General features: G+C 31.8%; 7 protein-coding genes and 1 pseudogene across 10 annotated transcripts; 7 read left to right on the top strand and 1 right to left on the bottom strand.

The window, feature by feature from the left end:
* Positions 1-3,761: 3,761 nt before the first annotated feature.
* Positions 3,762-6,824, top strand: LOC107919465 (uncharacterized). The gene is made up of 2 exons (XM_016848919.2): positions 3,762-5,201; positions 6,303-6,824. Exons 1-2 carry the CDS (start codon positions 3,762-3,764, stop codon positions 6,822-6,824), a joined length of 1,962 nt encoding a protein of 653 aa, XP_016704408.2.
* An 18,849-nt stretch (positions 6,825-25,673) lies between these two features.
* LOC107920245 (26S proteasome regulatory subunit 6B homolog) lies at positions 25,674-29,186 on the top strand. The gene is made up of 6 exons (XM_016849849.2): positions 25,674-26,263; positions 27,587-27,817; positions 27,999-28,157; positions 28,278-28,430; positions 28,585-28,668; positions 28,765-29,186. Exons 1-6 carry the CDS (start codon positions 25,766-25,768, stop codon positions 28,897-28,899), a joined length of 1,260 nt encoding a protein of 419 aa, XP_016705338.2. The 5' UTR covers positions 25,674-25,765; the 3' UTR covers positions 28,900-29,186.
* A 3,219-nt stretch (positions 29,187-32,405) lies between these two features.
* Positions 32,406-34,927, top strand: LOC107920738 (protein trichome birefringence-like 36; annotated as a pseudogene).
* Positions 34,424-39,315, bottom strand: LOC107920740 (ACT domain-containing protein ACR12). 4 transcript variants are annotated; one of them, XM_041109870.1, is made up of 11 exons: positions 39,089-39,314; positions 38,941-38,995; positions 38,010-38,135; positions 37,442-37,536; positions 36,683-36,767; positions 36,446-36,505; positions 36,039-36,094; positions 35,758-35,863; positions 35,608-35,676; positions 35,424-35,495; positions 34,424-34,660 (listed from the first exon to the last, which is right to left on the bottom strand). In XM_041109870.1, exons 1-10 carry the CDS (start codon positions 39,253-39,255, stop codon positions 35,433-35,435), a joined length of 882 nt encoding a protein of 293 aa, XP_040965804.1. In that variant the 5' UTR covers positions 39,256-39,314; the 3' UTR covers positions 34,424-34,660; positions 35,424-35,432. The 4 variants fall into 4 exon arrangements, with proteins under 4 accessions (XP_040965804.1, XP_040965803.1, XP_016706076.1 ...); XM_041109869.1 differs by having other exon boundaries at positions 35,608-35,863; positions 39,089-39,315; XM_016850587.2 differs by lacking the exon at positions 34,424-34,660 and having other exon boundaries at positions 35,227-35,495.
* Positions 39,316-45,681: 6,366 nt separating this feature from the next.
* Positions 45,682-51,230, top strand: LOC107920258 (translocase of chloroplast 159, chloroplastic). Its single transcript, XM_016849872.2, has 2 exons — positions 45,682-49,555; positions 51,039-51,230. The coding sequence occupies exons 1-2, from the start codon at positions 45,866-45,868 to the stop codon at positions 51,054-51,056; spliced, it is 3,708 nt and encodes a 1,235-aa protein (XP_016705361.2). The 5' UTR covers positions 45,682-45,865; the 3' UTR covers positions 51,057-51,230.
* Positions 51,231-55,160: 3,930 nt separating this feature from the next.
* Positions 55,161-59,287, top strand: LOC107919815 (translocase of chloroplast 159, chloroplastic). Its single transcript, XM_016849188.2, has one exon. The coding sequence runs from the start codon at positions 55,331-55,333 to the stop codon at positions 59,153-59,155; it is 3,825 nt and encodes a 1,274-aa protein (XP_016704677.2). The 5' UTR covers positions 55,161-55,330; the 3' UTR covers positions 59,156-59,287.
* Positions 59,288-62,927: 3,640 nt separating this feature from the next.
* Positions 62,928-63,892, top strand: LOC107919649 (uncharacterized). The gene is made up of 2 exons (XM_016849066.2): positions 62,928-63,135; positions 63,373-63,892. Exons 1-2 carry the CDS (start codon positions 62,998-63,000, stop codon positions 63,736-63,738), a joined length of 504 nt encoding a protein of 167 aa, XP_016704555.1. The 5' UTR covers positions 62,928-62,997; the 3' UTR covers positions 63,739-63,892.
* A 3,521-nt stretch (positions 63,893-67,413) lies between these two features.
* Positions 67,414-70,894, top strand: LOC107919063 (cationic amino acid transporter 7, chloroplastic). Its single transcript, XM_016848592.2, has 3 exons — positions 67,414-68,533; positions 68,605-68,830; positions 70,147-70,894. Exons 1-3 carry the CDS (start codon positions 67,583-67,585, stop codon positions 70,716-70,718), a joined length of 1,749 nt encoding a protein of 582 aa, XP_016704081.1. The 5' UTR covers positions 67,414-67,582; the 3' UTR covers positions 70,719-70,894.
* The last annotated feature ends 1,195 nt before the right edge of the window (positions 70,895-72,089 follow it).

Genomic DNA, 72,089 nt, shown 5'->3' with positions numbered 1-72,089 from the left:
TGATTTAGAATTTAGGCTAACACTGAGCCGTTATATGCTCACTCCCCCTTTCATTACCTCTCAAGAAACCTAAAAAACTAGGATTCAGAATAGCAACCTATTTTTTTTCTCACTATTTCTATTTTTAAGTTTTATTTAAAGTTTCCCTTAATCAATTTATTTACGGGATTGTAATAATTATTTTTGCTTTTTTATCGTAGATTTAGGATTGTTTAGCTTATTTATTTTAAGCGTGACATTTAATTATTACTCTGATATTTGTATGCTATTCGATTTAGAAAACTATTATTTTAAATGTTTTCTGCTGCTTTATAAAATACTTAAAGTTTTGATAAGTCTTTTCTTGAAAACCTTAACCGTTTTTTAAAACTCCACATTAATGAAATTGTAATTAAATTGTTAAGTTCAATAGGTTTAAATTAATGAATTTTTTTCCCTACAAATTAACAAAAGAACGATTTTCAAACAAATTAACAAAAGAATGTAACCCCTTCGGGCAAAGCTAAGTATTTGTTCTTCCAATATTTTATTAAATTAATATATTTAATTTTATTTATTGAAAAATATTTTCATTTAATAAGATATTATTAATATATTTTCTCGTCTGAAAATTAAATATTTTATTAATATAATATTTTAATTAATATATTTTTATTTGATAAATTATAATTAATAAGTTTACCTATAGGGAATAGTTATAAATTTACTTAAAATTTTAAATAATATTTATTATAAATAACTAATTTAATAAAAAAATGCACATTCTAATTGTGGATTTCGCTGTTATAAGTGAAAAGTTGTTATAGAGGATTAGGATAAAATACAAAAAAATGGTTCTACTAGAAACTTGGTTGTTGCTGTTGCTATAGAAAAATGTTGATATAGTGGATGGTTGTTATAAAGAGGCTGGCTATATTTAATGCATTGTGTGTATAGACAGTTAATTTTATGATGAAAGCTTTTAATTTTTTTTATTTAAAAGAGGGACATAATGTATAATTCGATATATGAACTTTAGTTTGGTGCAATCATACATATGAAACTTTGATTATGGTTCAAATGTGTTTAATTTTGATTCAATCGCACATATTTAAAGAAATAAATACATCAATTTTTTTTATATTGGATACACATATATAATTATTTGTGTATGCAATATATAAACATAAAAAGAAGTTATATAAATAATTGTGTTAATAATTTGTGAGAACTAGGTCAAATCAAAATTTCATGTATAAAATTACACATTAAACCAAAATTCATAAATAGTTTTGAGCTTTATCCCAAAATAAATCAATTATATAAATTTGTTTAGTTAAAAGATTAGATGTAACGGCCCTAAATTTTTATTTTTGTTTCTGTGAAATTGTAACATAAATATATGTCTATCTTAGTGGTTAAGTGTTTTGGGTGTGTCTGAGAGGTCCCAAGTTTAAGTCTTGCCTTGGAAAAATTTTGGTATTTTTCTGATTAAAGCCTTAACCTTGTTGTTGGGCTTAAGTTTATTTATTTGTAAAATTATTTTAGAATGGGCCTATTGGTTTGGTGGATAAGTGAAATGTTAAGTTTGTTGAAGGTCTTGTGTTCTATTCCTTGTGTAAGCAAGGGTGTTAATTTTTGCTCGATTGTCTGGTAAAGAATTTTGGTGGAGTTGGGAAATTGAGTGGTAGTTGGTTTGTGGGATTAGTGGTGAGAGATTTGAGGGGTGGGGTTGTCAGTTCTGATTAGGTTTCTTTTTTTTTTTTTGAAATTTTTAGCTTTCTTGCCCTTTCTAAAATTTTTCCGACGTTACTCTTCTGCTCTTCCCCTGTGGTTTCTCTTCTTTTTCCCTTTCTATTTTCGATCCTCTCTTCCCGCTATTATACTTCCTTTCCCATAACTCTGTCTTCGTTGTGTGAATCCAACAAGTGAATTCTTGGTATTTTTTTTTGCAAGTTGTGTATGCTAAAGTATGATTGGGGTTGTATAGACGTTTTGGTAGCAGCGAATCGTTTAGGGTTTGAAATGTTCCCTTAGGTTGCACGGGTCATCCAAATCGACTGTGAATCTATTGTAGGATCGGTAAGGCCTGCTTAGACCTTAAATTGTATGATTTGAATATCGGATGTATGTATTGAGCATGGTCAATATACGCATGTTTACTGATATGTATGTATGACTGATAATTGTATAAAAGCATGTTATTCTGTATGTCTGCACTGAGTATGTTTATTTGCATTTGTATTGGAGGGATGATGATTATTGGAGGAAGTGTACTGAAAGGCATTTATGCCTATTATTTGGCAGCTCAGCTGTAATATTTTGATATGTGCCGCATCTCGGTACAGCATGGTGTGTAGGGATGCGTGAGTGTTTTAAACCCCACATGGTGTGTAGGGATGGTCGGTGATGGGATGTAGAGGCTGGGGGTAGGATCTGATTTTTGATCTGACTATTTACTGCATCTATTACTGTAATGGGCTTAGGCCCAATTCTGTATCTGTTATGGGCTTAGGCCCGAATCTGAGACTATTAATTCTGATATTCTTAATCTGTAATGGGCTAAGGCCCAAGTCTGTATCTAACTGTACATTTGTTAATTTGATTGTGTGAATGTTTTCTGTGGGGATTACACACTAAGTTTACGTAAACTCACCCTTTTTGTTTAATCTGTATAAGTAATCCCTAGACTTAACAGTTTGGTGTAGCGGAGGACTCAACGGTGGCCACATGTGTTTTAAACTATTTTCTTTTGGTTTATGGTTAAGTTAATTTGTTGGGTTGTTTTTGTAATCGGACTTATGGACTGTTTTGTTTTATAGTTGGGATTTTAACTGCTTTCATGGATGTATAACTGCAAACTTAACAAAATCATGGTTTTACTAAAAACAAAAGGGTTTTCCTAACATGAACGCTTTTATTTAATCATCATGATTTTTCTTAAAATAAACGATTTCTAAGGCTTCTACAACAAATTATGTTTTTAAACCAATTGATTAAACGAGTAAGTGATTTTTGAATTGATAAGAGATAGATAAAAGTAATTAAACAGAAATGTTTTTATCAGGACAACTTAGATTTCAAACCCCATTCCGTGTGACATCGTCATATTCGACCATAACGTCTAGGCCAGGTTTGGGGTGTTACATTAGATTCAATAAATATTGGTTTTGTGTTAGTAATTTTTTGGAGGTTGAATTAAGTTTTTTTTTTTACCTTCGTTTTAAAAATTTTAGAGATTAATTCTTTTGGAATTCATGTTAACGGATTTTAAAGTTATTTTTATTATTCATAAAAACTAAATGGAATTAAGAAATGTTATTATGCAATAACTTTCGTTTACGTGAAAATAATTAAATTATTTATTTATTAAGTGTATAATTATATTAAATTAAAACTTACTTTATCATGTTACACATCAAAAGAATGTTTAATTTAAGATTTTGGCCTACTTTATTTGGGATATTAAGATTGAATTGCTATAAAAAGTTAAAACATATTGTAAATAAAATGATTGTTTATATTATAATTCCTTTCTTCCCCAATTGCTTATTATGATGAATTTTAACCATTAATTTATTAATTTAATTAATAAAAAATAGAATTATTTTGATGTTTTGTTTGCTTGCAATGTCAGTCTAACCATAGAATTAATGGTGACTTATGCATTAAGAAAACTAAGAGAAAATAATATATTTTGAAATTACACTTTTCAATTGTTATATATCGCAATAACATGATTGTAACCATGAATGCATTTTTTATTGTTTCATTAAAAAAGAATGGAGATTCAACATGTCATCCATCACCACCCCTTGTCATTGTCGTCATTCATTAAGGAGAGGAATACAATGAGATGGCGTGAAGGATGTGGGAGGCCCTTAACCGGCCTGACCTATGGTTGCAGACCTTGTAAGTATTTTATTCATAAATCTTGTCTTGACGAGCTCAAAGCAGAGGTTCAAAGTTTCTTTCATCCATGCCCTCTTACCATCTCCACTGAATATGATGCTTCTTGTTATGTTTGTTTTAAACTTATCACTTCAAACTTTGTCTATAAATGCAAGTTAAGTTGTAGGTTTCGAGCGCATGTGGAATGCGCCCTAAAGCCAATGGTAGAATATTCAGATGATGAGTACACCATTCAACATTTCACTCATCTTCATCCCTTAAAACTTGTTGATTCCAACCAGAAAGATGAAGTGTTCTGCTCCATTTGTGAAGAGCTCTGCTCTTCTTCTTCTTCTTCTACCTACGGTTGCATGGAATGCAAGTTTTTCCTTCATAAATCTTGCATGAAGAGCATTCTGCGACAGTTGATCAATCATCGCATCCATCCATGCACTCTCATATTCATGTCAGATCCTTACCTTTATATCGGAAGTGACTGTTGTGGTGAACGTATTGTCCCCGGCATGAAGTTCAACTGTGGAGCATGTGATCTCAATATCCATGTCAAATGTGCCTTATTTCCCACCATAGACTCTGAAGATGCCAAAGAGATCCAACATTTCTCTCACCCGCATACACTAGCTCTTGTCCAAAACGATGAAGAATATGGCAGCGAACCTCGTTGTGTAGCGTGTGCACAGATTTGCTTAGCTCCCGCACCAACTTTCAGGTGTAGCAGATCATGCAACCACTTCTTTTTACATAAATCATGCTATGTTAAATTACCTTACAAATCTATAAATTTTAAGCATCCTTTTCATCCCGAACGCTCTCTCATCATTACGTCCCTTCCATACAATGATCATATCCGCACTTGTGATGCATGTTGTCGGGGCATTGATTCAACTCTCTTAGCATATAGCTGTCCGGAATCTAAGTGTAAGTTTAACCTTCACTTGGATTGTTATAAGCTGCTGCCTTCTATTACGTTTAGCGGCCATCAACACCTTCTCACTCTCCTTGAGAAAACAGCCGGTGTTACTTGCCATCTTTGTGGTGTAAACTGCCGTAACTTCGTCCTTCGATGTGTGCCATGTGACATTAACATCCATCTCCAATGTCTTCCTTCAGCACCTAAAACAATAAAGCACAAATGTCATCTCCATCCTTTAATCCTTACAAAATCTCCTTTTGAATATGAATTGAACTCATATGAAGAAGAGGATAAATTTTATTGTGATGTTTGTGAGCAAAAAAGAAACCGAAGAGAGTTGATTTACTATTGTTCGGAGTGCAAATTTATTGCTAAAGTCAAGTGCGTGTTTGCAGAGGTTAGTAAATTTTTATTATTATTCAATTTAAACATTTAATTGAATCACTTTTAAGGGGATGTGTGGTTAATATTTTAATAATTCAACCTTCATATTTCTTGCTCTATTCATATAGATCAAGCATGTCCAATTTGGTATAAATTAAAAATTTATAACTATTTGTTTTATGTAAAAAAATCTCAACTGTTAAAAAATATATTAGTATACACAGTATTTTATATCAATATGATAAAAATATCAGATCGATTAAAAGATTTACATGTATGAAAAGTACTACAAGTATATTAATAAATTTAACGGTTCAATTGTCTATACTTATATATATTTTTCTATGAAAATATCTAAAAATAATATCCATATTATTTGCATACAAAAAATTTAAAAATAATATCTCAAAATACTTTTGATTAGATGTTCATCTTTTAAAATATTTGCATACAAAAGCTTACATTAAAATTTAAGAGGAAATGATGTTAACATTAGGATTTGACTTTAGACTTTAAGTGCTAACGAAGAGTTAACTATTTCTTCTTTTGTTCCTTTGAGCTTTTGCCTTGTATATTTTAGTATTATATATATATATATATATATGGGGGAGGGATCTATTTGTCCTAGTGTAAAATTAAGTGATTTTATATTTTTTAGTAATTTTTTATAATTAATATTTTAATAATCTAACCAGTAAACTTATCAATATATTTGTATTTGTCATGCATGTATCTATCTATATTTAATTATTTATTTAACGGCTTAAAGTTATTTTTTAGTATAAAATAAATAGTTAGAAAATTTTAATTTATACCAAATTAGACATGCATAATCTACATGAATAGAGAATAAAATATAATATTTAGATTATTAAAATACTAATTTTATAAAAAAATTTATGGAACGGAGAACCACTTAAGTTTTATATCTATATAAATGGATCCCTCTTCCCCTTTCCTAAAGAAATATTCATGTATAATATAAATGATAGTGGCTAACAATTTTATACCTACCCTAGAAACGATTAGTACTTATAATGAATTAAAAAAAGATTAGTATGTATAACCAATTAAATATGAAATTATCTCATTGTTTAAATTATATGCGAATCAGGTGTTGTCATTATTTTCTGAGGACAATTCATTTGAAAAAAGAATTCTGAAAGATTATGTGACTCAAAAACTTAAATTTTATCCAGAAATTCAAAAATGGCATGTTGAAAATCTCTTACTAGAGTATATCAAATTAGGAGACAAAATGAAGCAGTTACAAGGAGAATTGGATGGTGTGACAAATGAGATAAAGAGGAAAAAAGGTATATTACGCGACCTAGTGGGAGGTAGCTCAGAATTTTTAATTCAACTAGTGAAAAATAACTCTCAATTGCGAGATTTGTTCAATAGTGCCAAGAATCAAGGTTTGATGATCAACTGGAATGATAATAATAATTGTCAAGAATTTCGCTCCTCCAACATGTACACCGACTCCACCGCTGCTGCCTTTGCAAACTTTCGTGGCTTGCTAAATCATCACAAGAGGAATTGGAGGAGTAGTCTCGGAGGTGGTTCCACTAACAACGGTGACGATGAATTGGATGGAGACGATGTCAACGACGACAAGGATTATTTATTTTGAGGTTGAAGTATGGTATTTTCTATATTTGTTTTAAAGTGTTTAGAGGCTATTTATTTTTCAATTTACTGTAGCTTCATTAATAATATCATTTTTAAAATTCGAATCTGAATTCTCTTAAAAATATAAGGTGTTTTATCATTACATCTTTTGTAAGCAAGAATTTTGTTGTTTTCTTATGAGGATTTGAAAGCAAGGAATAGATGCTTGTTCTTGTATTCCTTGCACAAATTAATTAAGAGTTCTGGATACCTCTTTCCACAACAATACATTTGCTTGCAATATTAGTCTAAGCATAGAATTAGTGGTGACTTATGCATAGAGAAAAGTAAGAGAAAATTCTATATTCTGAAATTACGCTTTTCGATTGTTATAAATTGCAATAACATGATTGCAACCATGCATGTATTTTCTATTGTTTCATTAAAAAAGAATGAAGATTGAACATGTCATCCATTGTTGCGCGGAAGCGTGTAAAAGAGTAAAATTATTGTACTAAAAAATCACACTAAGTTCAATTCCCAAGAAAGAGAGGTGGATCACGAGGATCGCTTAAGTACCAGGTCTTTCCTAGCCAGAATATCCCTCTATCGTAATTTAATAGCACAATAAATCACTACAATCACACTCGCAAAATATGCAGAATAAACAATAAAGAACACAAGAATTTTAACGAGGTTCAGCAAATTTTGCCTACGTCCTCGGGCACTACCAAATATATTTCACTCCAAAATACAAGTGAAATTTTACAAATAAAGAGAGAGAAGAACGCCTTAAGTAGAGAATGGGATTTGTGGGATGTAGAAAATGAGAAATAACTAGGCCTATTTATAGTTGAAGCTCAATGATCAACTTGCAAAGTCACTATACAATTAGGGACCAAAATTGCAATTATCCCATGCCAAAATTTCAACCCAATTTCGGTGCCTTAAATGCTCAGATTTTCGGTGCCAAAATCCTGACACCCATATCTTTGAAAAGTCAAAGATTGCATGCTTGCCAATAATCTCCACCTTGAAGATTTGATTAGGATAATCTTATCTTCACACAATTCTTTCTGCCTTCGACAACAATACTTGATAGTGCCTTCTTCAACTGTTAAACTTGCAGGATATTGATCAAGTTCAAACAATGTTCGAACTTGATTGTTGTTACTACCTTGGTCATCATATCTGCGGTCTTGATCTTCTAAAGATGAATTTTCCCCTCATCAATAATTTCCCGCACAAAATGGAATCGTACGTCGATATGCTTTGTACGTGCATGATAGACTTGATTCTTTGCTAAATGAATAGCACTTTGACTATCACAAAACACGTTAATATGCTCCTGAACCAATCCCAAGGTTTTAACCATACCTTGTAACCAAATAGCTTCCTTTACAGCCTCGGTTACAGCCATGTATTCGGCTTCTGTGGTTGACAACGCAACTGTAGACTGCAGTGTAGACTTCCAACTTATTGGTCCTCCAGCAAGTGTAAACACATAACCGGTGGTTGATCTTCGTTTGTCCAAATCACCGGCATAGTCAGAATCAACGTACCCAATAACACATTTACCAAGTGTAGTATCCTGCTTGAACAGTAATCCAACATCCACGGTCTTTAGAATATACCGTAGAATCTATTTCACAGCTTGCCAATGTCCTTTTCCAGGATTATGCATATACCTGCTCACTATACTAACTGCCTGTGAAATGTCGTGTCTTGTACACACCATTGCATACATCAAGCTACCCACTGCATTAGAATACGGAACTTGTAACATGTATTCTTGTTCCGTGTTCGTCGAAGGAGATAGTTGTGCAGAAAGCTTGAAATGAGAAGCCAACGGGGTATTTACAGGTTTGGTCTGCTCGTTCATGCCAAACTGTTGTAGTACTTTCTTCAAATACTGCTTCTGAGACAAGCTAACTCTGCCTTGAGCTCTATCTCTACATATTTCCATGCCAAGAATCTTCTTAGCTTCACCTAGATCTTTCATCTCAAATTCAAGATTGAGTTGAGTCTTCAATCTCTCAATCTCAACTTTGCTCTTAGATGCTATCAGCATATCATCAACATATAAGAGCAAGTATATGAAAGTTCCTACTTGTAGCTTCTGAAAATACACGCAATGATCAAATTTACTTCTTGTGTACCTTTGCCCTTTCATGAACTGATCAAATCACTTTTACCACTGCCTCGGAGATTGTTTCAATCCATAAAGCGACTTCGTTAGTTTGCAAACCCAATTTTCTTTATCAGCAACCTTGAATCCATCAGGCTGAGTCATATAGATTTCCTCTTCCAAATCACCGTGTAAAAAAGCCGTCTTCACATCAAGCTGAACTAGTTCAAGGTCATATTGCGCAACCAAGGCTAGCAAAATTTGAATAGATGAATGCTTCACAACTGGAGAAAATACTTCATTGTAGTCTATTCCTTCTTTCTGAGCGTAACCCTTTGCTACTAATCTAGCCTTGTATCGAATTTCATTTTTACCAAGAAATCCTTCCTTCTTTGCATATACCCATTTGCATCCAATTGCCTTCTTTCCCTTGGGCAGTGTCACCAACTCCCAAGTCCTATTTTTATGAAGAGACTGCATTTCTTCATTCATAGCTTGCTTCCACTTTACACCATCAGGGTTACTTATTGCTTCTGTGTAAGTAGAAGGAACATCATCATCTGCAATTGGAAGTGCATAGGCCACTATATCATCAAAGCAAGCAGGCTTACGAATCTCTCTTCTTGGCCTCCTATATGCAATTGAATCTTGTTGTTGTAGAAGTTCTTAGGTCGAAACTTCTTCATCATTTGTTTCTTCAATATTAGCTGGATCATCATTAACCTTTTCAAGCTCCACCTGCTGCAAAGTACTACTGGTTTTGTCATCCTTTTGTGAATCCTTGTTCTTCATCATGGTTGATTCATCAAAAGTCACATCTCTACTGAAAACAATCTTCCTTGTATCGGGACACCAGAGACGGTATCCTTTTAGTCCACCAGTTATACCCATGAATAATGTTTTCTTTGCTCTTGTGTCTAACTTAGATTCTTTTACATGATAATATGCAGTGGAACCAAAAACATGTAAAGAATCATAATCAGTAGCAGGTTTACCAGTCCACATCTCCATAGGAGTTTTTCCATTTATTGCAGCTGATGGCAATCGGTTAATCAGATGGCACGCATATGTAACTGCCTCAGCCCAAAATTCTTTGCCCAATCCAGCATTGGACAACATACATCGAACTTTCTCCAGTATAGTCCGATTCATACGCTCTGCCACCCCATTCTGCTGTGGTGTATCCCGAACAGTGAAGTGTCCCATTCTGCTCTTCCACCCCAGCTACTACCTTTAGTAATCCATCTCTCAAAGTGACTGTGAGCCCTTTAGATTCTAGGGCACCTAATGAGATGAGATTTTTCTTCAAGCTAGGTACATAGCGAACATCTGTCAAGACTTGGATTGAGCCGTCATGATTCTTTAATTTGATTGTACCTACTCACATTGTCTTACAGGCACTGTCATTGCCCATAAAAATAACTCCACCTTCTAGTTCTTCAAGACTAGAAAACCAGTCCTTATTAGGACACATATGGTAAGTACATCCCGAATCCAATATCCACTCATCTGTATGACATGTCATTGCCATGCCAACCAAGCTAAAGTCTGACTCCTCATCATGCTCCGCTACACATGCATTAGAAATAGCCTTGCCCTTTTGTAACTTAGGACAATTCTTTTTCCAATGCCCTTTCTCACGACAAAAAGCACATTCGTCTTTGGCGGGTCTCCCTTTGGACTTGCCCCTTCTACCAGGTTTGTTGCTGTGTGAACGACCTCTTACTGCTAAGGCTTCTGCAGTTGCATCTCTGTGATCTCTTTTATCTTTCTTTCGAGTCTCAGATCTATACAACGCACTGCAGACTGCATCAAATGTGATCGTATCCTTCCCATGAAGCAATGTGGTGGTAAGATGATCATATTCATCGGGAAGAGAATTCAACAACAATAATTCCTTGTCTTCATCTTCAAACTTCTCATCCAAATTTAGCAAGTCTGCTAAAATTTTATTGAATAAGTTCACATGGTCATTCATCGACATACCGGGTGCATACGTGAATCGAAAAAGTTTCTTTTTCATATAAAGCCTATTTTCAAGACTTTTTGTTAGAAACTTTTCTTTCAGTGTATCCCACAACTTCTTCGCTGATGTCTCCCTCATGACAGAGTACTTTTGCTCTTTGGCCAAACATAGGCGGATTGTACCACACGCCTGTCTATTGATCTTGGCCCACTCTTTGTCATCCATCTTGTCAGGTTTTTCTTCAAGAGCTGTATCCAACTCTTGCTGACATAAGACATCCAGGATCTCACATTGCCACATACCAAAATTATTGGTACCATCAAATTTCTCTACTTCAAATTTTGCATTGGTCACGGTAGTCTTTGTTGATAACGATGCCTCTGCCATTCTTCTCCTTGATCCTAACTACTGTATACGTGAACAGTACCGTCTACGTGAATAGTGTCATGGATGAACAATACCGTATACGTAAATAGTATCGTAAACGGTCGTATTCCCTAAGTACGAATCTAGCTCTAATACCAATTGTTGTGCGGAAGCGTGTAAAAGAGTAAAATTATTGTACTAAAAAATCACACTAAGTTCAATTCCCAGGAAAGAGAGGTGGATCACGAGGATCGCTTAAGTACCAGGTCTTTCCTAGCCAGAATATCCCTCTATCGTAATTTAATAGCACAATAAATCACTACAATCACACTCGCAAAATATGCAGAATAAACAATAAAGAACACAAGAATTTTAACGAGGTTCAGCAAATTTTGCCTACGTCCTCGGGCACTACCAAATATATTTCACTCCAAAATACAAGTAAAATTTTACAAATAAGGAGAGAGAAGAATGCCTTAAGTAGAGAATGGGATTTGTGGGATGTAGAAAATGAGAAATAACTAGGCCTATTTATAGTTGAAGCTCAAGGATCAACTTGCAAAGTCACTATACAATTAGGGACCAAAATTGCAATTATCCCATGCCAAAATTTCAACCCAATTTCGGTGCCTTAAATGCTCAGATTTTCGGTGCCAAAATCCTAACACCCATATCTTTGAAAAGTCAAAGATTGCATGCTTGCCAATATCCATCACCACCCCTTGTCATTCATTAGGTATGGGAATTCAATGAGAGACTGTGAAGGATGTGGGAGGGACTTAACCAGCCCGACCTATGGTTGCTACCGTTGTGAGTATTTTATTCATAAATCTTGTCTTCATGCGCACCAAGCAGAGGTTCAATGTTTCATTCATCCATGCCCTCTTACCATCTCCACTGAATCTTTTAGTAGTTCATGTTTTGTTTGTTTCAAAACTATCACTTCAAACTTTGTGTATAAATGCAAGTTAAGATGTAGGTTTCAAACGCAGGTGAAATGCGCCCTAAAGCCAATAGTGGAATATTCAGATGAGGAGTACACCACTCAACATTTCACTCATCTTCATCCCTTAAAACTTGTTGATTCCAACCAGAAAGATGAAGTGATCTGCTCCATTTGTGAAGAGCTCTGCTCTTCTTCTTCTTCTTCTTCTAACTACGGTTGCATGGAATGCAAGTTTTTCCTTCATAAATCTTGCATGAAGAGCATTCCGCGACAGTTGATCAATCATCGCATCCATCCATGCACTCTCATATTCATCACATTTCCTTTCTGGGATGAATGTGATTGTTGTGGTGAACGTACTGCCTCCCGCATGAGGTTCAGTTGTGGAGCATGTGATCTCAATCTCCATGTCAAATGTGCCCTGTTTCCCACAATGGACTCTGAAGATACCAAAGAGATCCAACATTTCTCTCACCCGCATACACTAGCTCTTGTCCAAAACGATGAAGAATATGGCAGCGAACCTCGTTGTATAGCATGTGCACAGATTTGCTTAGCTCCCGCACCAACTTTCAGGTGTAGCAGATCATGCAACCACTTCTTTTTACATAAATCATGCTATGTTAAATTACCTTACAAATCTATAAATTATAAGCATCCTTTTCATCCCGGACACTCTCTCACTATTACGTCCCTTCCATACAATGATCATATCCGCACTAGTTATGCATGTTGTCGGGGCATTGATTCAACTCTCTTAGCATACAGCTGTCGGGAATCTGAGTGTAAGTTTAACCTTCACTTGGATTGTTATAAGCCGCTGCCTTCTATTAAGTTTAGTGGCCATCAACACCTTCTCACTCTCCTTGAGTAAAAAACTGATGTTACTTGCCATCTTTGTCGTGTAAACTGCCGTAACTTCGTCCTTCGATGTCTGCAATGTGACATTAACATCCATCTTCAATGTCTTCCTTCAGCACCTAAAACAATAAAGCAAAAATCTCATCTCCATTCTTTAATCCTTACAAAATCTCCTTTTGAATATGAATTGAACTCATATGAAGAAGATGACGAATTTTATTGTGACGCTTGCGAGCAAAAAAGAAACCAAAGAGAGTTGGTTTACTATTGTGCGGAGTGCAAATTTATTGTTGAAGTCAAGTGCGTGTTTTCAGAGGTTAGTATATTTTTTATTATTCAATTTAAACACTTAATTGAGTTACTTTTAGTTAGATGTTTACCTTTTTTAAATATTTACATATTAAAGCTTACTTTAAAATTTAAGAGAAAGTGATGTTAACATTATGATTTGACCTTAGACTTTAAGTGCTAACAAAGAGTTAACTACTTCTTCCTTTGTTCCTCTGAGCTTTTGGTATGTATATTTTAGTATTATATATATACGGGGAGGGATCTATTTGCCCTAGTGTTAGATTAAGTGATTTTATATTTTTTAGTAATTTTTTATAATTAATATTTTAATAATCTAACCAGTAAACTTATCAATATATTTGTATTTATCTCTATCTATATTTATTTATTATTTAACGATTGAAAATTATTTTTAACATAAAATAAATAGTTAGAAAATTTTAATTTATACCAAATTTGACATGCATAATCTACATGAATAGAGAATAAAATATAATAGTTAGATTATTAAAATATTAATTTTATAAAAAATTTATGGAACGGAGAACCACTTAAATTTTATACCTGTATAAATGGATCCCTCTTCACCCTCCCCAAAGAAATATTCATGCATAATATAAATGATAGTGGCTAACAATTTTATACCTACCCTAGAAAATATTAGAATAATATAAATGATAGTGGCTAACAATTTTATACCTACCCTAGAAAAGATTAGTACTTATAATGAATTAAAAAAAGATTAGTATGTATAACCAATTAAATATGAAATTATTTCATTGTTTAAATTATATGTGAATCAGATGTTGTCTTTACTTTCTGAGGACAATTCATTTGAAAAAGGAATTCTGAAAGATGATGTGACTCAAAAAGTTGAAATTTATCCAGAAATTCAAAAATGGCATGTTGAAAATCTCTTATTAGAGTACATCAAATTAGGAGACAAAATGAAACAGTTACAAGGAGAATTGGATGGTGTGACAAACGAGATAAAGAGGAAAAAAGGTATATTACACGACCTAGTGGGAGGTAGCTCAGAATTTTTAATTCAACTAGTGAAAAATAACTCTCAATTGCAAGATTTGCTCAATAGTGCCAAGAATCAATGTTTGATGATCAACTGGAATGGTAACACTGACGATGAATTGGATGAATACTTTATCAGCGAAGACGATGATGATTTGTTTTAAAGTGTTTAGAGATTATTTATCTTGCAGTTTATGGTAGCTTCATCAAGAATATCGTTTTTAAAATTTGAATCTGAATTCTCTTAAAAATATAATGTGTTTTATCATTACATGTTTTGTAAGCAAGAATTTTGTTGTTTTCTTATGGGGATTTGAAAGCAAGGGATAGATGCTTGTTCTTGTATTCCTTGCGCAAATTAATTAAGAGTTCTGGATACCTCTTTCCACAGCAATACGTTTGCTGGAAGTATTTATTTTATATATTTTAATGAATAATTTCATGATTCCAAGCTAAGTATTTATTCTTCCAACATACCCATCTCACCTTTCTTTTAATTTGAAAATATGTCTTTAAAATACCATTTGCCAAGATAAAAAGTAACGTAAACATGAAAATAATTAAATTTATTTATTTATTAAATATATAATTACATCAAAGTAAAATCTACTTTATCATGTTAGCATCAAAAGTTTACGTGTAATTTGAGATTTTAAACTGTAATTCTATAATGAATTTGTACTTAAAATACACGGGCGAAAAGAAATTTTATGTTAAAAAATTTTTAAAAACTGATGTAAAGCAATATTTTAAGAAATAATTAACCATGACAATTTGATATAAAAGTTAAAATAGATTGTGAATAAAATAATTTGTTTATATTATCTATTATTGTGATAAGATAATTGCTTACTATGATGAACTTCAACCATTAATTTACTAATTTGATTAATTAAAGACGGAATTATTTTAATGTCTTGATTGCTTGCAATGTTAGATTAAGCATAAAATCAGAGATAAATCAGGCATTAAGAAAAGTAAGAGAAAATAATTGGATTGTTATATATTGCAATAACATGTTTGCAACTATGTATGTCTTTCCTATGGTTTCATTAAAAAAGAATGGAGATTCAACATGTCATCCATCACCAGCCCTTGTCATTCATTAAGGAGGGAATACAAAGAAATGGTGCAAAGGATGTGAGATCGATGTACGTATCTGGCCCGGCCTATGGTTGCAAAACTTGTAAGTACTTTATTCATAAATCTTGTCTTGATGAGCACAAAGCAGAGGTTCAATGTTTCTTTCATGCATGCCCTCTTAGGATCTCTACTAAAAGATTTGTTTATAATACTTATTGTTATGTTTGTTGTGAAATTATCACTTCAACCTTTTCCTATGAGTGCAAGTTGTATGTTTCGAACGCAGCGCTATAAAGCCAATTGTAGAATATTCAGATGAGGAGTACACCATTCAACATTTCACTCATCTTCATTCCTTAAAACTTGTTGATTCCAACCAGAAACATACAGTGATATGCTTCTTTTGTGAAGAGCTCTGCTCTTCTTTTTAAAATATTTTACTATACTCTATTGGATACTTGTTATTGACCCAACCCTACTTGTGAAATTTAAAATCTTTACTAACAGTGTAGTAATTTCTACGAAAATATCTAAAAACAATATTTATATCAAACACATATTCTTATATAAAATTGATACTTGAATATTCGAAAAACATAAATGTTAGTAGTTAGCAATCTTATATCTACCCTAGTACTGATTACTACTTATGTTGAATCAAAGAAGAAGAAAAAAGATAAATTAATATGTATAAACAATAATTAACATACAATTATCTTATTGTTTAAATTGTACGTTTGCTTCCCAAGAATGAATCATTTGATGAAGAAATTACGAAAGATAATGTCACTCGAGCAATAATCCAAAACAGGCATGCGGAAAATCTCCGACAAAAGCACATCAAATTACGTAAAAGACGAAAAGAACTAAAAGCAAAAATGAAGGAATTAGAAGGAGAATTGGATGATGTGACAAAAGAGATAGACACCACGAAAGATTTGTTAAGGACGATAACTCAAAACAGTTGAAATAACTCTCAATTGCACTACATTTCATCATCCAACTAATGGATTCATAAAAGTAATTAAAAATATTTGTAATCAAATTGTTTGTAAAAGTAATGATTGAAAAATAAGATACTACATAAAACACATTTTCATATTAAATTAAGTGAAATATATGAATATATTAAAATAATTAAAATGAATCTTTATTTATGAAAATGAGAATGTATTGTCATAAATCTCTTTAAAACTTGACATTTTTTAGGGTGAGTTTGGATGAGGGATGTGTTTACTTACGGTTAGTGTAAAAACAGCGATGACAATGAGATTAGATATTGTAATAAAATACATTTTATTATAGTTTTAAGCATATTAAATTAAGTAAAATATATGAAAATAAATAAAATTAATAGTTGATCTTTTATTCATATGAAGGCAATGCCATTTAAATTTCAAATTATATTTTTCTTTATTTTATATTATCCTTTCTCTATAGCAATATAGTAAATGGGAAAAATCGTAACATCATCAGTGTTAAATAAATAAATATGTTGTGTTGTTTCAAAATAACATCTTTTATCACATGCATTTTCATAAACCAACACAAATTATAACCTAAGAAGGCTTTTCTATCCACTTTCATGACCTTTTTCTTCGTCTCTTTTTCTTTTGTTGAAGGGTAAAGTTAGAAAAAAAATTGGAGTGAAATTAAATTTTGTATTTTTATGAAAGTAATAATATAACATCAACAGTTTAATAATTTATATCTTTATATTTTTAAAGAATTAAATTAATTTTTTATTATTTTTAAAACAATCAAATACAATTTATTATTACTAATTTAAAATTTTATAGGCGCGATTGCTTTTGTTGTGTTATGACTTCTCCCTAGGCATTTAGAACTTTTTCTCCTTTCGTCATGCCTTTTTTAACTTGAGGTTAGCCTTCATTTTTAAAATATGTGATTTCAAATTTGGCTTCTAACATTTACATCTTTTATTAATTTGATATTTATTTAATTTTTTAGTTAAATTTGATCTTTAATTTTTTTTAAAAAGCGGCATATTATTCTTTTTTTTAATAGAAATGTTGATTAATGTTAATTTTTTAATGATATTCGTATGGTAAACTGATTTTCATACTAACATGACACCTTTTGTTTTATATGCCATGTCAACAAATAATTTGAAAAATATAAAAATTTAATGTTTTTTGTTAGTATTTCTATTAAAAAGAAACAATCTAACTGTTTTTGAAAAATGTAAAAATCTAAATTTTTTTAAAAAAGGTTAAGGGTTAAATTTTACTAAAATTACAAAAGCCAAATTGATAAAAATATAAACATAGACTATTTTAAAGATAAAAAACAAAATTTGAAATTCTTAAGGAAATTGTGGGGTGAGAGGGTAAGGAAATTTTATTCCATTTTTTTGTTTTGGAATAAAATCAATACACCTAATCTTTAAGGATGTTTGATGAGAATAACTTAGATGAAGAATTTTGTTGTTTCTACAACCAAGCTAAGTATTGATTCTTCCAATATAGCCATAAGCCACTCCTATCTTTGCTTGACTCCAATGCATCATCTTACTTATTCCTTTCTAAAATTTAAGTAAAGCATATAAAAAATAGTTTCTCATTTAAAATCTCAAAAATAATTATAATTTTACTTAAAATTTTAAATAATATATTGTTATAGAGAATTGAATTAATAAAAGATGCACAATCTAATTATGGATGTTGCTATCATCAGTGAAAAGTTGTTATAGAGGTTTAAAATAAAACACAAAAAATTGGTTTTACTAGAGGCTTAGTTGCTATAGTAAGTGGTTGTTATAGAGAGGCTAATTGTATTTAATGCATTTTATGTACATTGACGGTTTATTTTATGTGTAAGCTATTAAATTTTTTTATTTAAAAGAAAGGTAGAAATTTCAAAATTATATATAAATTTTAATTCAACGTGTAATTTTATATATGAAATTTAGTTTGGTACAATCATACATATGAAACTTTGATTGTGATTCAAATGTATTCAGTTTTGATTCAATCACACATATTTAAAGAAATAAATATATCGATTTATTTTTATACTAGATAAACATAATTATTTGTGCATGCAATATATAAACATAAAGAATTTTTTGCCCTTATGTCCAATTGAGGTTTGAATCCTCACCATGATTGAAACAATGAATAAACTGGTTGCTTTGTTGACCCTCTAAACCCCTGATATTTCCTTGTAATTTCCAATTGCAAGTGCAAAAGACTTGAATTATGTTGAAACATTGTTATAATTCTTTTGTTCTTCAAAGAGTTTCTTTCTTGAGCCAAAAGAAATATATAGCCATAAGCCATTCCTACCTTTGCCTGACCCAATGTACGTATCAACTTTTTTTTTTTTAATCTGAAAATATATATTAAAAGTATCACCTCACTTATTCCTTTCTAAATTTTAATTAAAGCATATAAAAAACAGTTTCTCATTTAAAATGTCAATTGCCAAAAGATAAAACTGCATGCCTTTGAATTACTTATTATTCATTAAAATTAATCAATTAATTTACTAATTTGATCAATTAAAGAAAAAATTATTTTAATGTCTGGGTGCTATGTATTGAGTCGATGGTGAATTAGGCATTAAGAAAAGTAAGAGAAAATGATTCGATTGCTATATATTGCAATGACATGTGTTCATAAGCACCCTTTGTCAATCATTAAGATACAAAAAAGTTATAGTTTATTAATACTTAATTGAGTTGATATATTTATTTAAGAAATTTAATAGTTTATTATTTTAATTATTAACAATTATTTTTATTTAATAAAATATTATTAATATATTTTCTCACGTGAAATTAAATATTTTATTAAAATAATATTTTAATTAATATAATTTTTATTTAATAAATTGTAGTTAATAGGCTTGCTTATATGAAAATTTTAAACAATATGTTGTTATAGAGAACTATGGGTGGTGTTGTTATAAGTGAAAAGTTGTTATAGGGGGTTAGAATAAAACACACAAAAATTGATTCTACTAAAAACTTGACTGATGTAGCAAAATATTATTATAGCGGGTGATTGTTATGGACAACTTGACTATATTTAATGCATTGTTTGTATATAAATAGTTAATTTTATGATGTAATCTAATAAATTTTTTTATTTAAAAAATTTAAAATCATACATAAATTTTAATTTAATGTGTAATTCAATATATGAAACTTATTTATCAGTTTTGGATACCTCTTTCAACAGCAATACGTTTGCTGGAAGTATTTATTTTTTATATTTTATGAATACTTTCATGATTCCTGTTAAAGGACCAAGCTAAGTATTTATTCTTCCAACATAGCCGTCTCATCAACTTTTCTTTTTATTTGAAAATATATCTTTAAAATGCCAATTCCCAAAAGATAAAACATAAAACTATTATATTTATTTAACTTCAAAATAATTAAATTTATTTATTTATTCAATGCATCAAAGTAAATATATTTGAGATTATTTATTTATTTATTTATTCAATGCATAATTGTATCAAAGTAAATATATTTGAGATTTTTTTATCTAATTTTTTAAGGATATTACAATGAATTTATACTTGAAATATACAGAGAGAATAAATTTTATGTTCTAAAAAATGATGTATAGAAATATTTTAAGAAATAACTCTTTAAAAATATTTTTTACAAAAATAATTGTAAATAAAAGTTAAAATAGATTGTAAATAAAATAATTGTTTATATTATTTGTTATAATTCCTTTCTTCTGGATGGGATATAATAGTTGCTTATTATGATGAATTTTAACAATTGATTTATTAAAGAAGGAATTATTTTAATGTCTTGGTTGCTTGCAATGTTAGGTTAGCATAGAATCAGCTGTGAATTAGACATTAAAAAAAGTAAGAGAAAATGATTCGATTGTTATATATTGTAATAACATGTTTGTAAGGAAGTATGTATCTTCCATTGTTTCATTAAAAAAGAATGGAGATTCAACATGTCCTCCATCCCCACCCCTTGTCATTGTCGAATACCATAAGAAGGTGCATAGCATGTCGGAGTTACTTATCCGGTCCGACCTATGGTTGCGAACCTTGTTGTTTTTTTATTCATAAATCTTGTCTTGATGTTCAATGTTTCTTTCATCCATGCCCTCTTACCATCTCCATTGATACTTATCATTTAAGTTCTTGTTATGTTTGTTGTGAATATATCACTTCAAACTTTGTCTATGAATGCAAGTTAAATTGTTGGTTTCGAACGCATGTAGAATATGCCCTAGAGCCAATCAAAGAATATTCAGATGAGTGCACCATTCAACATTTCACTCATCTTCATCCCTTAAAACTTGTTGATTCCGACCAGAAAGATGACATGATCTGCTCCATTTGTCAAGAGCTCTGCTCTTCTTCTTCTTCTTCTTCTTCTTCTTCTTCTACCTACGGTTGCATGGGATGCAAGTTTTTCCTTCATAAATCTTGCATGAAGAGCATTCCGCGACAGTTGATCAATCATCGCATCCATCCATGCACTCTCATATTCATCATAGATCCTTACGGTAGTCTCAAATGTGCTTTTTGTGGTGAACTTATTGTCCCCGGCATGATGTTCAGCTGTGGACTATGTGAATTCGATCTCCAAGTCAAATGTGCCCTATTGCCCACCATAGACTCTGAAGATGTTAAAGAGATCCAACATTTCTGTCACCCGCATACACTAGCTCTTGTGGAAAGCGATGAAGAATATGGCAGCGAACGTCGTTGTGTAGCATGTGCACAGAATTGCTTAGCTCCCGCACCAGCTTTCAGGTGTAGCAGATCATGCAGCCACTTCTTTTTACATAAATCATGCTTTGTTAAATTACCTTACAAATCTGTAAATATTAAGCATCCTTTTCATCCTAAACACCCTCTCACCATTACATCCCTTCCATACAATGATCATATCCGCACTTGTGGTGCATGTTGCCGGGGCATTGATTCAACTCTCTTAGCATATAGCTGTCGAGAATATGAGTTCAAGTTTAACCTTCACTTTGATTGTTATAAGGTGCTAGCCTCTATTAAGTTTAGTGGCCATAAACACCTTCTCACTCTCTTTGAGAAAACAGCCGATGTTACTTGCCATCTTTGTGGTGGAAACTGCTGTAACTTCGTCCTTCGATGCGTGCCATGTGACATTAACATCCATCTCCAATGTTTTCCTTCAGCACCTAAAACAATAAAGCACAAATCTCATCTCCCTCCTTTAATCCTTACAAAATCTCATTTTGAGTATGAGTTAAACTCAGATGAAGAAGAGGATGAATTTTATTGTGATGTTTGTGAGCAAAAAAGAAACCAAAAAGAGTTGGTTTACTATTGTGTGGAGTGCAAATTTATTGCTGAAGTTAAGTGCGTGGTTGATGAGGTTAGTATATGATGCGGAATCCCGGATCTAGATACAAGAGAAACACAAATTAGAAATAAAACGAGAATAAAATTAGTTAAATAATAAATAAATAAAAAGGATAGATTTGCCCTATGGAACCCTTGGTTAACTTGTAACCAAAAACGCCAATAATTGAGCAGCTCCCTACGAAACCCCTAGAAGAAGAACCTCTAGAAACACCGATGAACGGGAAAGAAATTTGAATATTTGCAACTCCGAAATACCCTCGAAAGTAACAAACTTCAAACTAAATAGCAAGAGAAGAATCACTCTACTCTAAAAAAATTTGCCTCACACAAATTTGAAAGAAAACAAATACTCTTCTTTTTATTCCTCCCTCAATGTGTAGAAAACAAGCCTATTTATAGGCAAATTACAAGAGTAATTGAATCCTAATAAAACTCTTTCAAGAGTAATTGAATCCTAATAAAAACTCTTTAAAGAGTAATTGAATCCTAATAAAACTCTTTAAAATTATCTAAGAAATAAATAAATAATAACCTAACCAATAAAATTACTTAACTCATAAATGATGTGTCCCAACCAATGAGAATTAAGTAAATAATAATAATAAGATACATAAAAAATTAATCCACCAATTTATGGGCTTTTACTATTCCAAGATTGGTCCAGTGAATTGCATTCCCGTATTTATCAATGTCACGAACATGATGAATTAAATTTGTCGCAACAAAGTCTTGGACAAAAGCATTCATCTTTGATTTTAATTGTCGTGCCTTGCTTCGAGTGATTGGACCACTAGGAAAGACAACCCTTTGAGTGTCACCTCCTTGGCTCGTATCAGTATATCTTTTATGATTCAATTACTTTTAATTAAATGTTTATCTTTTAAAATATTTGCTTACAAAAGCTTACATTAAAATTTAAGAAGTGATGCTAACATTAGGATTTGACCTTAGACTTTAACCATATATATCTTAATATTGTTCATATATATATATATATATATATATGGGAATAAATTATATTAGGATGATCTTAAAAAGTATAGTTTTTAGGCACCAATAAAATAATGTCACTTCATTAAATTTTAAAGATAGTAGAGTATTATTATATAGTCATGCATATCTAATATCTTCTCCAACTTAATTTAAATTTAATTTAATTACTTAAAATAATTAATTTTTTAAATTATAAACAAGCATCTTTTTTTTACAAATTTTAATCATTTTGTTTTATTCATAAGTTAATGCTTTTTTTGTGCAATTTTTTCTAATCATTGGCATATAATTTTGGTAATTATTTTATCCTGAACCTTGAAGCCTAAGATTTAGGGTTTGGTTTCAAAATTTAAAATTCATGGTTCAAGTTGGGGTTCAAGGTTCATGTTGAGGGTTCAAGGATTTGGGGTTTAAGGTTTAATAGTTTGAGGTTTAAAGATTTGGGGTTATGAGTTTAGATTTAGGATTATAGGTTCGAATTTGGGGTTTAGGATTCAAGATTCCAAATTTAGGGTTCAAAGTACAAGTTATCGAAGTTATGTGTTAATGACTTGGAAAAAAAATTTGTTGAAAGGGAGCATAAATAATGAGGTGAGAAGAATCCATAAAATAATTTCTCTATAGATGAGTATATAATAATAATTTCGTATCTTTAAATTTTGATGATGTGACAAAATTTTATTAGTACCTAAAAACTTTAGTTTTTAGGATCATCCTAATGTAAGTTATTCTCACTCTCTCTGTACATATATATATATATAGATATAGATATATATAAATGGGAGGGATCTATTTGCCTTATGGTAAAAGTGGTTTTACATTCTTCCGTACCTTTTTATACAATTACTATTTTAACAATCCAACTATTAAACTTATCAATATATTTGTAATTGTCATGCATTTAAATTTTTTAATCAATTTGATATCTCTATCATATCAATCTAAAATAATATATATTTAATAATTGAAGGTTATTTTTTACATAGAATGGATAGTTAGAAATTTTTAATTCATATCAAACTTGACATGCATGATCTACATGAATGGAGAATAAAATATGATAATTAAATTGTTAAAATATTAATCGTATAAAAAGATTAATATTTTTAATCGTAAACCACTTAAGTTTTACACTAGTATAAATGTATCCCTCTCTCTCCCTCCTCTCTCCAAACCATATTCGAATGATTACAAGAAGAATAGATTATGTCTATTTATAGGTTTGTAAAACCATATTTATAGGTTTATACCAATGTAAGTGGATCTCTCTCGTATATATACATACATACATTTTTATTTGTACTTTATAAAATATTTTTCTATGAAAATATCTAGAAACAATATTCATATCAAATGCATATTCTTATATAATATTGATCCTTGAATATATGAATAACAACTAAACATAAAATTATTTTATTATTTAAATTGTACGTGAATTAGGTATTACCATTAATTGCCAAGGATAGATCATTTGAAGAAGAAGTTCCGAAAGACAATATTACTGAAACAGAAATCCAAAAATGGCATGTGGAAAATCTCCAAGTAAAGCGCACCAAATTACGTGAAAGACGAGAAGAATTGGAAGCCAAAATGAAGCAATTGAAAGGAGAACTGGATGATGTGACAGAAGAGATAAAGAAGACGGAAGATTTGTTACTTGTTAGACGATCTAGGTGGATCCAGTTATAATAACTCTCAATTGAATTGCATTTGCTCATCCAACTAATGTATTCATAAAAGTAATTAAAAATATTTGTAAAAATAAATATAAAAATATATTTTAATATAGAATAAGCATATTAAATTAAATGAAATATATAATTTCTAGCATCTAATTTTATTGTGAAAGTAATGTTTAGAACTACTCATAATCCATCTCAACCCTTAAATAGGAGGATAAACAGTTTCAGCATGCTTGAATCTATGTCTCCCTATACTAGTGACAATATTAATACTAAACAAGCTATAACCTTTTTAAAAGGATTCAAAATTATATTTATCAAGATAATGAATCATACCCAACAACATTCCAAATTTATATTATATAATAATAATAATTAAAATACATTTAGAATATGTAATTTTACTTTGAATAGCATTTACAAATTCATGGCATTAAAACTAGAGATTTACAATGTGTAATTGTGCATGATAAAACAAAATCAAAATGTTGGCCGCTTCAATAACTTGTTTGTAGATATAGAAAAAATGAAGTAAAAGACATTGCAATGTCCTAAACACATTTAAGCTCAAAATATAAGTCTTAGGTGTAACAATCTGGCTTTAACCTTTGTTGAAAAATGCGATTTCAGAATCTAATTCCGTAAACTGAGTTGATGAAAATATGAGTAGAAGTATTTATAAAGTTAGTTGAAAATATATTAAGGATGGATTGAATAATTAAATTATGAAAAATAGTTAATTAAGTGTAGGAATTAAATTGTAAAAATTTAATCACTATTGAATTTTAAATTTAAAAATGATCAAGGACCTATGTGGTTATTTAAAAAAATTTTGGGAAATGAATTAGTGGATGTTTATTTTTTAGGTTTTTAAAGGGCAAAATCGATGAGTTTTGTATTTTAATGATTTTAGAATTTATTTTTTCCCTAAATTACATGGAAATTATGTGTAACTTTATTTTATTTTAAAATTTCAAGTCATGTATTTAATAATCATGTCACCATTATGTTATTAATTTAACAAAAATGGACTATTTTATAATTTTTTAAAGTTAAGTGATTCGATTAAAAATTTACTAATCATTGAGTGATCATTTATGTAATTCTGTATAATATTGGCAACGACGTCGTTTGGGGGCAATTACATTTAAAACTAAATAAATAAATACCCGAGGAATACCCTGGCGGAGCTGTGCTTCTTTTCTCTTGTTACTGTTTTCCCTTTTCTTGCTCTTCAATCCAATCCCCGAGCCGGTGAAAACAAATGGCAGCCTCTGCAATTGTGGCGGAACCCAAACCCTCGGTGGAGCCGCCTTTTCCCGCCACAAGATCCGACCTTGGACAGTACCCGACAGTGGACCCAACGGGAGCCGAGGAGGACGATCTGTACTGCAGGTTGAAATCCCTTCAAAGGCAGTTGGAGTTCATAGACATCCAAGAAGAGTATGTGAAAGACGAACAGAAGAATCTCAAGAGAGAGCTGTTGAGGGCTCAGGAGGAAGTCAAGCGGATCCAGTCGGTGCCCTTGGTCATAGGCCAGTTCATGGAAATGGTCGATCAAAACAATGGAATCGTTGGCTCCACTACGGGATCCAATTATTATGTAAGGATATTGAGCACCATCAACAGAGAGCTTCTAAAGCCGTCGGCTTCGGTGGCTCTTCACCGTCACTCCAACGCTCTAGTCGACGTTTTGCCTCCCGAGGCCGATTCCAGTATCTCTCTGCTTAGCCAGTCCGAGAAGCCTGATGTTACGTACAACGTTAGTTTCTTATCTTTTTCTTCTTCTCTTTTTATTCTGTTTTGAAGTTTGGATTTAGGGTTTCGCAATTGACGATGGCTGATTTGGGATTAGGGTCTTGTTTCCTTTCTATTTAAAGTAGGGGGATTTGGGTTAACTGTTTGTAGGAAGGGAAATTTAAAGCATGGGTTTTGTGTCTCTTTTAAATACCAGGTTCATTCCTTCTTTATGCGGTTGCCTAGATTATTAAATTGAATACTTAATTAATTTATTTATTTGGATATGTAATGGGGAAAAATCAGGGCTTTTTTCTTTCTTTTTTTTTGCTGCTATTTATGCCTTAGTTAGGATATTATGAGATCTACTGGATAAGGGAACGTTTAAAAGGGGTAGTTTTGCTGAAAATTGTGGTACACATAACTCATAACTGCTAACATGCAGAAATAGATTGCTAAGATATATTAAATCTTTATTCATTGGTTTACTTTGCTGCAAATTTCAGCACTAATGCCAAAAGAAGAGGATTGAATGTGATTTGAGTCTGTTTTCCTCTTCCATTCTTAAATATTTGATGTTTGAGGCTATGGATATGTTGGAAAAAGTTGTTTTAATTTTATTAGCTCTTTATCCAAGTAGACATAGGCTAAGCCTTAAGTTGGAAATGGAAGACAACATGGAGTAAATTCCAAATGTTACTTGGAGAAATTGGTTTATTTGCTTTCCTACATACTTTTTAATTAATAGTAGGCAATATATTGTGGAGTAGAGTGTAATTGTGAGCTTACTTTTTATTATAGGCTTTAATATTTCCTGACTTGGCTGCAATTTGTGGTAGATGTTCCTGAATGATTAAATTGTTAGGACTCTTGAAAAATTCTTTCTGTAGAACTGACGGGGTTCTGCAACAAACTTGTTCTCTTATCTATTATGTCTAACAGCGATACTCAACATGTAGCAGGATTTGAAGGATAGTGGGTTATATATCATTTTAGAATGTGCTTGTTATGCCTGTGTAATTGTATTATAATGAACAATATGATGCGCTTCTTTAATATTGTAAATTTACTATATAATTTTCCACAACATATTCCAGGAGGATCTTTGCATCATTTGTCTTGTGTGATTGGTACTAGAAAAAATTTACTTGCTAGTAGTAAGTTTTGTTATTTCTGTTTAATTTGTTTGAATGTTCTATCATATTGATTCTTTTCCGTGCCCTTTGTTCTGCTGTAGTACGTTGGTAGAGTTAGACCCTCTTTGAGTCCATTTCTTGGAATAAATTTGACAATATTACTATTTTTGGTGGTTGTTTCTGGCATCTGAGGCTTAGTTTTCTTTTCCTAGGATATTGGAGGATGTGACATCCAAAAGCAAGAAATTCGTGAGGCAGTGGAGTTACCATTGACTCATCATGAGCTCTACAAGCAGATTGGGATTGACCCTCCTCGTGGTGTTTTACTATATGGTCCCCCTGGCACTGGAAAAACCATGCTTGCAAAGGCTGTTGCTAACCATACAACTGCTGCCTTCATTAGAGTAGTTGGATCTGAATTTGTTCAGAAGTATTTGGGTGAGGTAAGGAGATGTTATGGCCATTTTTTTAATTGTTATTACTAAATTCATCATTCCCTAATCAATGCAAGACATTGTACTCTGCAATGAAACTTGACTTCCCTTAATATTGATTTTGTCTAATACTGGCTGCTATCTTTTGATGTTGATGGATAATAATATCTTGAGCATTGCTTTGTCTCAGGGGCCACGGATGGTTCGTGATGTCTTCCGTCTTGCTAAAGAGAATGCTCCAGCTATTATCTTTATTGACGAGGTAGATGCCATTGCTACTGCTAGGTTTGATGCTCAAACCGGTGCTGATAGAGAAGTTCAGCGTATCCTCATGGAACTCCTGAATCAGGTATATGATGTGGAATGAGGAATTTGTCGACCTATTAATATAGATGGTGCTGTTATCCTTCAAAATACACGAGGAAGTTAGTAATTTAATTAATTAAACTTCTTTTCTGAACTTTATTAGATGGACGGGTTTGATCAGACTGTGAATGTTAAGGTCATTATGGCAACCAATCGAGCAGACACTTTGGACCCTGCTCTTCTTCGTCCTGGAAGGCTTGACCGAAAGATTGAGTTCCCTTTACCTGATAGAAGGCAGAAAAGACTTGTTTTCCAGGCAAGTAGGGCAATGTATCAATGCCTACGTAATTATTGTACTTTTTAATCTTTAGTTGTTTTGTATTTTCTTCTTTTGTCCATCCTGTTTAGATTGTGATTAGGAAATGTTGCATCTTATTTTCTCGTGATTAAGGTAATGTTTCCCTTCGCAGGTTTGCACTGCTAAAATGAACCTAAGTGATGAGGTGGACTTGGAGGATTATGTTTCTCGACCAGATAAAATTAGTGCTGCAGAGGTTAGTAGTGGCATACTATCAAAGCTTGTCCTGATTCTCTGTGCCTTCAGTTTTGGTCGTAATTCCTTTTTTGCTCATTCACGTTGATTCATGCAGATTGCTGCAATCTGCCAAGAAGCTGGAATGCATGCAGTTCGCAAGAACCGATATGTCATACTTCCCAAGGACTTTGAAAAGGGTTACAGAACAAATGTGAAGAAGCCTGACACTGACTTTGAGTTCTACAAATGAAGAGATGTTGCAGTACCAGAGCCACTTTTGAGTTCTGATACGTATTACTTGCGAATATTTGTTTCGATATGGAGCATGGTAGTGGTAGAGTGTGTAGGACTTGAGAGTAGAGCCACGCCATATCCTGAGTACTTTTCAATTGGGAAAAAGAGAATGCTATTAGTGGAGTACACTTTGGTGCAAACCACTACGGGTTGGTAGATGTTTGTTTTCTAGATGATTTTACTTAAATTTCGCTGATGTATAATCAATCTAAACTTGCTTTAATGTATGTGTTGTTTTATGGACATGAAATCTTCACTTTTTTTTTCCTACTCTTTTGAAAATAATAGCACCAAGAGCATCTTCTAACATTTAAAATTTTACTCAAAACATAAAGTGGGTCAAAAACCATATTAGTATATTATAAATGGCATAGAAATTATTTATGTTATTTTTCTATCGAAATTATACCTCAAATTTTTTTTCTATATTTTTAATTTATATATTAAAATATTTTAATTACATTTTTATAAAAATAAATATTAAATTAACTTATTAAATATATTATAATTTGATACCATTAGAACTGATATATACATATACACTTATGTTTAACCCCTCAAGTCAACCAAAATATTTATTTTATGGTCATTAAACTTCCGTGAAATATCTTATTTTGCTGTTGAATTATGAATAGTTATATTTTAATCGCTAATGTTATTGATTTATAATGTTTTGATTACTTGTATATTAATTGTCATTACAATTTTAACAAAAAAGTGAGGTAGCACATTAATTTAAAGATCGATATCTAATTTGATCCTTAAACTATAGTTAAAAACATTCAATTCGATACTTTTACAACATTTTCAACAATAATTCTAAAAAATTATTAAAAAGTTTGTTCTGAAAATTGGTTCTCCCAACCTCTCTTGGTGTTTTGTTAGAGCAATGGTTCTCTAATCCAAATAATAAGCTCACTTAGACATGCATTAGCATGAGATCCAGTCTTAAAATCATATATTGGCAGAATTAAAATCTCAGATGGTGATACCTACATGTTTATCTCTTAGTAATAGTAAAAATTTACGTACATTGGCAGAATTAAAATCTCAATTTTTTTGCTCAAACCTACTTCGAGAAAGATTTACCGCCGGAGAAGATTGCTTTATTTCTGTCCTAGTTGATCCTGATTCGACATTAGAAGTATATTGATATAGGCTCCATTCAACACAAATAGAAAAGATTAATTAAAGATGCTAAAAGATCTTGAAATAAAAATTGGAAAATGATCTTATAATAAAAATTGATCTTCAATCAACTTCCATTGACTCTTCGCCTTGGCCCAAGGTGAACCACCATCCAAACCACCACTTTATCCTTCCATTAATCACACAGACTAATTATAATAAAATTTATTTTAAACCTTATAATTATTTATCATGTTGTTGAGGCAACTAACAATCTTTTATCTTAGTGATAAATTTATTATATTATATAATATGAGAATTTGAGTTTAATCCATAAAACCCGCCCTCTATTCTAATTATTAGAAAGAGTATTTTAATGGAAACTTCCATAAACACAAGTATCTCTTTCTATAAGATTAGTTCAACTTTTGACTGAAAAATTAAAAGAAAAAGGTGAAAATTTGATAGCCATAATAGTTGTAGGTGTGAGTGTGATGAATGCTTTGTTTGCATTTGCCCTGAAATATTATTATGATTTATGATGTTCTTTTTCGCTTTCTCTTTTTTGAGTTTTTGACATTCCAAGTTTGCTACAAAGCAAACAATTCTGTAAAAGCACTTAAATTCAGGTATTTTACTTAGGTATTGTAATTTTTTTATTTATGGTAAATTTACTGGTCAATTTTTTTTTGTTAAAATGATTTTTTTTAGTTATATTTCGCCGAATATTTTAAAAAGAGTCGAATTTGATCATTAATTTTTCAAAAAAATATTGATTAAACATTAATTTTTTCAAACATGGTAACTCACATGACAATCCATGTGTACTTTATGCTTTTTTTTAAAAAAAAAGTATGAACATTTTATATTTTTCAATTTTTATTTTATTTTTTAAAATGATTTAGTGAAATGACATATAAGATAAATAATGTCAAGTCAACATTATGTACATATGGACTGTCACGTGGTTGCCACGCCAATAGTATTAAAAAATTAATGTTTTAGTCAACATTTTTATTAAAAAAAAAGTAATTCAACTATTTTTGAAAGATTAATGGCAAAATTTAACTTAAAAAATAATAACGGCTAAATTGACAAAAAATGTAAATACTGAGAGCAAAATTTATTGTTATCCTTATTTATTATGATATGCTTTTTTTAGAATATGTTTTCTTAAAGGATACCTCGATATTTGCGGATATCGATTTTAATTATGTTTATTGTGCCGTTTGACATCAACCAATATCGAGTTCTTTTTAAAATACTTAAATTTTAAATTGTAACAATTAATTTAATCTTCTAGTACCTGTGAATAGTATTTTAAAAAATAGATCATAATCTATAACTAACTATTTGAAGGGAAAAAGAAATTTTTAATTGACATCCCTATCCATACGTGTCGAGGTTATCTTAAAAACCCTAATTCTAAAACTTATAAATAATAATCTAACTTTTTAGTTTTTCACATAAAACACAAAACATTCCTCCACTAAATTCTAGTTTTCAATCATATTGTAATGGCTACCCGCTTATTGAGATCTAAACAAGGACATGTTGCTCTAAATGCAACAACACTAGAGTATTCTCTTATGACTCGAGGTCACAGTAAAATGGGAATAAATCTGCTTGAAGACAAAATAACTCCTCACTTAACACAAGTTGATTCTCTCACACTAACCAATTTAGAAAAAAAGTTATTTTTCATATCGACATCCATATCTATTATGATTAAACGATGAAGACTCGAGACTCATACGTTTAATTTCTCATGCGATGAAATTATAATAATACTAAAATATGTAAGGTTACTAATAAAGTTTTCAATAAAAAATCCAACAATTTAAAATTTTAAGCACAATTTAAGGGAAGTCCTAGAAAAAGTAGAAATAGATGAAAATTAAAGACTACTTTTATTGTTTTATAAAGAATTATGATACTTAAATTATACCAATGGAAAAAGTACTAGAAAGGAATAAAAATTATAGATAAGAAATAGGAACAAATTGTTGGGTACCTCATTTGGTCCGATAAGTTCAGTCCAATTAAAATTGAATTTGAATAAAAATTTTCATACTTCAAGTTAATTCAGTCTGAATTCAATTTAAATAATAAAAAAATTTAAATTTAATTATAAAAATATATAAAATAAATACATTTTTACGTATTTAAAGTTATATCCTACTGTACTGATAACAATATTAATGTCAACTAAAATGTTAAATTGAATCACCTACCAATAGCTGTAGGAAGGAGGAAGAAACGGTAATGAGTGAAAAGGAAAGCACTTTTACTTTCCATGAACATGTATATGGTCCACTCATAATTAATTACCGCCATTCATGCCTCAATGAAAGAAAGAAAAAAGAAAAGCTATGGTTGACAACTTTAAGAGCACTTGAAAATGCTGCCTTCTATGCTGTGAATTTTACACTCCCTTCCCTCATTTCCCCCTTCAATGGCTAATTATCCACATTTCACCTTCGTCTTCATCATCACCTCGTTCATTTGCTTCTTTCATGGCAAGTCATCGTCTTCTTGGCTCAACAACGAAGACAATGGAGTCATAATGGTGCAAGGCAGGCGTGAGGATCGGCCTACGAGATCTGATTTCTCAGTTGGTAAATGGGTTTATGATCAATCATATCCTTTGTATGATTCTAACTGCCCATATCTTAGTACTGCTGTTACCTGTCAAAGAAATGGAAGGCCAGATTCTGGCTATGAAAAGTGGAAATGGAAGCCAAATGGTTGTTCTCTTCCAAGGTACGTACATACTTTCCAAGAATAGAACAAAAGGATTGCAGATGCCAGGATTCGAATCCTGAATCTGCTTAGATGCCATTTTTTAAGCTCTGAGTCAGTTATTACATGTTTGAGTTTTGTCTCTCAACTCTGTCAAAATCTTGGTGAGTTCAAAACCATAGAAACTTTCCTACATGCTTAGATGCCAATTTTTAAGTTCTGGGTTGGCAGAGATATCATATACTTGGGTTTTGTCTCCCGGCTCTCTCAATAGCCTTGGTGGGTTCAAAACCGTAGAAACTTTTCTATATACTTCCAAGAATAGAAAAAAGAGTTGGTAAATACTGGGATTCAGATACTGAATTTGCTTAAATGTCATTTTTTTAGCTCTAGTTGACTGAGATATCATATATTTGGGTTTTGCCTCCCACTCTATTAAGAGTCTTAATGAGTTCAAAATTATAAAAATTAGAGAGTTTGCACACAGTTGAACTCATGTCATGACCTATAAGGTATGACATATGACCCTTTGTGTCAAAAGGATGCTCTTTTAAGATTAATGCTTTAATTTCTTGAACTGATATTCTGATTACAGATTTGATGCACTGAAGTTTCTTGGGAAGATGAGAAGGAAAAGGATAATGCTAGTGGGTGATTCTATAATGAGGAACCAATGGGAGAGTCTAGTTTGCCTAGTGCAAGGAGTTATACCAACAGGACATAAAAAAGTGACCTACAATGGTCTTTCAATGGCCTTCCATGCCTTGGTAAGATGGACTTTAAAAAAAGAAAACCATAACGCTTTTTCTTTGTGCTTGCTTGATGCTCAAACAAATGGACTGCATTTAAGTGTTAACGGAGCATGTTGTTTATATAGGATTTCGAGACGTCGATCGAGTTTTCTTGGGCTCCATTGCTTGTGGAATTGAAGAAAGGACCTGAAAACAAGAGTCTTGCATTTGGATTTGATTGAAGAGAATGCTAGATATTGGAGAGGTGTTGATGTTCTTGTGTTTGATTCAGCACATTGGTGGACTCATTCTGATCAATGGAGTTCGTAAGATACATTTTCGAGTGTTCTTGTCCGACACATATTTTGATAAAGTAATGGTAGATGATTCTTAATTTATATACAGGTGGGACTATTACATGGAGGGGAAATCTCTTTATAAAACCATGAATCCAATGATTGCATACCAAAAAGGATTGACTACATGGGCAAAATGGGTTGATTTGAATATTGACCCTCGTAAAACTAGAGTTATTTTCAGAAGCGTGTCCCCTAGGCATAACAGGTATCTAACAAATCGTAAATTAGAGGGTGAGAGTATTATGAAAGTCCCTTTTATTAGGACTCAGATTGCATTTTACTCCTTTACTCAAAAAGAAACAAAAATAAGTTTTTGTACATTAGATTAAAGAGCAAATTTATTCTTTGATCTAAGGTACAAGAACTAATTTGTCTATTTTTTTAGTGGAGGGAGTAAAATGTTATCTAGCTCTAAGTATAGGCGCCTTCATGATTCTTTTACCTATATTCATGTCACTTTAAGCTCTTTTATATCTCTTTGTTTTTGTTCATTGCAGACAAAATGGTTGGAGATGCTATAACCAGAAAACTCCCCTTAAATTTTTCAGCCATCCACATGTTCCTGAACAAGTTGTAGTACTGAAAGGGGTATTAAAAAGAATAAGCTTCCCGGTATATCTGCACGACGTTACAATGATGTCGGCTTTTCGAAGAGATGCGCATCCTTCTGTTTATAGAAGGGCTTTAAACCAAGCACAGAGGCAACACCCAAGAGAGTTTTCATCCGATTGTAGCCATTGGTGCCTCCCTGGGGTGCCTGATATTTGGAATGAGATGTTAAGTGCAATGATCTAAGAATGTCACCAATGGTGAATTGGTTCTTAACTGTTTCTACCAAAAATATAGTCTTTAAAGTTTCGTCATGTTAGATTAGTTGAGGTTTATGCATTGGTTTTGGTCTGAAAAAGTTTAGAGTGATGGTATGTATTGTTCAATTTAGTAAACTCCTCTATTTGTTGTGTGTTGTTTGGGTGTTCAATGACATGAAGTGCTGAACACCATATGTGAAGTACATAGTTGCAAAGGAAGGTTTCTTAGTAGTTGTAATCTATGTTATCTGAATTTTTCGTTTTCTTCAAAATATTCTAGTTCAACACTTGTGCTAGACATGTATTTATAAATACGAGGATATGATGTTTAAACTTAGAAAAATATAACTCGAGATCATCTAATCAATCGCAAACAACAATGCTCCTTCTGCACTATGACTGCAAGAATGGGGCTCCACCTTTGAACCATACCTGGGATGAGTTTCTGCCTAATAACGGATACGGTCTGATAATCCTTACATCAATATGAGAAGTACTCTAACATTTCATGTCATTTAGTTATGTAACCAAGATTTAGCTTTCATATAGGATGCAATTCATGCAAGTGCGAAGATTCAAGAAAAATCCCAGAATGCATAGTACAACATGAATCTATAAATCATGAGCTCAAAACAAGAATAGTTAGATATCATGAGCTCATATTAGATTTGGTAGAAGAACCAGACAATTTTATTTATAGGGAGAGCACACCTTCAAGTATTAATAACTATCGATATCGGTTTCCGGCCTTCTAAGGTAATAGCGCAAGCAATTCACCAGCACCTGCAGGTTACAAAGTACAAGATAATTTAAGAGTGACAAAATGACAGAGTAGCGGCAATCAAGAAAGAACAATAAGAATAATGAGAAAATATAGTCATCGTTAACAAAATACCTGAGACAAAGAACTATTTAAAGCTGCTCCTCTGTAGCTGACATGAAACTTGTCTTTCGCTACTAATCCCTGTGGAAGTTCACAGAACAAAAGGTGCTGAAAAAAGTTGCAGAACCAAGATATAACATATAAAAACAAAGAAAGGGGTACCTCTGTATCAATTTCTGCGGATTCTACATCAATGTTGATATCAGCAATGATTTTGATAATCTCTACCAGCAGTCCAGATCGATCTGCTGTCTCTATAGAAAGCAAGCTGGTAAAACATGGAAGAATCATAAGCTGATTATCACAAAAGGAACCTATGTTCTACAAGTACACTACCTAAAAGAGGGATTCATATCGTGTTAAAAATATTGTAAGATATTGGTAATGTGTGATTGAAACAGTAGAGAGCTATGAATTGAAGTGCTGAAAACCATTTTTGTTACCTTCTCTTGGGTCCATCTTCCTTTACACGTATACGAGTAGCAATGTCGACATCAAGCTGTATAAACAAATTAATAGAGGCTTAGGTTCAAAGTTCATAAGATCCCAATCCCAAATAGCACATGCAACAACTCTTTTTAGTATTATACCAGAATCAAGAACCATTATCCATATGCATAGTGACGACTGGTGGCGAATATTTATTGTATTATAACAACTCTATCAGAGATAAAAGGGTGTCATGGAATCACCACATATAAGGAACAAATGCAGTAGTTAGAGCAAAAAGAGAAAAAAGCTTTTCTCACAAAATTAAATACAGCATATATAGAACACCAAAGAAACAAAGTGAGCCAAGTTAAGTGGGTAAAAATAATTATTCAATCCATTAATCATTAGATAATGTCACCTTTTTCTCTGGAGCCTTTACTCCAAAAGCCTCACCCATAGCAAGTCGCTCACTAGATTCCTAACAAGTCAAATTCAAAGACGGATAAGTAACAAAATCCAAAGCATAAAATCAAAACAACAGAATATCTATACTTTGACAAGCCATGAGATCAACCACCTATGAGGGGAAGAGAAGGTGTGGGGGGTGCAGAAGGGAAGAAGAGAAAGACTAAAAATATGAATTCAGCATACATACTGGATGGTACTTCAAAAGATTGTTTATAATGGTGAGTCGAATTCTCTCCAACAGATCAGGATCTTCAACTTTGCGCCCATTGTCTCTAGCATAACCAAATCAATTAACAAATGCTGATCACTCTGAATTAATATTAAGAAAATTTACAAGGACCAACATATGAGCTGTGAGAAAATAATGATGTTTAGCTCTTGACATATTGTTACCAAACCACATTAAAAAGTACACTCTACACTGGTACCCAAACTAAAAAAAAAAGTGCAGTTGGCCCCTTAAACTTCCGAAACATGCATCAAGTTAGTTCAACCACTAATGCCATTAACACTACCTGCTTATGTGGCATCAAACTAATAGAACCATGCAACATGTTATGCCATTGAGTAATTAACTTTCTTTAGGATATGCTTACATTTTATTTTGAATGTATGTATAGGGCAAACAATCAACGAACCAATCAGCAAACAAGGCAAAGTAAATTACGCTATTAGTTAATGATTCCCCATTTGATAAGCTTTTTGAGCATCAGATCTGCTTATATATATGCATGTGTGATAGGGGAAAACTACATTTTACGAACAGAAGCATCCAAATAGCAGTTAAAACATCTAAAAGCAGTGAACCAGAAAACTTGAGAGAGTTGAGATACAAGTCAAACTATGAAAAATATTCAGCAACTAGTTATAAAACACATGCTCACAAGAGAGGAGGGGTGAAGGAGGGAAAAAGTTGAGTCATGACAGTATCTAAACAACTACTCACAATCGTGTGATGAAAAATTTTGTTTGTTTGACTGGTCCTTCAGTGGCAACAGTTCCCTTTGCAACATCCAATCCCAAATCTTTCAATGCTCTCATCTGCCCAAACATTAAAAAAAAAGTGAGTAAAAAAAACAAGGAGAGAGAGAATTATCAGATTTACCATTACCTTAAGTAACTTTTTCCCTCATAGCTAGGATCTATAACCTTCTGGAATTATTTAAATTGGAAGCAAGACCATTCATTAGTGTAACACAATGAAATGCTAATGCCAACATTCATATAGCATAATTTTCTGAATCATCCAAATTTACTTAAGAGTGGTGATCTAAATTCATGCATGTAACAACTAATATGCAACATATCCCTAGATTTCTAGCTCCACAAAATGCAGTCAGATAGTACTTTAAACAAATTGAGCTGAGTAGGCCTCTTACCTAAACATAGATGACTCAATTACAAAATAAAACAAAGAAAAAATCACTCGCACAACAGGCTTGGCCAGTAATCCTAGAAAAATAAGCTTATAATTTTTTTAAAGGAGAAAATATAAGTTGAGATATCCACTTAACCGTGTCAATGAGAGCACCCAAACGATCTCCAAAACTCAGCTGCACAACTGTTGCTTCTGAATCTGAATCTTGATCAATCAAAACAATTGGCATTGGAATATAATCATCTTTATCTTGGCCAGTCCCCTGCAATGTAAATCAGCCAATTAAACTAATGGCATCATTATATATGCAGTGTGATGCAGAACAAGAATACACTGATCAAGGGATTAACATATTTAGATATCTGTTTTACTAACTAGTTTTTTTATGAATTTTAAAGTATTTAGGTTAAAATTTGCATTTTGGAGTTTTGCAACAGAAGGTTTATGTCTTTCTCTTTCCCAACATTTCCTGCCCGACCCCTCAAACCCTCCTCCAGTCCTCCCTGTTTGCATTGATGTCATCTAGCATCTACAAACTTAACTATCACAAATAAGCATTTCCTTAAAAATAAACATCCAAAGAACTTCAAAAAAAAAAAACACTAAGAAAGCAAGAGAGAAACTGCATAATAGTTCTGTCCAGCGTACTTCACTTGAAAACCATATCAAAATTTAGAAAGGCATATCCTTGGAGCTATCAATTGCAATGCATCTTTAAGAAGAAAAAATATTCTTCTACCTTAATTTTGATTAAATTCATCACTCATATATTGAAAATCACATTTCTTTCAATTGTAGCTTACCCTCTCTTCTACAGTTTCCTATGGAATCTGCACAAACATGGATCAGCTAACTGTAAGCAACCTTCATTCTTCTTCTTCTTTCCCTTCTTTAGCATTTTTTTTAGTTAAAATTTTCTTTTTTTTTAAAAAAAAAAGGGCTTTGATCGGAACAAATTGATCAACATCATTATGCACTTGATAGAAATCGCTGAGATTGTTCATTTAAGTTCCATGACCCATATGTGAGTTAAGTAAAAGATGGTAAACGAAGATGGATTCTTTTACCAATGAAGTTGAATTAACCGTGTTGAAACCATTGTTAGCAGCAGAAACAATGCGTCTGCATCAACAATAAAAATACCCATCATCTATTAACACAAAACAATCAACAACAAAAAAAAAGGACATACAGATTTTCGTTTTGGTTTCTTACTTTCTTGCAGAGAAATTGGGCCTAATGCCGCACTGAGAAAAGTTGCAGCGGAATCTAGAACAGTCAAAAGAAGTGAAAAAAGGGGCGATGCCGGAATCGGGAACCGTGGAACGTCGGAGGTCGACGGCGTTAGAAGAAGGAAAGGAAAGGGAATTTGACAACGCCATGGACTATTGAAGTTTGAAAAGCTTCAATGATCAAAATTCAGACTTCGGACACTACTTTTCGGCGATGGCGAATTTTGTAGGCGCATTGTGATATTTTTGGAAAAAAGACTTTTTCAATCCCTCTTAGTTTCGGAATTAAGCAAGTTAGTCCCTATAAAAAAGTGAGAATCAATTTCGAAAGTGAGCAACTAAAACAATTAAAAAGAGCATTAATTTTTTTCTACATTTTTTATTGGTATAATAACAAATTGAGCTCTTAAATTTTATGCATATAAAACTAAATCTGTAACATTTACATATTTTATCAATTTAGTCTTAACAAATTTATCTTATAATATTTACAAATTCAGTCAATATTTACACAAAATATATAAGCATCAAAGGCTAAATTTATTATCATACCAATAAAAATACATACAACTAATATCATAAGTAATTGTCTTTAATTGTCACTTTTAAAATTGATAGAGATTAAATTACTCTAAATTTTTTTAGATAAACTAATTTGCTTAATATCAAAATAAAGAGGGACCGAAAAAGGATTTTTTCCTTTTCTATTATTTATTCTCTGAAAGGGAGACGCGGTAGTTTGGAGTTGTGACGTTCCTTGGGACCTACTTAGTGGTAGTCTGATTCACGTCAGCCTATGACTATTTTCTTTTTTATTATGGAAAATGTTTATCGGTTGTTGCATTTTGTAAGTCACGTTTTTTATTTAATGTATATATCCGATTTATCTCAATAACTAATCATTCGTATTTTATAAGCCCGTTAAAAAGTTAGATATATTTTTTTCTAATATATTACATATGCGTTAAATATTATTAATACTTTTTAAAATTTTATACGAAAATATAAAATTATTTTTAAATTTTTATTATTTTATTGAAATAAACAGCTTTTAATAATTTAACAATTGAATTAAGATCTGATTATGTATGACACCAACATCGTGAAAATCTTTATATATAAGATAAATATAATATCGTAAAATTAAATTAATACAATGCACAACAAACTAAAAAATCAAATAAAATTGGACCAATTCAAAAGGGATTAAACAAACTCTACGCATAATATACTCGTATAGTAAATATGAGACCTATACATTATTGGAACTCGAACTTGAATATTAATCGACTCAAATCTAAATTGCCTGATCTAAAACTAAATGATAAAAAAAATGATTTGTTTTTAAATTTAATTATAGAATATAAAAATAACATTTTAAAATTTAATAGGGATAAATATTAAAATTATATATGAATTTCGTTCTAACGTGTAGTATGATACATGAATTTTGATTTTATAAGATTTTATACATGAAATTTTGATTCGATTCAAATCACTAATAATATTATCAAATTAACATAATTTTATATTGACATATTGCATACACAAATAATTATATTAATCCGATATAAAAATAAATATTTATTTATTTAATTCTTTAAATTTTAATATTTATCCCATTCCTTTTTGTGTGAAAACTTGCATGGGATATTCGGAGATGCTCTGATTTTGCTTAATTAACGATGGTTGATTGTTTCTTTTAAAAGCAAAGTCTTATTTGTCTTGCTTTGTAACACAGTTCCTGTAATAATGAATTATTAGACATTTTGGCATTTTTTTGGGTAGATTTTTACCTCTAACCCTTCCTCCTTTTCCAATGGTTCATTTTAGTCTTTAATCATCCATTTTCTTTACTTTCTAGATCCTTCCACTCTTAATATATTTGCTCTATTCGCCCTTTAACTTTTCCATATTTATAGTTTAACTTCTTAAACTTTAAGTGTTTACTCTTGGATCATAGAACTTTTCTCACTTTTGCGATTTAATCCTCACCTTAAGTTAATATCTCACAATTTTGCTCTTAATTAAATTTTCTTGTATTCACTTAACTTCCTCCTTTTTATCGCCTTTATTTTCCTTATTTTTTTATTTTATTTTATCGAGAACAAAATCTTGATTTTCCAATATTTTCATATTATAGATTTCGGGGTGTTACAATTACATCTTCAAGAGCTACAAGAGTAGGTATATATTTTGGGTTAAAATGGCATGTACATAGGTAGACCACATGTGTTCCCAAGTGGTAAGGGCTAAAATGCACATTCTTAAAACTTTATCTATTTTGGTATTTTAAATTAAAATATTTTGGTTTTATATGAAATGAATTATTGATAGTCATATGCATGCTTGCAATTGTGGTTTGATAATGTGATAATTTAGTTGAATTGGAGTTGTTTTGAATTGCCTTAAGGCACTTTGAAAAGATTTGAAGTGTTGTAAAGAATCCAAAACTTTGCAGGGTTTTAGCAATATTTTCAATTTATTTTTATCAAAATTTAGCCACGGTATCGATAAAAGGGTATAAGTATCGGTACCTAGGCTTTGGAACTCAAAAATTTCAAAACATAATGTAATTTTGGTATCGATACCACATCCAAGGTATCGATATCACATCCAAGGTATCGATACCTTAATCAAAATTTGAATTTTGGAGAAAGAATGTTATTTTGGTATTGATAATGTGCAAATGTATAGATACCTTTTATAAGATATGGATACTATTTGTTTAAGTATCAATATTTGACCCTTTTTTTGAGTGAAAATAATTTTAAAATCATTTTCAAACGCAATCGAATGACCCCAAATGTTTATAATAATAATTGTTGGGTTAAATAAATTAAAACATTATGGATAAATATTTAAATTTTATACCGGGTCCATAGATCAAACCAAGTATAGAGGTGTTACGATATGGCATTTCTTTCTCCCTTTTTATCAAGTTGATTTTCGCTTCATTTATAATCATTTTATTTGTTCAGGAACAATTTCTTTTTAAAACTCCAAGAAGTTAAGAAATATCAATTTCAATAGATGTTAGTGGAAGGTAGTCATTGTAATAGAATATTGATGTTAAGTTATTCCACTAGCATTTTTAAAACCGATTCTTCAATTGTGATTTACTTGGTAAACTTTTTCATTTATTGATGATCTAACTGTTTGGGAATGTGCTATGATGTGAATGGTAATGCGAGTATAAGGTCTCACATATCGAGTTTTCTAACTTGTTGAGCTAGTATTTTTCAAAAGGGTTTGTTGGTTTCTGTTTAAGGTCTTTTTACATGTAAGGTTCCTTGTAAAGTCTTTTCCTACAACGGTTAATTGCTTTATATGTTCTTTTCACTTATAAGAACTTGTTGAAATTTGAGTGGTTCTTCCTTCTCTTTTTTTTCTGGTGTTTTAGGTGAAAAAACAACAACACAAAGATTTGATGGCTCCTGAAAGTAACTTAGCCTGTAATTTATAGTATATTTATAGTATCTTTACACGCCCGTGTGTTAGGCAATATGGTTAATTAAATTTTCAAAATTTAAGTGCAGGTTTCACACGGCTGTGTAACACGCCCATGTTCCAGGTTGAGACAAACGCCCGTGTTTCTACCCATGTGCTCAATCCTGAGCATTTTGTTTCTCAATTTTAGGATTACAGGGGACACACGGCCAAACTGCATACCTATATAACATGCCGTGTGTGACACACGGCCAAGACACACGCCCGTGTGCCTACCCGTGTAGACAAAAATAGGCCATTTTAAGGCCATTTTTCTCACCCTATACTCATCCAACCTACACTAAACAAACTCATATACCAAAATAGTCCAACCAAGTACTCAATCCAAGCCAAATTATGCATTAAATATGATAAACATCACCAACATTTCCATTTCTAATACATATATACACATTTAAATCTCATAACTTCAATTCAAACTATTTCATTATCAAACCACCTTATACATGCCATATAAACCAAAAGATGTTCAACAAAATCTACCGAAGTAATCTGGATAGTGTGATGAGATGAGTTGATCCGATCCTCCAATAACCACGTCAATCTACAAGAAACATTAAGCACACTAGAGTAAGCTTATATAAGCTTAGTAAGTTCATAGGTTATAAAGATAATTCTTTCCAAATATATTACAACAATTCATAAAATAAGTAATTCATTAACACTACCTGCCAATCACAATTCCAATGACAAATTCATGTGAGTGAACTCAATATCGTTAACTATTTAAATTCTATCACTTTAATTTCCATATCAATTATCACTTTTTATCAAATTAGCGAATGTCTTACGAAATTAAGTACGTCGTTTTTCACTGGTACCATAGTCTAACTATGGTTTTACACTTATTCACTTACTACCATGGTTTAACCATGGTCTTATGTTCACTGATGTTCACTGAAGTTCACTGATATTCACTGATGATCACTGATGATCATTGATGTTCACTGATGATCACTGATGACATAGCCCAGCTATGGTCTTTTCACTAGAATGTCATAGCCCAGCTATGGTCTTACATCTTCACTATGCCCTGGTCCACCCATGGTCTTGTCCGTCAATTCATCACTTATCACTGGACGATCATACTCAATTCTGCTTTCTTATTAATTTGAACTTTTAATTAGATCTCAAACTTTTACAATATTCATGATTCAATAATAAGCATTTGAATTAATACATTATATCAGTCCTAATTTAACAATTTATCATGAAAAATCAACCATATGAACTTACCTAGAGTAGTTTGTAGATGTTGTGGAAGTTCAGGGACTAATCGGTTAACTTTTCTTTTCCACGTTTCTCTTCAGATTATTGATCTATAATGTAAAAGTATTCATTTATCAACATAAAATTCAATTAAAATTCACTTCACACGTTATACCCTTTAATTTTCAAAATTACACATTTACCCAAAATTTTATAATTTTTACAATTTAGTCCCTGCTCAATTAACCCCTCAATTGAACTAAATTTTCTCAACTAACACTTTATTCCATCATTTTAAACTACTACACAACCTTTGGTAACCATAATTTCAACATTAAACCCTAATTCCAAACTTTTCACAATTAGGTCCCCAAAATAAATTTCTATTAAAATCACTTAATAAAACCATCATATAATAAAATTAAAGCTTCAAAACTATGTTAATTCATCATAAAATTCCAGCACTTAACCATAGTAACTTTCAAAATCACTTATAAAATCAAAAACTAATGAGTTCAATAGTTGGACCTAGTTGTAAAAGTATGAAAATCACAAAAATTACAAGAATTAATCAAGAATTGAACTTACTTATAGCAAGAGCATGAAAAACCAGCTTATAGGGACCTTTCTATGGTGTTTTTAGCTGGAAAAGATGAAGAAACTTGCTAGAAACTCTTTTAATTTAGATTTTTATTTGTTAATTTTTGCAAAATTTCCAATTTTGCCCTTATTACATCAATTGTTCAGATTTTTCTCTTCTCATGCCGCCTAAACTATTCCCTATTGGCATATTTATGCCTTAAGTCCCTCCTCATTCATCACTTAAGCCATTTAATCGTTTTAGCAAGTTTTGTACCTTTTTCAATCTAGTCATTTTTATTTAATTAACTATCAAAACGTTAAAATTTCCTAATGAAACTTTACTACTATCTTAGTAACAATCCGTAAATATTTATAAAAATATTTACGACTCAGTTTATGAAATTGATGTCTCGATACCTCATTTTCAACCCAATTTACCTAATAATTTCTTTTAAATCACAAAATTTACTAATTTAAAAATATTTTTAAAATCACACCCGACTTATAAATATTAATTTATTGAATTGTCTCGAATCACCATTTCTGAAACCACTAAAAGTTGGATTGTTACAGAAGATTTGACACATGTAAAAATCAAGTTGCATGAGAGTTTGTAATCGTTCATTTATTACCGAGATAAGGTTTAAATTAGTTTTGAACATGCTATGTTAATTGACTCCAAAGCCTAAGCTTATTGAATGTTTGACAAACATACTATTTTGTAAATGTGGCATTTTGTAAATGGTACTATTGTTATACTTTTCCTTGTGTAAATTTTGGGTCGAGGTGGGATGGTTTGTGAAGGGCTTGAAACTTATTAAATGTTTGTTACATAAATAAAAATTATTAAATGTATTAAAATTTTAAATATAAATAAAAATACATACATTAAATCTATATTATTCGTTTTTACTTTTTCATGAGATTCTTATATTATACAAGTTCAGCAGCATAAAAATAATTTGTAAATAAATGAAAATATGTCAAAACTATATATACAACATAACAATTTCATCAGTTCTTTGTTATACTTCAACATCTATCTCTGAGTAAAAATTATCTATAGTCTTTCTATAATTCCATTTCAACGTACTCGAATTCATGTTTTTATATATTAACAATAATATTTATGTCAATTGAGATATGACTTGATTTCAATTTTCTTATAAAAATTACATTCTCGATAAATTCAATGATTAGATAGATGAATATAGGTAATTTTCCAGTTGGATACCTCTATGCATAGTTTTTAATTACATCTTTAACGAATGACATGGCAAGTAACGAACTCACAAACAAACCCTTTGCTTCCATGAACCTTATCTTTCCATCTTACTTAAACGCTTGGTATCTCTCTCACAAATTCCAGTAATCCAATCCAAACTTTGTGTGCCACTCAAAATTCATTCCATATCCTAAAACCCTAATTCTCTCTATCTCCCTTTCCTCTCTTTCAACCATGGACGCCTTGCTTTCTGCCCCGGAAATCACTTCTCAGTCGCTCTCTACCTCTCCAGGTTCTTCTTCCTCTTCTTCTTCTTTAACTTCGAATGATGATTCTGAGTTTGTAACTAGTTCAGTAAGTGAACGTACTTTGGAAGATAATGGGAATGGTAAAACTAATGATAGTAACGAGAATGGTGAGGGGAAGTTTGAAACAGTACCCGAGAGGCCATTTATGGCTGACCCTGATGAAGTAATTCCGACCGCGAGGGATGTTAGTGATGCCCCTTTTGTTGGTTCTGATGGTTCGAATGTGATTTTGAATGAGGACTTGTTTGGGGGTGGTGATAATGGTTTAGAGGAATTTAGAGGTGAGGGTTCGATGGGGAAGGTTGATGTTGATAGTGTTGGTAATGGGGAAAAGGACGATAAGGTGGAAATGGGTTCCATTGGTGAAGTCGACCAATCTGTTTTATCAATGGAAAGTGGAGAGGAAGGTAGAATTGGGATTTTTGAGAATGATTTGGTGTTAGATGGTGGAGCTAAGGGTGTCAATCCTATGATTGTAGAAACAGTAGATCATCAGGTAGTTGAAGTCGATGGTTCGAAATTTTCTGGCGAAGAGGAGTTGGCTGTCTATGCGAAACCCTTGACTGGAGCTGCTTTAGGCATTGAGACATCGGTGATGAAGGAGACAGAGGTGGTTCCAGTTGATGATAATGCGAGCATGGATAACGGCTTGAATCATGCTGATGGTTCGAAGTTTTCCGGCGGAGAGGAGTTGGCTGTTGATGCTGAGAATAAAGCTGATATTGCCAGTGGGGTTATGCTTGGTAAAGACAATTCTGGGACTGAGCTAAATGATCTCAAAGATGAGGAGGTCATAGATATTTTGGAACAAGCATTTTCTGAGAAAGTAGATGGAGGGGGTGGAGATGGAATTCAGGCAAAGGATAGTTCTGCTCAACCTACAGAAATAATGGCAGCTCATGAAACAGAGAATTTAGATAGTGATTCTCAAAGCAAAAGGTCAGTAACCCTGCCAGGAGAAGAATCTCATTTGCCTGAGTCTGTGGAGCAAACTACAGTGGCTGGAAAAGTTAGTTTTGAAGGTGAAATGGAAGAGAAGCAGCATCAGAATGAAGGCTCAGAGACTGATGGAGAGGCTGAAAGTATGTTCTTTAAGAATGCTGAAGCTGCTAAGCAATTCTTGGAGGAGCTAAAACGAGGATCTGCCATTGGTTCTCACTCGGGTGCTGATACTTCTCATAATCATATACAGACAAATGCTGTTGATTCAGATGAAGAAGGGGATACAGATGAAGAAGGAGAGGGGAAGGAGTTATTTGATTCTGCTGCTTTGGCAGCCCTCTTGAAAGCAGCAACTGATGCTGGCTCTGATGGCGGCAACATTACTATAACCTCTCAAGATGGATCTAGGCTTTTCACTGTTGAACGTCCTGCGGGCTTAGGATCCTCACTGCAAAATGCAACATCCGCACCTCGATCAAACAGGCCTAACATATTTAGTCCTGCTGTAACAAGTAGGGGAGACTCTGACAACAACTTGACTGAAGAAGATAAAATAAAATTGGAAAAGTTACAGCTTATAAGAGTCAAATTTTTGAGGATTCTTCAAAGGCTCGGGCTTTCTACTGAAGATTCTTTAGCAGCACAGGTTCTTTATAGACTGGCACATGTTGCAAGGAGACAAACCAGTGAACTGTTTAGTGTTGATTCTGCAAAGAGGAAAGCTCTGGAACTTGAAACAGAGGGTAAAGATGATTTAAGCTTCTCCATAAACATGCTTGTGCTTGGGAAGATTGGGGTGGGCAAGAGTGCCACAATAAATTCAATCTTTGGTGAGTCGAAGACCTCAATTCATGCATTTGAACCTGCCACTACAGTAGTGAAAGAGATTACTGGAATGGTAGATGGTGTTAAACTGAGGATCATTGATACCCCAGGTTTGAAATCTTCTGCCATGGAGCAAGGTGCCAATCACAAGGTCCTAGCTTCTATAAAGCAATACATAAAGAAGTGTCCCCCTGATGTTGTAGTCTATGTTGATCGGTTGGACAGCCAGACCCGGGATCTTAATGATCTGCCATTGTTAAGATCAATCACTAATTCTCTTGGCTCCTCTATCTGGAAAAATGCCATAGTTGCTTTGACTCATGCTGCTTCTGCACCCCCTGATGGACCATCTGGCTCACCTTTGAGTTATGAGGTGTTTGTTGCCCAACGTTCTCATGTTGCTCAGCAGTCTATTGGTCAGGCTGTTGGTGATCTACGTGTGATGGATCCAAGTTTGAGGAATCCTGTTTGTCTTGTTGAAAATCATCCTTCATGCCGAAAGAATAGAGATGGTCAGAAGGTGCTTCCTAACGGTCAAACTTGGAGGCCTCAGCTACTGTTATTATGCTACTCTATCAAAGTCTTATCTGAAGCAAGTTCTCTCTCCAAACCTCAAGATCCATTTGACCATCGGAAGCTCTTTGGTTTTCGTGTCCGATCCCCTCCTCTTCCATATTTGTTATCATGGCTGTTGCAGTCTCGTAGCCATCCTAAACTCTCTTCTGATCAGGGTGGTGAGAATGGTGACTCAGATATTGATGTGGATGATTTATCTGATTCAGAGCAAGAAGAAGACGAGGATGAGTATGATAAGCTCCCACCATTCAAAGCTCTAAGGAAAGCACAACTTGCTAAACTTGACAAGGAGCAAAGGAAGGCATATTTTGAGGAGTATGATTATCGGGTGAAGCTCCTCCAGAAAAAGCAGTGGAGGGAGGAGTTGAGAAGAATGAGAGAGCTGAAGAAAAGAAAGCCAGCCGTTGATGAATATGGTAACACAGGGGAAGATGTTGATCAGGAAACTGGTGGTCCAGCCGCTGTACCAGTTCCATTACCTGATATGGTCTTGCCACCTTCCTTTGATGCTGATAATCCAGCATACAGGTACCGATTTTTTGAACCAACTTCTCAGTTCTTGGCGAGGCCAGTATTGGACACTCACGGTTGGGACCATGATTGTGGCTATGATGGTGTTAATGTTGAACATAGTCTAGCAATCGCCAACCAGTTTCCTGCTACAGTTTCCGTTCAACTCACCAAGGATAAGAAAGAGTTTAACATCCATTTGGACTCTTCAGTTTCTACCAAGCATGGTGAAAATGGATCAACCATGGCTGGTTTTGACATCCAAAATGTTGGAAAGCAGTTAGCTTACATTTTCAGAGGGGAGACCAAATTCAAAAATCTCAAAAAGAACAAAACAGCTGCTGGCTTCTCTGTTACATTTCTAGGTGAGAATGTTGCAACTGGACTCAAACTTGAGGATCATATTGTTGTTGGAAAGCGACTGGTTTTAGTTGGTAGCACTGGGACTGTTAGATCTAAAGGTGATTCAGCATATGGAGCCAATCTAGAAATGCGGCTCCGAGGTGCAGATTTTCCAATCGACCAGGATCAATCCACTTTGGGTTTGTCTCTAGTCAAATGGAGAGGGGACTTGGCACTGGGAGCCAATTTTCAGACTCAGTTATCTGTTGGAAGGAGTTCAAAAGTAGCAGTTCGTGCAGGACTGAACAACAAGATGAGTGGACAGATAACTGTTCGAACAAGCAGCTCGGATCAACTCCAGATTGCACTCACTGGTCTCCTTCCTGTTGTCATGGCAATTTACAAAAGCATCAAGCCCAGGGTTAGTGACAACTACTCAATGTATTAGTTTATTAGGTACATTCCTTGATTAATATGTTGTAGGCTATTTTTGTGCGTGAAGTACTGCTTTGATGAGGTATCCATTTTTATTTCCTAATAAATGTTACTAAGCATGGTAACTTTTTGCTTGTTTGTTTAGCGGTTTTGGTTAATGGTAAGCTTTTTATAAATATGAACATTTTGCCTGTTAGCAGAGGAATTTACATGTACAGATCTTTGCAGCCTTTTGATATAATGTTACTTTTTGAGGATCTGTTATTTTTACATATCCTCTACTAGAATGGTACGCAGGATTGATGATAACTGGTTGGTTTTGTTTTAAAAAGAACTTATAGTTCATGTATGATATTTTTGTTTTTAAATAGTATAAGTTCCTCTTGAACAGTATAAGAGTTGGAGTCTGGCGGAGCTAGATTGTAGGGGCAGAGTTAGAAATTTAGATTGTGTGGTGAAATGAAAAAGGTCATAGAGACTAATGTATAATATTAATATATAATCTCAGAGGGACCTTAAAAATATATATCTAGTCTTCGAGGGCTGCAAATGTATGATGTTTTGATTGGTAATAGGGTATTTGGTTGTTTTGCTCTGTTTTGTATGCTTTGAGGGCTGGGGAGGGTTAGGCAAAGAAAATGAGTTTTAGATATATAAATTAATTAGAGTACTTTTCATTCTTTATTATATTACTAATTTTATCATTTTAAATATTTTCATCGGATTTATAAGCTATTAAAATTTTTTATTAAATGAATTTATTAGATACTTATCACAAATATAAATATTTGTTAATTTTTTATTAAATAATTTTATTTGATAAAAAGATTAAATACTGTATTGAACTACTTTATTTATTGAAGTATTAATTTTTATATACTAATTAAAACCACTTGTTTATTTTTTTTATTAGTTTTACAATTTTAAATATTTTTATTAGTTATAAGACTTGTCACATTTGGTTAAGTTAAATGAATTTTCTGATAATAAATAAAAAGTTAAAATTTATATTATCAAAACCAATAAACAAATGGAGGGGGAAGTATCACCGATTAAATCTTCTCGAGTCAAAAATTATACTATCCTATCCCTTAACCTTTGAGAATTTAATTTTCTTCATTCACTCTATAATAACTTAATAAATAGAATTGTTATTTGAAATATCAAAAATAAATTCAATATTTATTAAAAATTTTATGAAGCCAACATTCAATTAATAAGTATTTTCACAAAATAAAACTGAGTTAAATATTTTTTTTTCATGAGAATGTAATATGTCAAACACAAAATTCATAATAATTACACTAATAATAATAATTTATATTTAATTAATATTATTTAGATATAGTTTTATAGTTTATTTTGGTAAGACAAAGTTTTGTTATATCTTATATCATTACTGATTAAAGCAATGTGGCCGACCAATCCCAAATATCACTCTTTAAACTCTTGTGTTTGTTTTATGTTAGATGATGGTAGCAACTTGAAGGGAAAATCATGTCGTCCCTACAACCAGGTTTTATTATAGTATTTTCGGTAAAAATATCATTTCCATTTTTGTATTGGAAAGATTGTATTTTATCTGTTTTTTTATTTATTTAGAAAAAGAGTAAATTAATCTCTATACGTTATATTAAAGAATAAATTGATTCTTTTTATTATGAATTTCATCTATTTTTACTGTTAATAACCGACAATTATACGTGGCATATCACATGTACATCATACTGACTTATAAGGACCAATTTTTAATGGTAAAAATGGATAAAATTTTCTACAAAAGGATCAATTTGCTCTTGGATCTAACTTACAAGGACTAATTTATCTAAATTTTTATTAAAGGGAGCAAGATGCAATAGTACAAGGTTTTCCATGACATGATACTTTTACCAAGTTTTCTCTTTTATTTATTTTATAGTAATTGTGTATCACATTTAAATTCATTATAAATCAATTTTTGATCGATATTTTGAGAAAATTTGAATAAAAAAAAGAGTTAAATTTAAGCTAAATTTATATAAAAGTATTAAACTCATTTTAAAAAAATGTCACACTTAAGCTTCAATATTCAAAGGTTTGGCTCATTTTTTTAGTTTATAATATGTTAATTTTCTTTTCTTTTATACTTATAGTATGAAAATTGAATATATATATGTGAAAATTATTTATGTTTAAATTTTTAAATAAAAAATATATAAAATTATTAAATATATAAATAATATTTTAAAATTTTAATATGGATGAACTTAAATGCGTTTAAGATTGTTTGAATCAAATCGAATTAGACGGTTGAATTGATTGGAATGACAATCGGTCGAAGAATTGATTTGGAGAAAGACTTTGAACTGATGTGATAAAATTCACGAACCGGTTAAACTAATTGACTAAAAAAGGATCGACCGATATTGAACCAATTTTTTTAATATTTCTTTTATTAAACTAATCGGATTAATAAACTTCTAGCATAACTAATTTACCTATCAATCTGATTTTAAAAACATTGATAAAAACATATACATATATCCAATAGAAGTCAAATATGCCTAACCAAACAACAAGACACATATAAGGTCAAAATAAGCCCAAATAAAATAAAGATAAAATAAAATACCAAACCAAACAAAGTTATACAGAAGCCTAATCCTTAATGTTATCCTTCAAAGGCAAACCAACAAAATACGAATTAAATTTATTTTTGTATTTTTACTTCCCGTATCTAATTTTGGTAATTAGATTTATTTTGATTAAATTTAGTAAATGTAAAAAATTTGATGACGTGATATTTTGAAATTGTACCATATCATCAAATTGTGATTGAATCTAAGTTAAATGACTAAAATAAACTTAGTTGTTAAGTTCAAGTACTAAAGTGAACAAAAAAAAGTGCGATTACTGAAGTGGATTTAATTACTATATTCAGGTACTAAAAATTATATTAACCCAATCTTAAAAGGTCTTGCTTAAAATTGCTAATTTTTTTAAATATATATATATATTTAATTATAGTTTTTGTTATATCCCACGATTAGACACAGGGACGAAGCTAGAAATTCTCTTTAGGAGGGCCGAAATAAAATTTTAATTTTTAATAGTCTATATCTTTATAATTTTTAAAAGATTAAATTAAATTTTCATAATTTTAAGGGGGCAAAGTGTAATTTTATCTTCACTAATTTAAAATTTTTTAAAGGGCCAAAACAATAATTTTCTATTTTAAGGGGGTCGGGTCCCTGCCAACCCCCCTTGGGTTCGCCTCTGGTTGAAAATCCAGTGCCACAAGGAGCACCACTTTGATGTCATCTAGGATAATTGTTATATTAAGTTTAATTTTATTGGTGCGGATTTTTTTCTTAAAAATACTTGTTTAAACTTGTGATGATAAAATATTTTTTGCTAGAATAGTAATTTAAAAAAAATTGACAGCATTTGATTGAAACATTTAACGATATTAATTATTTAAACTAACTAATGACATTGTAAAAGTAAATGAACCAAATTAAATTATGTTATAAATTAAAGTATATAGATTAAATCTCAAGTTTTAGCATGATATAAAATGCTAATAAAGGCAAATCCAAAAGAAATAAGAAGTCACATGTCAGCCTCTAAGACATTTGGGGCATTTAAATTATATATAATCATGTAATATTTTAATAGAAAAGTGAACAGTGTTAATTATTTGAATTAAAAAATAAAAAATATGTTTAGTGTCCATCTTTTTATAATAGAAAAATAAAATAAAAATTTAGATAAGAGATTTTTATTTAAAAATGGTTTAAAATAATAAAATTTCTCCTTTAAATGGATTTAATCTAAGGTCAATTCATCCATTAATTTTAAAGTTTAAAACACTTGTTTCCAATTTTGTAAAAACATTTTTAGTGAAAAGAATAAAAATAACTTTTTTAAAATTTTCACATTTTTTTTTCAAAAATTGTTTTTAGAATTTTCAACAAAAACATTTTTTCTTAGTTTGTTTTCTAATTTTCCAAGAAAATGTTTTCCTAAAACAAAATGAAAGGTTTTTTTTTTCAATTTGAAACTAATTTTTCAATAAAATAAATTTAATATTATAGTATCATTAAAATTTTATAATTTTTGAAAATTTTTATTTCATATATTTTTTTCACCATCTTTTTTAATAACTTTTTTTTAAGTTTTCTTCCAATACGTGGGGTGTCGTATTTTCGGCCGAGCAGACAGTGAGGTAATGATGAGAAGCTCCCTGACGTTGTGACAACGGATGACGCGAATAGGTACATTGAGACATGGTGATGTGGTGAGAGTTTTCGCGGTAACTATAAATATAATTTTGTACTCCTTCTGAGAGAACTCTACGAGAATTAGGGTTTTATTTTCGGGTTTGCTCTATAAGAGTTAGGACCTTATATTCAGAGTTTTGAGTAATGTACGTTTAGTAAATTTAGGTATATTTTCTCCATATTGTACTCTCGTTTGTTTACATATTTAATGAAAAACTGAAACCTCCTTTGCCCGTGATTTTTATCCTCTTCGGAGTAGTTTTTTACGTAAAATACTTATATGTTTGATCTGCTTTATTTTACTTATTCGTTGCTTATACAAATCGAACCCCAACATATATAAACGGCAATACAAAATACCAAGAAAATTTTGTGAAAAGATTGAAATGTTAAAACATTAAAGAATATATGAAATTATAGATACAACAAACAAGTGGATGAAACAAGGGAAAAAGCAAAATATCAAGCTTAAGATGAAAATTAGTGAATTAATTTTTAAAAATTGATTGTTTAATATTTTTATTTTATTTTATTATTCTTTCTAATAGAAAATTTCCTATTATTGTTGGTCTAATTAGTAAATTAGTAAAATCTGTGTGTTCTTATTTTTGTTTCTTATTGCATTACGATAATTTCTACTGTCATTATTAACATATAGTATTTACGCTTAATATATGATAATACTATTTTTAAAGAAAATAATATAAACTATATAAAACACAATATGTATATTCTTTTCTTCTTCTATATTAATTTATATATTAATTAATTTAATTAGACTTTTTTATAGATTTTTATCATACTTACTTTAAAACTACCAATAGTTTTCTTAAACCCTTAAATAGGAAAATAATGCAGTTCAACGTACTCGAACCTACATTTTTTTGCACTAACAACAACAATACCAATTGAATTAAGACTCAATTAACTATTAACTTAATTAATTATTTAAAATTTTACGATAGTTAACAAAATTTATGAAATAACAAATAACGATACTTTTTAACATTAATATATATATAAATTTGGTATATATTAATATTAGTTTATATAAATTTATGTTAAATATTTTAAATTAAATATATACTTAAATATTTAGTTTTTAAATTAACATCATATATAAAAATATCAATTTTTACTATCACTATAATATCATAAATAAAGATTAAAAAAATGAAGTATTGATATTTATATTTTTTTATTTAAAAAAATATTTTTCATGCATTACAAATCTTAAGATTATTTTAAATTAATAAATGAATATAATTTAATTATAATGTAATAAAATTATAATATAATTGCTTTTTTTTTTTTTTTAATCTCAACAGATGAGATTGATAATTACGAACTAGCAAAACCCTTAGCTTCCATTCTACCTTATCTTTTTCCTCTTCCTTAAAGCTTAGTATCTCCATCACAAAATTCCAGTTACGCAATCCGATTTTTCTTTACCACCCAATTTTCATTACCATATCCTAAAACCCTAATTCTCTTCTCTCATGGAAACCGAGTTTTCTGCCCCAGAAATCGCTTCTCAGCCGCTCTCTGCCACTCCAGGTTCTCCTTCTTCTTCCTCTTCTTCTTCTTCCTCCTCTTCTTCTTCTTCCGATGATGATTCTAAGTTTGTAACTAGTTCGGTAAGCGATTATGCTTTGAAAGAAAATGATAATAGAACTAGTGATATTGATGAGAACGGTGATGGCAAGTTTGAAACAGTACCCGAGAGGCCATTTGTGGCTGACCCTGATGAAGTATTTCCGACTGTTGGGGATGTTAGCGATACCCCTTTTGTTGGTTCTGATGGTTCGGATGTGATTTTGAAGGAGGAGTCGTTTGGGGGTGGTGATAATGGTTTAGAGGAGTTTAGAGGTGAGGGTTCGCTGCGAAAGGTTGATTTTGATAGTGTTGGTAATGGAGAAGAGAAGGATAATAAGGTGGGAATGGGCTCTACTGGTGAAGCTGACCAAGCTGTTTTATCAATTGAGAGTGAAGAGGAAGGTAGAATTGGGATGGTTGAGAATGAGGATAATTCGGTGTTAGATGGTGGAGCTAAGGTTGTTAATCCTGTGATTGCAGAAGCAGTAGATGGTGAGGTGGTTGATGATGATGGTTCGAAATTTTCCGGTGGAGAGGAGTTGGCTGTTGATGCAACGCCTTTAACTGGTGATGGTTTAGGCATTGAGACATCGGAGATTAAGGAGACAGAGGTGGTTCCGGTTGATGGGGATGTGAGCTTGGATAATGGCTTTAATCAGGCTGGTCATGATGAAGAAGAACGTGTTCTGGATGTCCATCCTGTGTCTGATAAAACTATTGACCCTGTTGCGACCGATGAAATTGAAACTACTGAGGTCTTGACTTCTGAAACCAATGCCGAGAGGAAAGCTGATGTTGCTGGTGGGGGTTTGCTTGCTAAAGATGGTTCCGAATCTGAGCTAAGTGACCTCAAAGAGGAGGCAGGTGTAGATATGTTGGAGCAAGCGTCTACTGAGAAAATAGATGGAGGGGGTATAGATGGAATTCAGACCATGGATGATTCTGCTCAACCCACTGAAATGATGGCAGCTCGTGAAATGGAGGTTTCAGATGCTGATTCTGAAAGCAAAAGATCAGTAGCCATGGCAGTAGAAGAATCTCATTTACCAAAGTCTGTTGAACAAAATAGTTTTGAAGGTGAAATGCAAGAGGAGCACCATCAGAATGAAGGTGCTGAAATTGGAGGCTCAGATACTGACGGAGAGGCTGAAAGCATGTTCTTTGAGAATGCTGATGCTGCTGAGCAATTCTTGAAGGAGCTAGAACGAGGAGCTGCCATTGGTTCTCACTCGGGTGCTGATACTTCTCATGATCATTCGCAGACAATTGATGGTCAGATTGTCATTGATTCTGATGAAGAAGGGGATACAGATGAAGAAGGGGAGGGGAAGGAGTTATTTGATTCTGCTGCTTTGGCAGCCCTCTTGAAAGCAGCAACCGGCGCTGGCTCTGATGGTGGTAACATTACTATAACCTCTCAAGATGGATCTAGGCTTTTCTCTGTTGAACGTCCTGTGGGTTTAGGATCCTCACTGCAAAATGCAAAACCTGCAGCTCGATCAAACAGGCCTAACTTATTTAGTCCTTCTGCTGTAACAAGTAGGAGAGACTCCGACATCAACTTGACTGAAGAAGATAAAATAAAATTAGAAAAGTTGCAACTTATTAGAGTCAAATTCTTGAGGCTTGTTCAGAGGCTAGGACTCTCTACGGAAGATTCTGTTGCAGCACAGGTTCTTTATAGACTGGCGCTTGTTTCAGGGAGGCAAACCAGTGAACTGTTTAGTGTTGATTCTTCAAAGAGGAAAGCTCTGGAACTTGAAACAGAGGGTAAAGATGATTTAAGCTTCTCCTTGAACATACTTGTGCTTGGGAAAATTGGGGTGGGCAAGAGCGCCACAATAAATTCAATCTTTGGTGAGGAGAAGACTTCAATTCATGCATTTGAACCTGCCACTTCAGTTGTGAAAGAGATTACTGGAACATTAGATGGTGTGAAATTGAGGATCATTGATACCCCAGGTTTGAGATCTTCTGCCATGGAGCAAGGTGCCAATCGCAAGGTCCTAGCTTCTATAAAGCAATACATGAAGAAGTGTCCCCCTGATGTTGTAGTCTATGTTGATCGGTTGGACAGCCAGACCCGGGATCTTAATGATCTTCCATTGTTAAGATCAATCACTAATTCTCTTGGCTCCTCTATCTGGAAAAATGCCGTAGTTGCTTTGACTCATGCTGCTTCTGCACCTCCTGATGGACCATCTGGCTCGCCTTTGAGTTATGAGGTGTTTGTTGCTCAACGTTCTCATGTTGTTCAGCAGTCTATTGCTCAGGCTGTTGGTGATTTACGCATGATGAATCCAAGTTTGATGAATCCTGTTTGTCTTGTTGAAAATCATCCATCATGCCGAAAGAATAGGGATGGCCACAAGGTGCTTCCTAACGGTCAAACTTGGAGACCTCAGCTATTGTTGTTATGCTACTCTATCAAAGTCCTATCTGAAGCAAGTTCTCTCTCCAAACCTCAAGATCCATTTGACCATCGGAAGCTCTTTGGTTTTCGTGTCCGATCTCCTCCTCTTCCATACTTGCTATCGTGGCTGTTGCAGTCTCGTAGCCATCCTAAACTCTCTGCTGATCAGGGTGGTGAGAATGGTGACTCAGATATTGATGTGGATGATTTATCTGATTCTGATCAAGAAGACGACGAGGATGAGTATGATAAGCTCCCACCATTCAAAGCTCTAAGGAAAGCACAACTTGCTAAGCTTGACAAGGAGCAAAGGAAGGCATATTTCGAGGAGTATGATTATCGGGTGAAGCTCCTCCAGAAAAAGCAGTGGGGGGAAGAGTTGAGAAGAATGAGAGAGCTGAAGAAAGGAAAGCCTGCCGTTGATGAATATGGTAACACAGGGGAAGATGTTGATCCGGAAACTGGTGGTCCTGCTTCTGTACCAGTTCCATTACCTGATATGGTCCTGCCACCTTCCTTTGATGGTGATAATCCAGCATTCAGGTACCGGTTCTTGGAACCTACTTCTCAGTTCTTGGCGAGGCCAGTATTGGACACTCACGGTTGGGACCATGATTGTGGCTATGACGGTGTTAATGTTGAACATAGTCTAGCAATCGCCAGCCAGTTTCCTGCTGCAGTTTCCGTTCAACTCACCAAGGATAAGAAAGAGTTTAACATCCATTTGGATTCTTCAGTTTCTGCCAAGCATGGTGAAAATGGATCAACCATGGCTGGCTTTGACGTCCAAAATGTTGGAAAGCAATTAGCTTATGTTTTCAGAGGGGAGACCAAATTCAAAAATCTCAAAAAGAACAAAACAGCTGCCGGCTTCTCTGTTACATTTCTAGGTGAGAATGTTGCAACTGGACTCAAACTTGAGGATCATATTGTTGTTGGAAAGCGGCTGGTTTTAGTTGGTAGCACTGGGACTGTTAGATCCAAAGGTGATTCAGCATATGGAGCCAATCTAGAAATGCGGCTCCGAGGCGCAGATTTTCCAATCGACCAGGATCAATCCACTTTGGGTTTGTCTCTAGTCAAATGGAGAGGGGATTTGGCACTGGGAGCCAATTTTCAGTCTCAGTTATCCGTTGGAAGGAATTCAAAAGTAGCAGTTCGTGCAGGAATGAACAACAAGATGAGTGGACAGATAACTGTTCGAACAAGCAGCTCGGATCAACTTCAGATTGCACTCACCTCTATGCTTCCTATTGTCATGGCAATTTATAAATGCATCAGGCCTGGGGTTAGTGACAACTATTCAATGTACTAGTTTGTTTATTAGATCAGATTCTCCTCCCTTTGAATAATATGCTTTAGATTACTTTTGAGCATGAACTACTATTTTGAATTTTGATGAGATATCCATTTTATTGCTTAATAAATGTGTTTTTAAGCATTGTAACTCATTGCTTTTATACATATGAATGTTTGCTTTTCAACAGATCTTTGTGGTTTTGCAATATAATGCAACATGTTTTGGTCTTTTGTGCTGTAATTCTGTGCTTTAGTATGTCTTTTGATTTTATCCTTTGCTAGAATGTTATGTAGTGTCGTGCTGTGAGCACCTATATATATGGGGGAGGGATCCTCTTGGTTTCTAAATACGCTAAAAACTAGTCTGTATATCATTAACTTTTTATTTGCTTCAGTAATTTTATTTTTATTTTTCCTATCAAGCAAGTATTTGCAGCAAGAAAAAGCAATTCCTTAATACTCTGTTAAAACATTTAATCTAGAACAATGGTGTTTCTCATGTAAAACCGGTTCTTAGATTTATTGATCTATTTATTCATCATTTACAAGTAATTGATTTCTTGAATTTTTATGTTTTTAGTGACATGTTTATGGGATATGTAAGTCCAATTGTCATGTATCTCTATACTTTTTAAACCAATGAAATTTGGGATAGAGTTAGATTATGAAGGAGAGGAAAATTGGTAAAATGATTTTGCAAACATAGAAAAGGTTCACAGGTTTCAAAGAGTATAACCACTTGTGTTGTTATCAGGCAGGCACCAATTAAACTAGGTTATTAATTTTAAGAAGCCTTTGGCTCTTGGATCATGTCTTCATGTGGTCAATGACATATGAAAGTAATACATTTTTAGCTACATTGAGAGGTACATTTAAAAGTTAATTTGAAGGTAAAATGTTGTAACCAATAAATTGGAAGAAATACATGATATGATCCAAAGGATATCTATTTTAAAGGTTGATATACTTCTATATCAAAATCTTCATATTAGATATAATAATGTAAGAAATTGGGCATGATCCATGTACCAATATCATCCCCATCACTTACTATGACACAGTTTTAGACATCATTACGAAAGGCGTCTTTTTATACATAAAACTCTTAATATATCCTTGAATAAATTTTTAAAAAATCACAATTGGAGAAGCGATTAAGGTAGTGTTTGGTAAGCTACGTAGTAATTTGATTTGGGTGTAATTGCTTATAATTATATAACAGTGACATCTTTAGATAATCATTGTAATTGGTGTATCCCAATGAACTGGATGTGAGAAATGGAGTAATTATGTAGGTAATTACAGTCAAGTCCAATTTAAAAATGTTGTTTTTATACGAATTATATAAATTATATTATAAACATGAACGCATATGAATGTTCGGATAGTTATGACAAAAAGTTCTTATATTATAAATCTTAAAAAAATGAAAATAATTTATGTGTATTGTAAATCTTATACAATTTTTTTTACTTAATTTACTTATTATAAAAAAGATTATAACCTAACATGTCTTTCTCCAAATAAAGTTTATATAATTTTTTTTATAATTAAAGCTACACATTATTAGCAATGTGAACCCAAACATTGTATGGTAGATGATAATTATGCAAATACAAAAGGTTTTCTTGCATCATATCATGAAATATGATACTATTTGAGAGAATGAAGCTAGACAGAAATATTAAAGATAGCTTGTGAACTCTCTATTTTGAGATATTCAAGGCTTCAAAATGTAGTTGAGAAGATGTTCTAAAAAATATATCATATTAACAACATCACCTTAGTATAACATAAAACTAGCATGTTGTATATTTCATAACTTCAAAGAGTATATGGAAGAAGGAGCCCTTAATACTCTTAATGATACAAATACAGATCCAAATTATGGTGAACTTAATCAAGGATCAACACTTGGGGCAACGAACACCCTAACCATCAGGCCAACACACGAGATTCTAATGTAATTGTTTTTAAAATAAAATAAAAAATCATGTAAATTTAATCTTAACATAAAAATTAATAATGCATATTATTAGTATATAAAATATATGTTTTTCTTATGAAGTTTAGAAATATTATATCAAAATGATTATAATAAATAGAAATGTCAATTGTAATAAGTCCAAAAAAATTGAAATTGAAATTGAAATATTATATCAAAAAGATTATAATAAATAGACATGTCAATGTTTTATTATAAAAAGTAATAATAATAAGATTAATTTTTAAAAAAATCTTATAAATTGTAATATACGTAAAATAATTATTTAATATAATTTAAAAGGGTAAGGGGTAAAAGATTAATTTACCCAAAGCAAAACTAATTACTTAAAATGAAGAGCACCACGTGCCAAAAAACTATAATGTGAACACACTTATTCATTTTAAATCTTGTGATATATTTATACTTATATATGCATATATGATTTGAGTTACTATTATAAGTTAATTTTACACTAACTAATTTACCACGTTAATGTTAAAATATTATTACTTTACAAATAAATTATATTATTTATTGGGATCTTCTTCTTTCATGTACGCATATATTTTTTTTAAAATGCGTAAAATATTTGGAGTTAATGTGTTCAATAACAAATATATAATTATATTTAGAAAAAATGAGCTATTATTTAGAACCCAAATCAGGGCAATAAATATCCTGACTATCATGTCAATGCACATGATTCGAAAAAAATAATTTAACCGTAAAATAAAAATTCAAAAAACAAAGAAATGATTATAACGTGTTTTCTGTTTTTTAGTTAAAATAATGTGAAAAGAATAATATGTAAATGAATCTATATCTCAATATTAAAAAGATGGAAGCCTTATTTAGAAAATTAGGATTTTTTTCAACCCAAAAATTTATTGAAAATAAAGAGTTAACCAAATTTGAGATAACAACAAACTTGTTACAACTCAACAACCCCAATTTTAGTAAATAAGAAGTTGTAACTGTTAAAGGTAATTAATATGAGAGAATCCATACATTAAATATCACATTTAAAGTAATTTAAAGATGAGTAATCATGAAAAGACTCGAGATATAATTAATGGTAGTATCTCAAAAGAGGCATGGGTACTTGATAATAATAAAAATGAAGAGATTTCGATAAGTTATGTTACTACAAGAAAAAAGATGAAACCAAAATGAAATAATTGCCAACAATGTTTTTTTCATATAATGTTTATGTTGAAATATTGGAAAAAAATTGAGGATCTTAAACCTAAATCTATTGAAGAATGTAGACATAGATATGATTGGTGAAATTGTATACACAGTTCGATTTCTTTATGTCTGTGGAGCCTAATTCATCCACTATCTTTAATCCCAATATAACAAGTGATTTAAGTCCTATCACACCCCAATATAGCAACCTTACTTTTGTTTCTAAAGGCTAGATCTCTAACATCTAAATTTTCTCCTTAAACAGATAAGTGCTCTCAATACTTAGTACAAAACCTATACAAATCTCTTAAAAATATAGAATTTTGAAATTTGCTAATGTATTGGGGATCAATTACAATCCAATCATCTATAAACTATAAAATTGGGTTGTGGTGTTGTTGTTATTAGGATAATTATTTGGTACACTAGCGGTGGAAATTTTTAACTCTACAAGTGGGTTGAGATTTTGTCATGTGTCCTTAAATTGTATTTAACAAATAAATAAATAAATATGACGTGTCAAAATCTTAGCCCCGTTCCAAATAATTACCCTTATTATTATGATTACCATTTTTTTACTTACTCATTGTTATCTATGAAATCACGTCCTCGCTACCCGATTCTCTATAAATTGAGAGTAAACAAAGTTGAAAGAGTCCATCGCTCTTCTCTAATTCCAATCAATGGCCTTTAAAATCCCTAAAATTAAGCAAGAGAGTCCTTTGGATGATGTTAGACCTAGCAATACTTCTCTCATCTCTAGTGCTACTGTCACTATGAAGAATTGCTCTAACATTAATCAAAGTGCAAAGCCTAATGAGGTAAACTATTAGCCAATTTAAATTCCTCATGTATGTGTTCTTTATATGGTAGATTATTCATATCAAAATTGTTAATTTGAACATTTTCTTCTTCTTTTGTTAAGACTCCGAGTAAGTCCGTGCAAGTCTAAATAAATGATTAAAATTGGGTGAAATCTGACGATACTCTTAATAAAGGAATTCATTTCCATTTATCAACTTTTTATGTTTCTGTGGCTTTTTTTGGACTTTTTTAAGGAATATCATCGAGGAGATGCTCGGAAGATAAGTTTGACCGAAACCGTCGGAGAAGAAAAAGGAAAAATCATAGATTTGAATTCTGAGTTAACTCCGATAGGTCTACCCCCGAAAGATCCTCTATCTACTAACCGATATCCGGAGATCCTATCGGAAATGTCACGTATGCTTCTGAATCAACAAGACTTTTCTGGTGAAGAAATTGAGTTCAACTACCCAATTGCAGAGGGATCGTCACTTGTTGTGATGGCTTGTACTCGTTGTTTAATGTATGTGATGGCATGTGATGTCAACCCTAAGTGTGCCAATTGCAAGACCTCTGAACATCTTCTCGATATATTTCGCGACCCCCCTCAGTCCCCCTAAGAAATCAAAGAATGTTTAGTTTATTTTAATTTTAATGTTGTTCTCCTAACTATATAGGTTAGGTTTTAAGTTTAAGTTTAATGTTGTTGTCCAATCTATATATGTAATGTTTGGTTTCTAAGTTTTAATTTTAATAATAATGTTGTTCTCCTAATTATCTCTGAATTTTTAATTTTAGTTTTGCTCTCCAAACTATATGTTATATATTACTCTATTTATCTTCTCCTTCCTTCCAAACTCTTGTTTATTCATGATAATTTTATATAGAGGGATTATAAGTTAATTAATTTAGACTTCTGAAAAAAAAAGAAAGATGTAAATGCCAAATTGGTTCTAACTATTACCAACATACTTTATTGAAATAATAAGGGATGATTTTGAAATAAATTTAAAATAACAAGGACCAGAGTCCAGATACATTAGGAGGAAAAAGGTTAAAGAAAAGCATGAAATTGAATGGGTGTATAATAAGTTAATAATAGTTTTTTTATTTATTTTTATCAGAATCAATTAAAAATAAAAGGAAATGGTAAAAAAAAAACAATTGAAAAATATATAATTGTTGAAAAGAAGTAAAAAAAATGTTCTGAATATCTTATTAAGTAGATGTCCATCATAATCAAGATAAAATTTTAATGTACTTTAAATTTTAATAGTTATTAGAATTAGATCTCTACTTATTTTATACTTCTTATGCCTATAAATAGAGACTCTGATTAAGCATTGTACATGGATGATGTTAGATCTAGCAATACTTCTCTCATCTCTATGAAGAATTGCTCTAACATTAATCAAAGTGCAAAGCATAATGGAGTAAACTATTAGTTGGTTTAAATTCCTTATGTATGTATTCTTTATATGGTAGATTATTCATGTCAAATTTATTAATTTGAACCTTTTTTCTTCTTTTGTTAAGAGTCTTCGAGTAGTCCGTGCAAGCCTAAATAAATAATTAAAATCGGGCAAAATCTGACGATACTCTTAACAAAGAAATTCGTTTCAATTTATCAACTTTTTATGTTTTTTTATGTTTTTGTGGGGTTTTTTTTTTTTTTGTCTTTTTTAAGGAATATTGTCAATGAGATGCTTGGAAGACAAGTTTGACTGAAATCGTCGGAGAAGTAAATGGAAAAAGCATAGATTTGAATTTTGAGTTGACTCTGATAGGTCTGCCTTCGAAAGATCCTTTTGTCCAGAGATCTCATCGGCATCGCTATCAGAAACGTCACGCATGCTTCTGAATAAACAAGATTCTTCTGGTGATGAAATTGAGTTCAACTACTCAAGAGTAGAGGGACCGTCACTTGTTGTGATGGCTCATACTCGTTGTTTAATGTATGTGATGGCATGTGAAATCAACCCTAAGTATGCCAATTGCAAGACCTCTAATCATTTTCTTAATTTATTTCGCCACCCCCTCAATCCCTTTAAGAAATCAAGGAATGTTTAGTTTATTTTAATTTTAATGTTGTTCTCCTAACTATATAGGTTAGGCTTTGATTTAAAGTTTAATGTTGTTCTCCAAACTATATATTTAATGTTTGGTTTCTAAGTTTTAATTTTAATTTTAATGTTGTTCTCCAAATTATCTCTTAAGTTTTAATTTTAGTTTTCTTCTCCAAACTATATGTTATATATTACTCTAATTATTTTCTCTTTCCTTTTTAACTCTTGATAATTTATTTATGATAATTTTATACCTTCTCACTAACATTAAATTTTATTTTTAAATAGAGTGTAATGGTGCATTTAGTTTACTTTTACCTTCAAGGAGATGTTCGGAAGATAAGTTTGACTGAAACCATTGGAGAAGAAAATGGAAAAAGTGTAGATTTGAATTCTGAGTTAACTTCGATAGATCTGCCCCCAAAAGATCCTTTATCTACTAACCAATGTCCGGAGATCTCATCGGCATCGCTATTGAAAACGTCACACATGCTTCTGAATCAACAAGACTCTTCTACTGAAGAAATTGAGTTCAGCTACTCAAGAGCAGAAGGGTCGTCACTTGTTGTCATGGCTTGTACTTGTTGTTTAATGTATGTGATGGCATGTGAAATCAACCCTAAGTGTGCCAATTGCAAAACCTCTGATCATCTTCTCGACTTATTTCGCGACCTCCCTCGGTCCCCTTAAGAAATCAAGGAATATTTAGTTTATTTTAAGTTTAATGTTGTTCTCCTAACTATATAGGTTAGGTTTTATGTTTAAGTTTAATGTTGTTGCCAAATTTATATATGCAATGTTTGGTTTCTAAGTTTTAATTTTAATTTTAATGTTGTTCTCCAAATTATCTCTTAAGTTTTAATTTTAGTTTTCTTATATGTTATATATTACTCATTATTTTCTCTTTCCTTCTAAGTTCTTGTTAAATTATTTATGATTTTGTGATTAAATTAGTTTATAATTAATAGACGAAAAGCTGAAACTTAATTATAAATAATTTGAGCGCTAATTATATATATCCAATCGATCCCTCCACTAGCTCATTGAAATTAGAAATAAATTGTATTTAGAAGCAAATGAATATAAATGAATAGAAATGATAAGGTTAGAGAAATCATGAGTTACATTAATCGAAAATGAAAGTATTTTTCACTAAGTATGAAAATGACCCGAGAATTAATTTAAGTTTTTCTAATTATTATTTAATTAAATAATTAAAGTTCGAAAATAAAATAAAATTAATCATCATTGGGAATCATCTGAATATAGAAATTAAATATATTTTCTTATAGATTCTTTTACAATAAAATTGTCATAACTTTAACGTGATTAGAATTGAATTGAGAAAATTATTTAATTGAAAAATAATTTAAATTAAATTAATAAATAATATTTATTTTGGAAAGTAAAAAAAATGTATTAGGTTAGATTAAAGTCTAGGAAGCACATTGGAGAGACCTGAAATCCCTCATGACAAGCATGATGAGCGACAATCCTAGTATAATTAACAAGGGTTAGACGTCCTTCTCTACTAGTAGAACTAGTTTATTATTTATATTCTACTAATTCAATTAAGATTTTTCAATCTATACTTTTAAATAGATTACACTAGTATATCTATTTACAAAAAAGTTTTCAATATTGTTATTCTACCTAAAAAATAAAATAGTAAAAAATTTTATTTTACGTGAATAGCAATTCTACCCGTTTATATAATAAAGAGAGAGATTTACTTTTCTAGTGAAAGTAAGAAAATTATTTCTAGTTCTGCTTTTATTTCGTGATTGTTCGAGTCCACACATGAAGCGATTCGTGGTACAAGAATAGCGGAGAATGTCGCTCGGTTGAAAGCAATGAGCGTTTAGGATCTGTCTCGCACTTTATTAGAAAATTTATTGTTATAAATATCACAAAACGACTTAATTTTCAAAAAAAAAAATTATGCCATGAAAGAAAATCGTGTTGAAATTAAAAAATTTTCCACAGTTTCTAGTCATTACAAGAATTTATTTGACGCATTTAATGTAGCTTACAACAATTATGTCTGGAGACTACTCAAACTAATTAAATTAGTTTTTTTTTTTATTTTTAACATATTTTTAAAACAATTTATTCAATCGAGTTAAAATAATCAAATTGAATATAATCGGTTTCAAGGAGGATTGGATTTTGAAATCCTTATTTTAATTAGTTGCAGAGTGATGTTTTCTAAGGATCAGACAATTCGAATACAAGGAAGGAACTACAAGTGAAACTAAAACCTTTCTAATGGAAAAATACTCCAAAACTGGCTCCTTAATCTTTTCTCTATTGTCTCCATAAATCGTCAAATGCAACCAACCCAAACGCCATAACTCTCCCTACACTTCACAAGCTAAACCTCATCCTCCACCTTCCAATGGAGTCCCCGCCGTCCTCTTTCTCTACTTTCCGGTCTTACCTCAGGGCCTTGGCTCAAACTCCATCTCGTTTCGCTCATCGGGCACCCTCTGTTTCTTCCTCATATGAAGAGTTAAGTTGGGTCAAGTCCCGTTCCGGCTCCAATATGCACAAGTCCCTCCGATGGTACGACTTAATTGGTCTTGGAATAGGAGGTATGGTCGGAGCTGGTGTTTTCGTCACTACCGGAAGAGCTAGTCGTCTCTATGCTGGCCCTGCAATCTTAATCTCTTACGCCATTGCTGGTCTTTGTGCTCTCCTTTCCGCTTTCTGCTACACTGAGTTCGCTGTCCATATGCCCGTCGCGGGCGGCGCCTTTAGTTACCTACGTATCACATTCGGTGAGTTCGCAGCGTTTTTAACCGGAGCCAATCTGATAATGGAATACGTAATGTCAAACGCCGCCGTTGCTAGAGGCTTCACCTCTTATTTAAGCGCCGCAATCGGTATACCCACCGCAAAATGGCGGTTTACAGCTGCGGCTCTCCCAAAAGGGTTCAACGAAATTGACTTGTTGGCCGTCGCCGTCGTATTAACCGTCACTCTCATAATCTGTTACAGTACAAGGGAAAGTTCAATACTGAACATGATACTCACCACATTACATATCCTTTTCATAATCTTTGTAGTATTAATGGGTTTTTGGAGAGGGGATTGGAATAATTTCACTCGTCCAATGAACCCAAACAGCCCTTCCGGTTTCTTTCCCTACGGACCTTCCGGTGTCTTCAATGGTGCCGCCATGGTTTACTTCAGTTACATTGGATACGACGCCGTATCCACCATGGCTGAGGAAGTAAGGTACCCGATCAAAGACATTCCCATTGGAGTAACAGGCTCCGTCGTTATCGTCACCATTCTGTATTGTCTCATGGCCGCTTCCATGTCCATGCTCCTCCCTTACGACATGGTAGTACTTCCTAACTTTTTGTTCATGTTTTGGTTGTGTATCATTTGGTCAACTACTTGCCAAGCACGCAGATCGATGTAGAGGCGCCATTTGCGGCGGCGTTCAGTGGGAGGTGGGAGTGGGTGTCGAAGGTGATCGGAGTGGGGGCCAGTTTCGGGATATCGACGTCGTTGCTGGTGGCGATGTTGGGCCAGGCTAGGTACATGTGCGTCATTGGACGTTCAAGCGTGGTCCCGGCATGGTTCGCCAGGGTGCATTCTAAAACATCTACGCCTCTCAATGCCTCCGCTTTTCTCGGTACGTATTTCTTTTTATTTACTGAATATATATTTCTTTTCATTAGGGCACTGTTACCGATGAGGGAGGGTTCATTGGGCTCTATGTGCATTTTCATTGATTTTAAAGTTCGGCCTCGGCCGTTGCAGTTGAACCCACTTGAACCGTTTTTGTTCATGCTTGCTCTCTTTTTTTTACGTCGAAATGACTAAAAAATCCGGTTTTTTTCAATAATAATTATCTCACAGTCACTTAAAGAATTCTTTTAAAAAATATATATTTATAATTTTATTTTTAAAATTTCGTGAATTTGAAATTTAAGGTGGATTTGAATGAAAGGTTAATATAAAAATAACGACGACAATGAGATTAGATATTGTAATAATACTATAGCATAAAATAAAAAGTAAGCTAAATAGATATTGTAACGTGATATTGTAACGATCTGCAGTTAATATAAGCACAACACCAAACCTATATCCTAAGTAACATATGTTGTAAGGATCAGGTGCTGAATTAAAATATAGAAAAGAATAAATTATTAATAATTAACAAAGCCCTTTCATAACTATTTAGGGGGAAAAAGGCACATGGGTCTACATTATTGATTGATAATTTCAGCATGGCCTTTCACACAACCTGTTTCATATCTATTTTGAACTAAATTAAGGTTTATTTTGAATCTAAATTAGTATATACGCTTTAATTGTTAAGGTAATAAAAGTCTTCAATTTTTAGCCCATTATTGATATTTGATAATGACCTTGCTCCTCAATTTTCATCAACAATGGTAAGGTTTATTATGTATTGACTCCTAGCTTAACAGATATTATTGTTATTTTATTAATAAAGAGGATATGAATTTAGTGTATTTTTCTTTAATTTAAAGGTTAGAGATAGATTAATAGAGATAGGCAGATAAATGTATCATAAAAGTTATTGTATTAAGAGTCAGGTTGTATTTCCTCTCTATCAAAAAAATGGGTAAATTAATCATTATACACGTTAGATTAAAGAGTAAATTAGTGCTTTTGTTAAAAATTCTAACAATTTCTACTATTAAAAACTGATCTTTATATGTTGGTATGAGATACGCATGACACATCACGTGTCACTGGTTATTTCGTCAGCCATACAAGTTTTTAATGGTATAAATGTATGAAATTTTTAACATAAAAAATCAATTTACTTTTTGATCTAATATATAAATATTAGTTTTTAGCTAAATACAATCTAAATCTTAATATAAAAGCTTCCATAATACTTTTACTAAGTAGGCCTAGTATCAAAAAAATGTTTTATTGCTGTTAATTATCACAATTCCTCTTCATTTTCAGGAATTTTCACAGCTGCCATTGCCCTTTTCACTGATCTAAACATCCTCTTGAACCTCATATCCATTGGCACACTCTTTGTCTATTACATGGTCGCAAACGCCGTAATCTACAGGCGATATGTCGTTATCGGGATAACAAAGCCGTGGCCAATATTATCCTTCCTATGCCTATTGACCCTCACTTCCCTTCTATTCACCCTGTCGTGGCATTTTGCACCCTCAGGGAGTTCGAAGTCCTTTCTACTCGGCCTATGTATCGGACTCGCCACAGCTATAACACTAATTTTTCGTCACACGGTACCGCAAGTGCGGAAACCCGAATTTTGGGGTGTACCTTTCATGCCTTGGCTACCATCTATATCAATCTTCATGAATATATTTCTGTTGGGATCTTTGGATGGACTGTCGTATGTCCGGTTCGGGTTCTTTTCGGGTCTAGCGGTACTCGTATATGTCTTGTACAGTGTTCATGCTAGCTTTGATGCTGAAGCAGAGGGATTTTTAGGTGTAAAGAATGGTGAAATGATCAGAGAATCAACAGAAAGTGAAGAAGACCCAAATCACAAGGTGTAAGAACTTTGGCTCACCTTTTTTCCCTTAATTATAATACAATATAAATACATCATAATATAATGTAATCGAGTAGACAGCAACTTATCGTACAGTTGGTGTCTTGAAATAGGCTGATTAGATTCTGAGCTATATTTTGTACATTATCATGTGATCATCATCATTATTTTAATGCTTCATCGTAAATTGGAAATTTTACGTCAATGGAAGAGCAAATTAAGTAAAGCAGTGATAAACTAGTTTTCCAAGGTAAGCAAAATTTGATTTTGCTCGAAAAATTGAATTTATTTTTTTAAATTTTGAGTTAATCGATTGAGTTCGATTTTTCAAGTTAATTTAAATAAGTAATTTAGTTTTTCGAGTTCGAGTCAAGTTGAAGTTTACAAATAGAATAATTTGAATAATTCAAATAATAAATTTGTGTAATTATTTGATCATTGACAAATTAGTCTCTTTCAACAAAACTTACAAAATAATTTTTAAAATTTCAAAATATTTATAATTTTCTTTCCAATATTTCATAACTTTTTAAAATAATAAAATTAAAAAAAATTCTAAAGACTATGTAAAAAAGCTAAATAATTTTAATTTTTTTTCAAAAAAATAAATTTGAGGACCTAAATAAGTAAATTATCAATTCAAATTTATTATACTAAATTTTTTTTTCTTATTTTGCTTTGAAAAAATTTTCAAATATATACAGTTTAAATTATTTGTTCTATCATGAAATTAGTTATACTGTAACAAGATTTTAATTTGATATTTTTTCAATTTAACTCGAACAATTTCACTTGATTCGAAAAAATTCAAATTAAATTTAGATGATAAAATAGGACTCGTTAACTCGACTAACTTAAAATTTTAACACTCGATATAATTCGATTCGGTTAGATCAAACACTCGCCCCTAGTTTTCCACGTGGAATGGGTCGGGTTAGTTCACGTTGGGTCTATGTATGATAATAGTATGCAGGGGCAAAGCCAAAATATTTTTTAGGAGTCAGAATTGAATAATAATTTTTTAAGGGATTAAACATAATGTATTAATTTATTATTCATCATTTTTAAGGGGTTAAACATAATTTTCTCCATTTTTTAGAGTCAAAGTGTAATATTATCATAAACAAATGTTTAATTTTATTGTATTATAGAGGACTTAAATAGAAAATTTTCATTTAAGGGGCCAAGTTCGCCCCTTAGGCTTTATGTTTGCTCAAATTGATGTGACTTAAATGTGAGTATGAAATTTTGTCAAAGTTTGTTTATATTTATAAATGATTAACCTATATCCATTTTAGGTCCGCTAATATTATTATTTAAAAAAATATATTATTTATAATTTCATATTTCATATTTTAGATGTTTCATTTATTAT

The sequence above is a fragment of the Gossypium hirsutum genome, chromosome D13 (assembly GCF_007990345.1).
Source record: "Gossypium hirsutum isolate 1008001.06 chromosome D13, Gossypium_hirsutum_v2.1, whole genome shotgun sequence".
NCBI lineage: Eukaryota > Viridiplantae > Streptophyta > Magnoliopsida > Malvales > Malvaceae > Gossypium > Gossypium hirsutum.
This window is presented reverse-complemented; position numbering and strand designations above follow the sequence as displayed.

Bases quoted from the DNA above. Each gene is read 5' to 3' on its own strand.
- LOC107919465 (XM_016848919.2), top strand. From the start codon at position 3,762: ATGGAGATTCAACATGTCATCCATCACCACCCCTTGTCATTGTCGTCA. The intron at 5,202-6,302 runs GTTAGTAAATTT...TATGCGAATCAG, and splicing joins TCAAGTGCGTGTTTGCAGAG to GTGTTGTCATTATTTTCTGA.
- LOC107920245 (XM_016849849.2), top strand. From the start codon at position 25,766: ATGGCAGCCTCTGCAATTGTGGCGGAACCCAAACCCTCGGTGGAGCCG. The intron at 27,818-27,998 runs GTAAGGAGATGT...GCTTTGTCTCAG, and splicing joins TTCAGAAGTATTTGGGTGAG to GGGCCACGGATGGTTCGTGA. The intron at 28,158-28,277 runs GTATATGATGTG...GAACTTTATTAG, and splicing joins TCATGGAACTCCTGAATCAG to ATGGACGGGTTTGATCAGAC.
- LOC107920740 (XM_041109869.1), bottom strand. From the start codon at position 39,255: ATGGCGTTGTCAAATTCCCTTTCCTTTCCTTCTTCTAACGCCGTCGAC. The intron at 37,537-38,009 runs GTTAAGTGGATA...ATGTTTGGGCAG, and splicing joins TGGGTGCTCTCATTGACACG to ATGAGAGCATTGAAAGATTT. The intron at 36,095-36,445 runs GTGACATTATCT...TTGTTTATACAG, and splicing joins TAAAGGCTCCAGAGAAAAAG to CTTGATGTCGACATTGCTAC.
- LOC107920258 (XM_016849872.2), top strand. From the start codon at position 45,866: ATGGACGCCTTGCTTTCTGCCCCGGAAATCACTTCTCAGTCGCTCTCT.
- LOC107919815 (XM_016849188.2), top strand. From the start codon at position 55,331: ATGGAAACCGAGTTTTCTGCCCCAGAAATCGCTTCTCAGCCGCTCTCT.
- LOC107919649 (XM_016849066.2), top strand. From the start codon at position 62,998: ATGGCCTTTAAAATCCCTAAAATTAAGCAAGAGAGTCCTTTGGATGAT. The intron at 63,136-63,372 runs GTAAACTATTAG...GACTTTTTTAAG, and splicing joins AAAGTGCAAAGCCTAATGAG to GAATATCATCGAGGAGATGC.
- LOC107919063 (XM_016848592.2), top strand. From the start codon at position 67,583: ATGGAGTCCCCGCCGTCCTCTTTCTCTACTTTCCGGTCTTACCTCAGG. The intron at 68,534-68,604 runs GTAGTACTTCCT...CCAAGCACGCAG, and splicing joins TGCTCCTCCCTTACGACATG to ATCGATGTAGAGGCGCCATT. The intron at 68,831-70,146 runs GTACGTATTTCT...CTTCATTTTCAG, and splicing joins CAATGCCTCCGCTTTTCTCG to GAATTTTCACAGCTGCCATT.